General features: G+C 45.6%; 2 protein-coding genes, 2 long non-coding RNA genes and 1 pseudogene across 5 annotated transcripts; all 5 read right to left on the bottom strand.

Annotated features, from left to right (window-relative positions):
- Positions 1 to 6,926: 6,926 nt before the first annotated feature.
- On the bottom strand, positions 6,927 to 12,725 carry LOC144133756 (uncharacterized). The gene is made up of 4 exons (XR_013315101.1): positions 12,591 to 12,725; positions 11,077 to 11,168; positions 9,008 to 9,315; positions 6,927 to 7,103 (listed from the first exon to the last, which is right to left on the bottom strand). It is a non-coding gene; the product is annotated as an uncharacterized LOC144133756 (long non-coding RNA).
- An 8,738-nt stretch (positions 12,726 to 21,463) lies between these two features.
- On the bottom strand, positions 21,464 to 21,916 carry LOC144133757 (piwi-like protein 1 pseudogene; annotated as a pseudogene).
- A 6,689-nt stretch (positions 21,917 to 28,605) lies between these two features.
- Positions 28,606 to 34,525, bottom strand: LOC144134613 (uncharacterized). The gene is made up of 4 exons (XR_013315171.1): positions 34,359 to 34,525; positions 30,142 to 30,242; positions 29,076 to 29,179; positions 28,606 to 29,005 (listed from the first exon to the last, which is right to left on the bottom strand). It is a non-coding gene; the product is annotated as an uncharacterized LOC144134613 (long non-coding RNA).
- A 4,338-nt stretch (positions 34,526 to 38,863) lies between these two features.
- Positions 38,864 to 45,887, bottom strand: LOC144132346 (uncharacterized). Of its 2 annotated transcripts, none has more exons than XR_013314791.1 (6): positions 42,599 to 45,887; positions 41,842 to 42,006; positions 41,342 to 41,591; positions 40,699 to 40,856; positions 40,426 to 40,607; positions 38,864 to 39,611 (listed from the first exon to the last, which is right to left on the bottom strand). XR_013314791.1 is itself a non-coding variant. In XM_077664675.1 (6 exons), the coding sequence occupies exons 1-2, from the start codon at positions 42,893 to 42,895 to the stop codon at positions 41,944 to 41,946; spliced, it is 360 nt and encodes a 119-aa protein (XP_077520801.1). In that variant the 5' UTR covers positions 42,896 to 45,887; the 3' UTR covers positions 38,864 to 39,611; positions 40,426 to 40,607; positions 40,699 to 40,856; positions 41,342 to 41,591; positions 41,827 to 41,943. The 2 variants fall into 2 exon arrangements, 1 of the variants encoding a protein (XP_077520801.1); XM_077664675.1 differs by having other exon boundaries at positions 41,827 to 42,006.
- A 4,171-nt stretch (positions 45,888 to 50,058) lies between these two features.
- On the bottom strand, positions 50,059 to 57,944 carry LOC144132347 (uncharacterized). The gene is made up of 2 exons (XM_077664676.1): positions 50,602 to 57,944; positions 50,059 to 50,421 (listed from the first exon to the last, which is right to left on the bottom strand). Exons 1-2 carry the CDS (start codon positions 50,652 to 50,654, stop codon positions 50,124 to 50,126), a joined length of 351 nt encoding a protein of 116 aa, XP_077520802.1. The 5' UTR covers positions 50,655 to 57,944; the 3' UTR covers positions 50,059 to 50,123.
- Positions 57,945 to 71,532: the final 13,588 nt, after the last annotated feature.

Raw genomic sequence — 71,532 nt, forward strand, 5'->3', positions numbered from 1 at the left:
GATTTCAAAATTCTACCGCAGCACAAAAGCCATATTTAACAGAGAACCAACGGCGGCAGTAGCTGAACTTTGCTAGGGCTTACGAGCACTGGGGTGTTGAAGAATGGAGCCAAGTCATCTTTACGGATGAATCCACGTTCTGTACCAGGTGAGACCAGCGGCAGTGTGTTTGGCGGTCACTCAACTGCAGGTATGGCTGAGGTTTACGTCTTTAACAAAAAGTAGAACTTTTTACTGGGCTAGTTGATCCATTCTGCATAAGTAAAACCGCGCAAATAAAGTTCCCGAAGACACAACGAAGGTGGGACAGGAAAGAGCGCTCTTTTCTGTCCCACCTTCGTTTCGTCTTCGGGCAACTCCATTTGCGCTGTTTTAGTTGTTAAAATAAAGTGTTTGAAATTAGATACGTATCCATACAGCAAAACTAAGAAGGGGAATCCGCATTTTGTCTTTGGTGAGCAGCTTACTGTACAACTAAGTGTTCAGTTAATATCCGCTGGCTTTGTTTCATCAGTCATCATAGAAAAATTTAGGTACTCATCTGGCAGCATTCTGGTTACGCGGAGTTTCTTTAGTTGGACATATATTTTTCATAAAAGCGCCCATTTCTCAAGAAGGCAAACAGTCATTTCAGTTTAGAATATGATAGGTTTCTTTTTCGTGCGCTTAATTGTATTAAGAGAGCTTATTCTCTGTGATGACAAAAGTTGCACTCGCAGCCGGTATGGCGTAGTCTATAATGGAACTTTTTTTTCGTTTCTGTTAGGCACCGACCGGAGTACATGCAATGTGTGCTATCGAGTGGCCGGTGCAGTGTTGCCATCTGGGGAGCCATCATCAAAGATGGACTTGGCCCTTTAGTCCGCATCGATGGCACGTTTAATGCTTCATCACACTGCGGCATCATTATGAAGACCCTTGTGCCGTACGCCCTGGACGGCCCGTTTCCTGACGGCTTTTACTGGCTGCACCACGACCGCAGCCCAGTGCATACTGCGCGTCTTGCGGGAGCTACACATGACTAGTGCGGCGTGCTGAGACTGCCATGGCCACCAAGCTGCGCGGACCTCAATCCAATTGAGAATTTGTGGGGCCTAATGAAAAGGCGCTTCGCTGCCTAAAGACGTCGTATCCCCAACGCCGAGGCACTTTGGAGCGCAATTCAAGAGACATGGGACGCACTGAGCGCAGAAACAAACCCAGAACAAGCGCAGAAAAAGGACCCTGTACGCGTCGATGCCGTGCAATATGGCCAAAGTCATCGCCTCAGGAGGCCACTATACCGGTCTCTGATAAGTGCCCTGAAGTTGTCTTCATGCTTTTATTTGCTCGATTTTTGTTTGTTTTTTTAGCAAAGCTGCTCAATCTAAGTATATCTCTTTTTCACTACAATCAATTGCGTGCTTCTTTTTCACATTGGCAATTGTATTGGTGTTGCCTCACGCTAAAAATCAAACACGTGCACGTAATTTATAACATTTCACATCGGGCGCCACCGTGGCGGTTTGGAGGCGTATACATTCTACAGTTGAGCATGAAGCAATGATGCATTACGGTAGAAGCAATCTTTTTGCCGGAGCAGAAGGCGGGAACGCATGCATGCTGCGTGCAATGAGAGGAAATGACTAAATAAAAATATGGCTCAGATCACTGCAGACGACCTCCAAGGACATTCTCATAACCAAAGCGAAACTAGGAAACCTCACGTCGGGCAGGTAGCCAGAAATTGTTTTTCAAGAAGAGGCCAAGGTGATTTTTGCGCCAATAAAGTGTGGGGGAGCTGTTGCGGGGCACATGGCCATCAGGAATACTGGGAAGAGAGTGAGACAGAAGCGGGATTTCGGGGCCATTAGGGGCGGAGTGACACCTCTCTTATACGTTCATTGCATCTCAGTTCGTGTTTGGTTTTTTTCTGTGTTGACCACAACGTGCACTCGTTGTATATGACCAAACACGCACTTTAGCTTAGTTGAAAGGCTCTAATTATATTTCACGCTCAACTGGCACGCTTCTACGGAGACAGCATTTATTCAGAGATTCAGAGAACGTAGCACGCCGCCTAAAAAGATGCTCGGGCGCTCCGTCCACCATCGCAGCAGCCGAAGCTGACTTGCGGCGATGGTCGCACAGCGATCCAGCGGCTGTAAGGTGAGTCAAAAGCAGATCCCCGAGAAGCAAGAGATAGACGTGCCTGATATCGAAGAAAGGACAAGCATCTGCAAAGAGTGACTAGCACGTCAGTTCCGCGAGCCTGGACATCGGGCGCGGTTGCGATAGATGGCGCAGCAATGCAATTTTGCGTTGCTCTGCTACGCACTGGAGAACCCGCAAACTTTTGCTGCTGACGGTACATTTTTGTACATTTGTGAGCTGTGGTGGTTCACTGGCTATGGAATTCACCTGTTTATCCCAAGGTTGTAGGGTGGACCCTGGACACAAGGACTGCATTTAAGCAGATTTGAAATGAGAAAATACTCCTGCTTTGTGCAAAGGTATTACAGATACAACTCAAGAACAAAGTAGCAGTCAAAAGGGGTCTTCTGGGTGTTGACTGATTTTCATGATGCCGCGATTTATGCGATTAAACCGTGGTTGATCCCTTTCGTTCTGTCATCCCCTGCGATTTCATGTTAGCAGGTCGAAGGGGATTAGGCACGACGCCATTGGCTGCAGAGCCTTCTTTTAGGGGCATTTTCCACTTTTTTTTTGAGGTGGAGCTAACTATAGTAGACAGTAGAGAATCCCACATGGCTAAAATTAATCAGACGCCCTCTGCTGCAATGTCTCTCAGAGCAGGAACTGGATGTTCTATACAAATGGTGCAGCAATTAAGTGATGCGCCATTGCCCTGGCATATGGCTGCTTCAAACACAGCTGCCGGCGGGGCTTGTGAGACCCATGTTGCTCTTCCCGAGGAACTGCTCATGAGCAGTCATTAACTCCCACAGCGGGGCAGTTTGTTAACAATCCGGTGGGCAGGTTACCACCTGTCGCGGTGGGCAGGATGTGATTACGTCACAAGGTCACGTGGCCTTGGTGGCTAGTTGGCCACTTGCTTTTTCGCTCATGCCTCCTGTTTCGCCATATTTTCACTACGCCAATTGGCGTAACCACATGGCCGCCGGCGGTGCGGATCTGGGGTCTAGACCAAGGGTCAGCACCTTTCTGAGGGCCGTAGCTAGCCGACTGCTCATTACAGAAAAGTCAGCGCCGGTGTCCACTAGTGCGGTCACATCGCGATTATCAGCGATTACTGGGATTTCGGCAGACACCAGTCGGTCGCAGCACGTCGTTGTCGTTGAGGTCGTCGGGTGAGATCGTCGTCGGTCGGATCGTAGCCGCGAATCGTCGGGTGGAGGCTCTTGACTTGATCCAATAGCGGCGGCCCTACCCCCGGGGGACGCCGTCTTCAGTTTTCCCGATGTGGGGACGCGCCTCTAAACTGGCTAGAAAAAGACGGGCGGCTTGGCGAAGGAAACCGCCTTGGGGATGGCGAACGGGACTGCCGTCGCTGCGAGATCGTTGGCTGCACGTCATCAGACATACTGCTCGATGTCCCGCGGCCATTCTCCGTAGCGTGGTCGAGGTGCGTCAGGGGAAAACCCCCTTAAGGCCATTCTGCGGTAAGGGCAGTAGCGGAGAACGTGGCCGGGCTCCCCACAGTGGTAGCAGTGCGGCCTATTGTTTGGCGTACACCAAACGCGCGCTTTGCTCATAGTGGGCAGGGGCTCCTGCAGTACGACGGGTACAGCTGCAGTTGGGTACCGCAGTGAAGGCACAGAAGTGACGGGAGAAAATGCTCGACTCACTGGCCCAGGACGACTTTGTAGTGCTTGACTGTATGTCATCACATAGGGCGCTGGCTGCGGAGCTGGTGGCGACTGAACAGCTCGCCGGACTTCATCTCGGACCACGTCCGGTATGGCAGCGACGCTGGCCTGTGGAGCTTCGAAGCGAAGTTTCTCGAGTTCTTCGCGCACCAGGCTCCTCACAAGCCCTCGAAGCTCCTCAGTGGGTAACGACGTGGGCGTGCAGTGGTGAGCGGCTGCTACACTAGCCTGACGGCCGTAGCGCGCGTCCCGTTCGTGCAGAGAACGCTCCATGCTTGTTGCCTCCTTGGCAAAGTCGGCCACCGTTCTTGGCGGGTCACTTACCAGTCCGGCAAACAATTGCTCTTTGACGCTGCGCATTAGGCGACGTACCTTCTTGTCCTCGGGCATAGCAGAGTCGGCGCGATTGAAGAGTCGCGTCATGTCCTCGATGAACATGGCGACGCTCTCGTTCGGCTGCTGCGACCTCGATTGCAAGGCGATTTCAGCCTTCTCCTTTCGTTCGCTGGTGTTGAACGTGGCTAAGAGCTCTAGGCGAAAGATCTCCCAGTTAGTGAAGGAAGCTTCGTGGTTCTCATACCACGTCTTGGCAGAGTCCTGTAGTGCGAAGTACACGTTCCGCAATTTGCGCTCGCCGTCCCATTCATTGAAGCCCGCCACACGATCAAACCTGGCCAACCAGTCTTCGACGTCCTCAAACCTCTCACCGTGGAATGATGGGGGCGACCGAGGCGTGTGAAGGACGAACGGCGGGGCATTCCCGGAATGCTGACTTGTCTGTCTAGCTGTTGCGGACGTCATGGCCCTTGCTGGTCTTGCGAGTTGGCCAAACTCTGGTTGTAGGCCTCGCAGGCGGGGCTCGCCTTGTGAACTGGTGTTGTAGCCACGTGTTGAGAACTGGCGTCAAGATTGTCCTCGAGGTCAGCGTACATGGATCGTACCCGGCACATCCACCAAATGTCACCGATAAACGGTCAAAGCACTCAAAACCAGGTTTAATTAGACGTCAGGGAGCTCGAGCGAGGAAGACGAAAACCTCTAGCCCCTCGAGAATGCAAGGCATGGCAAGTCCCTTCTAAAACAGTTCGGCCGCGGCATGGCGCCACTGGATTGATTGGGACTGTGGCAATACTAAAAGAGGTCGGTGAAGGCGTTCCTCGGCAAGAGATAATGAAAAAGTATGGGATCAAGAGAAGCATATTGAGTGACTAGGTGAAGAACAAAGAAAAATTCTCGAAACATTTGACAGCGGCAAGTTCACCGGAACAAGAAAAGGCTCAGGACGGCAGCACACCCGGCTGTAGAAAATGCATTGCTATGATAGATCGCAGACATGCACAGCGGGAAACTTCCTCTGAGTGGGCCGCTGATATGCCAGCAGGCTGAGAGATATGCAGCGAAAATGAACATTCACTCTTTCAGTGCGTCTAAGGGATGGTTCACACGCTCGAAGAAAAACATGGATTGGTTAGGAATGTGTGTGGCGTGGAGGCAGTGGTAGATGAACATTGCATCACTGATTGGAATTCGACCGAGCTTCCTGGCTCGATACCTGGTTCGTTACGAACCTGCCAATGTCTTCAACACCGAAGAAACTGCACTTTTTTCAAGGCCTTGCCGAACAAAATGATCACGTTCAAGGGTGACCCGTGCGTCGGAGGCAAGAGGAGCAAAGAAATGGTAACTGTGCTCCTGGCCACAAATATGTTAGGCACGGAACGCCTACCACTTCTTGTAATAGGCAAAGCAAATCACCCTAGGTGCTCTAAAAACGTTTGCCGTCTCCCTGTAGAGTACAGAGCAAGCAGAAAGGCTTAGGCGACCACGGATATTTTTCAAACTTGGCTGCGGCAGCTCGTCCACCGCTTCTCCACCAAGAACTGCAAGGTTTTGTTTGTTGTGGATAACTGCAGCGCACACACTAATGTAACAGGGCTTGAATGCATCGAGCTTGCATTCCTGCCGCCAAACAAGATGGCTGCTCTACAGCCGCTGGACCAGGGCATTATCCAGCACGTGAAGACCAAGTACAGACGGCATGTGATGGAAAGGATGCTGCTCTGCAAGGAGGCAGAACAAGAATACGACATAAACCTCCTTAGCGTGGTTCATATCTTAGCACATGGCTGTAGCAACACGTCAGTGGAGGTCATTGCAAACTCCTTCAGGCACAGCGGGTTTGTCCGCCCTAACGACTGTGCCTCCCGAGGACACTGAGAGGATGGGTGACGAAGTAACGGGTGACAGGAGCTTGCAGTTTCTCCTGCCTGCTGATGTCAGCTTGCCGACTACATTGCTATTGACGATGGTGTTGCTGTTGCTGGCCAGCTGACTGCCAATTGTATCATATCGGAAGTGCTCGATGTGAAGGAAAATGAGCATTCCGATGATGACAAACGAGATCAGCCGCTGCGACGTCGCACGGCGCAGGAGGCCGCCGGGGCTGTCGCCGTTCTAGAGGAATTCTGCTTAGTAGAATCCTGCAACAGTGAGCGTGCGCATTAACATCTGTTGGAGTTGAAAAAGATCGTTCTAGCGCAGATTGCGGCGACGAAGCAAACGAAAATAACTCAGTTTTTCAAGCAATAAAGGTACGTTCGTGCTGCGTGTATTTTTTTCTCATTTTCATGCTACATTCAATAATCCGGAATTCGGTTACCTCGGGCATTTTTTCCAGCCCTGTGAGATCCAGGTTGACGAGATTTTACTGTACTGAGAAAGCGCTAGCTTTTCATTCGCCAGATACAATTTCCTAAGTATACAGTCATCGTTCTGGTTATTTTACAACAGATGGCTGTATTTCGGGCATTGTGTGAGTGCCCGCTGGGCCACACTCAATGAGTGCCTGCCGCTCATTCCTCGAGCAGGCGTGAGATGGCACTACCGATACTGTCTCTGCGAAATGTTGGTTTTTGGTTCGCCGTCAGTGGAGATGATGGGGATTTCCGATTGCTTCTGACTGAATCACGCAAGTACAGTCGAAACCTCAAGGGGCTGAGATAGCGTCCGAAAAATCAGGCAGTTCGAAAAACGAATCCACGCAAAAAAAGTTACTTTATTTAGTGAGAGGCATGAAAAATTGAAAAAGTGGTCAATTTACCTCTGCGGGGCGGAATGTTGCCGTACGAGTAAGTTGGCTTGCATGGCGGCTAAGGTGGTGTTCTCACTGTACATAGCCGAAAGCACCATCACAGCTCGGGTTAGTTCACTTCTAGTTGGTAGCACAGTCTCTGGCTCCTCACTGTCGGAGCCCGAGTCATCATTTTCCAGCACCTGGCAAAAAATTTCGTCGTCGGTAAGTTCAGTGCAGAGCCTGCACAATAGCATCGTACACCTTCGCATTGTGTTTTTCCCTTCGCAGCTGCTCTAAACAGTCTTCCAAAAGTCGAATTAATGCCCACGTTTCCGTTTCGGTCCACGTCATTCGTGGAATAGGTGGCCTGCTGCGCTCCTCTTAGGAAAGACGTGAATCACTCATTCCACATGCGCGAGACGTGCGATCGCGTTGACTAAAACAACAAAAAATGGCGCAGTCAGGGCGAACGCCCGGTTCGAGAGTCGAATGTAGCTGCTCAACTCAAATATGTTTGTCAGTGCTCAAATTCCACTGTGGCTGTCGATCTGCGCTAGCAGCTCCCAGTCCTCTCGTGACAGCAGGCTGTCACTCCCTCCTTGGGCTTGCCCATAAATGCGCAGACGATACGTACGGCCTCTGGTCGCGCTACAAGTGTGGGGTACCGCTTCACACTGACCAAGAGAGTAACTAGTTTCTCTCTGTCATTTCGCCAAAAGCTGAAACAAGCTTAATCTTGCCGGAAGGCTCCTGGGATGTGCTCGGCACGAGGCTTTCTTCTACTACAGTAATCTCACTGCCGGTGTCTATGATTGCCGTTGCGGCATTCCGGTGCATTCGATCTCTACCTACTTTAGCTTTGATTGCCATACTTCTTCGGACGACTGTGGCGCATTCATTTCTGCCACTAACGTCCTGTGCGGATGGGCTGACACTGGGGTTTCAGCTGTTTGTATGCTGGCTATGGCTATCTCTGCATCCAGACTAAGTTATCAGTTTTCTGCACATTCTGAGTGGCACGTGGGCAGTCCTTTGCACGATGGCTTACTGCGCGGCACACGTAACACTGAATGTCTCATTTGTTGTCGTTGCTTGCAGGTTGTGGAGGGGTCTTTTCTTTCTCCGCGTGTAAACATTTGATGCACAGCGCACCCGTTTCTCTTAGGCTGCTTGAATTCCTGCAGTATCCGTGACATCTCATCCGGTTTCACCCATTTCTCATCCTCGCAGAGGCGCACATATTCTAAGCTCTCGTTGCTTAGGCTAGCTTTCATCCGATCGGCTACTACACGAGCCACCAGATCTTCCTTACTGTCTGCATCCCTCGAACGTATGTGGTAATGGAAGTAAGTTCTTATGCAAGAGGCAAACTGCGACCATGTTTCCTCCTTGCGTTTTGCGGCAGGCTCGAACCAGGCTAGGTATGTGGGGGGCTGTGAGTTTCGCCTCTAATACAACTTTCTTCACTGAGTCGTACTCATCGCACTCATCGTTTCTAAGGCCATGAAGCAAGTACCGCACATGCTCGGTCAGCGCTGGCATGAACAAATGTATGCGGCTGTTTCCGGGCACATCATACATTGTGACTGCCCTTTCCACCTCATCAAGCCAAAGCGGTACATCCATGCCGCATGGTAACTTGAACCCCTTTAGAACCTTGGCACATTGGCATACTGGGTCGAGGCCCATTCTCCGTTGCTCATCAAATTCCTGTATTAATGGAGTCTGTGTGCCACCTGTCGTTCCTATGCCAAGTTTCTGAAAATCGATATGTTCTCGAGATTTAATGTTAAGCCTTCGGGCTGAAGCTGATAATCGTTCTGTGCAGCGGTTTGCTATGGCATCAGACCCTGTCGCTGCCATTGCCTTTCGTCGCGTTCCCACTACTGGCTCTTTTGTCACCGCATCTGCCGCTGACCCTGGCAACATCGCATTCTGCTGCAATGTTTCGCTTGACAGGTCGTCCTCTAATCCATTCTCCTTCAATGCACTCTCCTCTGCCTCTCTGCCAGCTGAGCTCGGCATCATGCTTCACGTCCGCACCATGCACCCGTTTACGCTTGAGCCATAACCACTTCAAAGAAACGTAAGGAATCCCGCTCACCTGTGCTGGTGTCGGTAGTAGGTGCCGTTGCTTCTCCAAACTCATCCAGAGCTGGAGGATGACTGCAGCCTTAGGGTCTGTGAGCTGGTGCACCATGTTCCCTTGGCTGGTACCAAAGATCGATTCCTTCTGGTCCTCCTGGGTGGCTACTACAAGCTGGGCGTTGCCTGACGCCTGGACGCTGTGGGGCTTGCAGGTGGTATCATCTCGTGGTCGACGGTCGTTGAATTCTGTTGTGCTGCACCAGTAATCTCTTGCTGGTTCACTGGGTTCTTCGGAAGGTCTCAGACCCTTCCAAAGGTGGATGACTGGGTAATCATTAAGCAAAATGTGCAGATGCAGAAGATCAAAAGAGGATTATATTTACATGACTATATAACGGTGTGTTACAGAAGCAAAGTCACACAGACAATCAAACGAACTGTAACTTAATGGGATTCTCACGCAGAGAAAACATTCTACATGACCTTACTTGTCGACCAAAGGTATAAGCTTAGGTACTTGTAGAGATACGTGCCAAGCAGAGAGTCCCCTCCCTGACTGCAGTTCAGTGCTTTTTCTTGCATTTTTATACATTTCGCAACTACAGGAGTTGGGACGGTCATATTCTGACTTCCTCCATAGACTGTGATTAACCAGTGAAGTTTTAATAGACACTACCTACAGGCCCTAAGGTTGGGCACAACCTTGAACCCAGGGCTTGGAAAAAAAAACACATTGAGAAAACATCCTCTCCGTGCGGGACTCCTCGCCCTCTCCATGTGATTTTCTTTCTTTCTATTCTGCACATGCGTCTTTAAAAGTCCGGTTCTCGCTGCGTCACCCACGTGCCACTTCTCTGACATCTCGCCACTGTTGTAGGAGTTACCGAAAAAAAGTAACTAAATATGTTACTCGTTACGCAAAAAAAAGGAACGTGTTACCACCCTATGTTAGCTACAGTAAAAAGTAACACATTACGATTACAGAAAGAAGCGTCGCACGTTACATTGCCGTTACTCCATGGCCCTAATTCTTATTCAGTGCGTCTTCTCTACAAGTACTTGCGATAACAATTTCATAAAGCTCATATTTCACATAAATCTCCTAGTACAAACAACGATTATGCCCGAAATCCTTATTTAACGAGAATACTTAGCACAAATGTGCAGGAGCTTAGCAATGTTATAGTGGCCTAAAATTGCGTGTAGAGTTACATGTGATGGCTTCTAACTCTGAGGTGAATGGTGAAGCCATTTTCTGAATGTGACATTAAGTACAAAATGGCACTTCATCATCAAATCTAACATCACAAAGAAAACATCCCTGAACTTTTGACAAATTTACAGTAATTTTGAGAAATGTGATATTCCAAAATACTCGCCATGCTTCCACTCTTTAGAGGGTTGTGTGTGTGAGTGGTTTGGGAAAGGGAGGTAGGTGAAGGCAAGTGTGTGAATGTGTGTTCGTGCACGTGTTTCATGCTTTATGGGTATTCTGTCTTTTTTTTTTTAGCTGGGCGCGTCGTCAATATAAGGTGTTTTGTGCCATGCAACAAGGGCCGTCGAGAGCGCCTGTGCATTTTGTTTATTTGCAACATCACTTTAGGTGCTCTATGCTTTCTTTTTTCTAAAAAGGGGGCGCAGGGGAGACAATTGGAATAAAAAGTTACTGGTAGCGTGACACCTCACGTTACCGAAAAATGTTAACGTAAGTACGCTACCCGTTACAGATCCAAAATGATAACGAGCACGTTGCTAAATTACCGAAAAAAGCAACGCGTTACCGGTAATGCCATTACTTGTAACACGTTACCGCCAACACTGCATCTCGCTAGCTGACAGTCGGATGACGGAGGCAGGAAACGAGCCCCGCGACGCTTTCAAGAATGCCTGCAAAGAAAGCCTCTCCCCTCGCTAAACCTTTCGCAGGCTTGCATGTTTCGGCAGGAGTGGTATGGGGATGTACTGGCGGGTGCATGCGCTTAACAATGCCAGAAGTCAGATGTCGTAGGGGTGCTGTTAAGTTGACGGTGATTTCCGCGCTTTTGTAGTTGTTCATTATCGCGAGAAAGACCTGCACTTGCTTACTGTTGTTAGGTTTCTGTATTTCCAGGATGTCCTGCACACGCTGTGGATAAATCCGCAGGCCTTGCGTTGTCAGGATGTGTCCAGTAACGAACCTTGGGATGCAGAAAGGTGCACTATTTTAGGCTCAGTCGCAAGTTGTGCTTATGGCAGTGCGTTAGCAAGAGTGTCAGATTGCAGTCGTGCTCATCCTTTGTCTTGCCCGAGATTAGTAGATCACCCATTACAAGGCCACGCCAGGCAGGCATTCCAGCAAACGATGCATTGCCGCTTGAAAAAATGTGACGCATGTTTGAGACCAGAAGTCTGAAGAGGCAGCTGTTGCAAAGCTCCGATGCCAGTTGCACATGCAGCTTTTGCTTTGTCTGTCTTTTATATACGAAAGCACGACAGCGCTTTTGAACATCTACATTAAGGTAAATCACTCGAGAAGGTTTCTGTACGGTAGATTTGAAAGCATTTCACCTTGGCAAAAGTACTGCCGCCATCGTGTCACTCAGCTAATGAGCATTGTTCACCTGGCCGCATTTGATTCCAGCTTGTGCAAAGTTTGGACACCATCAAAAAAGGAATCATAATCCAATATAGTCTGAGTGCAAGTAGCAGATTGCATCTTAAAGCCGTCTCCACGGGCAGACGCATGCGTATGCGCGTTGTGGATGTTGTTTCAATAAAAAAAAAACTTTGCATGCCCTTTAAAACTTGCTTCTTTCTCCCCATGAATAATAAACTCCCGCCCAATGCACGGCAAATGCAATTAGACATAGTGAACTCGAGATGATTTAGTGACAGTAATGAGTGCAAATTGATTATGCAAGTCGGAGAGATGTTCAGTGTAAAGTGAAGGAAGAAAGCAAGAGCAAATTTTATAGGTCTCGAAATTGATGTCTTAAATTTAATTCGTGATCACAATATGAATCTGGTGGCGTTGATAGGCAGGTTCATCCATCAAGGTATTGGTGCGTGCCACTATGCAGAATGAGCATTAATTTAGCAAGCCGGGAGCGGCAGCGTACTACATACAAAGTACGCTTGTCATTGCACTGAACTAGAACCACTTGAAGCCTGTGTACTCGAGCAGTGGGAATGTTTTCTATATCACGGTTACTGCATAGCTCGGCAAGACAACACGGTTCCGGAACCCAGGCAACCGTACGCCGCCACGCAAACTGCCCACCACGCAACCCATGTTGACAAGGGATCGTCAGAGCCGAGCTTTCAGCATGCTAAGCCGTGCTCTGAAGCCACTGGGCCATATAATCAAAGAATAAAAAGGGTAGAAGTTAACTGAGTTGCACCAGTTACAGGCTACGTGGGTTATACATAAGAAAAGAGGAACATGGAAGCCTTGTAAAACCTAGCCGTTCAAAAAATGGGCGTCAAAATGGGCGAATAACGTAGTTATGTTTCTATCATGCACCTAATGCCAATGCTTTCGCGAGCCGCGACAACGTATCGCTGCAGGTATACTCCTACTTCGACACCACACTGATTGTAAGTCTGTTCATACGACTTACCATGACTTGGTTACACTGCAGTGTTACTGACAATACGTAGGTCGGGATCTGGGTCGTTTTCGGGCGTGACCGGCGTGGCGATCATTGCTGGGAACGAGTCCACGCTCGTAGCAGCAGACACCGTCAAGGAGTTATTCACGATCTAGAATAAAAATAATACAGCACGATAAAGGTTTCTGTGGCGCACCGCTGCGACATCAGGTGTCAATTATAAAGAATAAGCACCTCTTTACGCCGGTGCTACTCGAAGGCTGGCCGAAGGTTCTCGCTGCGTTTGCAGTGAGTGAAAACTGATGGAAGCGCGTCAGGTTCCAGCAGTCATTTCAGCTGCCTGCACGGCAGATCTGCGGCAAAGTCGGTGTCGTTCACGAAGTCCTTTGCTTTGAAGTGTGCCGAACAAAACGCTCGCCATGCTCGGCTCCCACCGGTCTCGTCTCAATGCCAAGACCTATAACTTGTGCATATTGCTCTTCGGAAATCGACGAACGCTGATGCCCGGAACCGAGTATGTGTTGGAGCAACCTACAGCGACGCACTGTGTTGACATGACAGCAGAAGTTCAGATGTTTACGCCACAGCAACGAGAGTCCCTCCCAAAGTCAGACTTCGCAGCGAGACGCACCAGAGAAAACATGCGAAGGGGCGCTCAGCTACGAGGCTCACCGCTCTGACATCGGTGTGTCAGTCGTTTTGGCATCTCAAACGTGCGTAATTTCCAGTCTGGCTTTTAGTTGCTTAGCACGACGCTAGAGCTGCGTCATCTGCTATGGAAATTTTTAAGCGCGCCTAATTAAAACACGGGATGCTTTACAGCCTTCACATTGCAAATATATAATGGACGTTGTATTGGGGGCACAATTAGCCGGCTTAAAATTTCGATCAAGTGGGCCTTTAATTATTGAGCCAATGGTTAGTGGGCAAGGACTTGGTAGCCAACGACAGAATGCCGCGGTGTTCACGGCGCACACAGGGTGAAGGCATGCACAACGTGTGCCGCTTTTCACATACGGGAGCATTTGACTGCTCAAGAGACCGCACTCATAACATACGAATAGCATGCTGCTAAGTGTAAATAATAAAGCCGGGGTGCGTCAATTTCGGTTTCCTCAACAATCAGGAAACGAGCGCCACGAGCAAGTCCGCTTTCCTAAGGATCACTAAGTTCACTTTTACGGGGTCTGCAACATATGGTCCATATCCTGGGAGCGGTCTGAGGGCCAGTTGGGGTCAGTTGTGGGGATGCACGTTTGAGTGGTAGCTACTGCATAGGTCTGAACTCACGTCAGGTACATCCCATTCACGTAAATACATGGCTTTACCAGTTTTATTGCGGTTTATGCACACTAAGCACACCACACTTCACATCGCTACAGCAGTGGGCACTGTCAGATTGCTTTGTAGTTAAGTGCCACTGCAAGCAGCCTTATTGCTTTTGAACCATGTCATTGTAAAGGTGACAGACGCACCCAGTACTACTTTCGCTAGCATGGTCCATTATGCATTTCTCAGCAACTCAGCTGGTTTAGCACGGTGGCACCTTTAACGCAAACATACACGCACAAGCATTTGTGGCTTGCGTTCAGCTGTCACATGTGGTTTCAATTCCCAGGTCCACACAGCCAGAATTTTGTTCCCAGAAGCTGGACACTCATGTAATGGCCGTGGGAAAGCCACTCTGGTGGCGAATAGCGAGCGAGTGAAGGCGGGGCTCTCTCCTCTGAGGCAGAAGGGCAGTGGCGCTCCACCGCAGAACCACTGCACCAGAAGTGGTAGGAAGACTCCCAGGGGTGTATGAATGCAGAGAATGACCAATTGCACATATATGGACACTAACCCCTTATGGCTATCTGAACAGCTGCTATCCGTCAACACTGGATCTGAACATTTGAACCGAAGGAAAAACCGAACTGCTAGCACACCTTAATTTGCATTTGGCCTAACTATGCGTATCAACCATTATTATTATTTTGTTTTCATGTGGAATATCTGCAGCACTGAACACTGTCTTCATGAAACTACCAGAATAGTGTGCTACTTAAGGGAGCTTCTCTGAATAAACCCGTTTTGCAATTCATTTATTTTTGTACTTTTTGCCTTCCAGTACGAGCAGGAAATTGACAAATATTGTATTGTCATTCTTTAACCTGGGCCTCCTCCCACAATGCTGTCTTCCTTAATATGCAGCTTGGGGACATTTAACCCCACATATCACCACTGAAGGCAGCGAAAAAAACTGCAGTCTGCCCGCACAAGTTTTTTTTGTAGGGTGCTACATCATTTGGTTTTCTACCGCGGAGATACTTACCCTATTGGCATGGCCCATGCAGTTTCCTGCCACTTGTCTGTTTTCAAGCTTGCCAGTCAAGTGGCTTGACATTCTCCTTCCTGCTCTTCTGGTGTGTGCAGGCTTCCTAATGCACTGCTATCAACAGCTGTGGAGAATCGACGGTAATGGCTGATATACAATAAGCACGGCCGACTGCATTTTCCGCACATGTATTTGGTGCTGCCCATTCTCACCAGAGCATAGTGGCAACAGTTTTCTAAGCGTAGTATTCACGGACTTTCAGTTTCCCTCTTTGTATGAAACAGCCTGCTCATTACAGGCTGCCTGTTGCCCCCGCTGCAGTGGCTCAGTGTTTATGGTGCTCGGCTGCCGACCCAAAAGACGTGGGTTTGATCCCAGCTGTGGCGGTCGAATGTAGATGGAGTCGAATTTCCGGAGGGCTGTGTACTGTGCGATGTACACGTCAAAGAACTCCAGTTGGTCAAAATTTCCGGAGCCCTTCACTACGGTGTCCCTCATGGCCAGAATCGCTTTCGGACATTAAACCCCATAGTGAGAGAGTGAAAAAAACTTCATTGTCCGACAGAATGAGACCACCTCATCCAGATCTCCCCTGTCCCATACCCTCAGTTGAGGGAGGAGGATCAGGAGAGATCCGGCCGCATGGGGTAGTCACGTCAGATGCTGGCCAGGATCTCTTGTATCCCGGCGGCCTCTTCAGCCAATCGGACGGCGGTGAGCTGGAGCTCAGGGTCCGTGCTCCGGAGCAAGGTCTCCCAGGCGTCTCTACTATTGATGTTCTTTGCCCTGCCTGGGGATTGGCTACACTCCCATATTATGTGGTCGAGGGTCCCTCTCGCCCCGCACTTCTTGCATTTATCGTCCTCTATTTCTGGAATGATATGTTTGCTTAGAATTGGGTGTGGGTAGAGATCTGTTTGTAGACGCCTCCACGCCACCGCCTGTTGATTGTTGAGTGCTTTGCTAGGTAGGGGAAAGTACCTGTGATGTTGTCTATAATATTCTGTAACTTCCTGACAGGAGATTAGTCTCCCTTCTCTCTCGTGATCTGCGAACGGTGGCCCGTCTTGTGCAGCTCGGTGGTAGAGATCTCGAGCTACCTCGTGGGCCGCCTCGTTGCCACGGACAGATTCGGGCGTGGGGGTCCAGATTATAATGATTGTTCTATTCAATGTCGCTTGTCTTAAAATTTTGGCGGCGAGGGGAGAGACTCTCCCTGTACTAAAATTAGGGATTGCAGCTTTGCTATATCTTATGACGTATTTAGCTTTGGAACCGACGCAAGCTAGTGCTATTGCGACCTCCTCCGCCGTCTCGGTGTTTGTCCCTAGGATAGTTGCGACCGTGATGGGGCTACCCGCTCTGTTCACTACCGCGACGGTCGTGTACTGAATATGTCTATCGCCCGCTGCTTCTACGTAGGCGACATCCTCCTGAGACTTGTCACCTTAGATGCGTTCTATCACCTCTGCCCGCTTTTGTCTTCTTTCCTTGTTTATTTCTGGGTGCATGTTCTTGGGTAAGGGGGGAATCCTGAGATTGCTCCTAATCTCCATGTCGATATCCTCCCTCTGTCTAGCTCCCCTGTCTGTTTGGAGTCCGACTTTGGCTAGTGCGTCTCTTCCCGCATGTGTTGTGCTGCGTCTCTCTAGGTGTGATGTCTGGACTGCCGCTGCGAGCTCTGTAAGCGTGTTGTGTATGCCCAGTGCTAGAGGTTTTCTAAGGATGTGCACATGGGCAGGCCTAGAGCTTTCTTGACGCACTTCCTTATGAGAGCGTCGATTTTGTTCCTCCCTGCTGCTTTGAGATTTAGGTACGACGTGGCGTAGCTGATTATACTTATTATGAAAGCGTGTATGAGCCTAAGTAGGATTTTTTCTTTAAGACCGCCTCTTTTGCTCGAGACACGTTTGATGAGATTGAGGGTCTGCATCACGTGGCTCTCAAGCTTTTTGATAGTTATCGTGTTTCTCCCATTCGACTGAATATGAAGGCCTAGAATTCTGATTGTGTCCACTTTGGATACCTGCTTTCCTCCTACAGAAATCTGAATTTCCGAGGGTGGTTTGTTCCTCAGAGCCTTATCGTTATATATTAATATTTCAGATTTTTCAGGCGAGCATTCTAAGCCCCGTTTTCCGGCATACGTTGAAATTATATTGGCAGCTGCCTGTAGGGTTTGATTAATCTCTGCATCACTTCCTCGGTTGATCCATAGATTAATGTCGTCCGCATACAGGCTATATTCTAAGTGTGGGTTGCCAATTTTTTCAAGTTCGCCCGGGAGTTCTCTCATGGCCATGCTAAAGAGAATGGGTGATAGCACCGACCCATGAGGCGTTCCCTTGCTTCCTAACTTTATTTCCTCGGATTTAATCTCCTGGAAGCTTATGCTCGCAGTTCTATCTGTGAGGAAGTCTCTTATGTAGCGATAGGTTTTGTAGCCTACTCCGGCGTGGCTGAGTCCTTTCAATATTGCCTCATGTTTAACATTATCAAATGCCTTTTTTAGATCAAGACGTAGGATAACCTTTGCGTCCCTGGTTCTGGAGTCAATGATATCCTGTTTTAGTCGCAGCATGACGTCTTGTGTGCTGAGATGGGGTCGGAGCCCATAAATCTCATCTGGCCACTTCCTATTCTGTTCCATGTAGTTCGATATTCTGGTCTGGACGACATGCTCCATTAGTTTCCCTACGCACGATGTGAGGGATATAGGTCGAAGGTTCCCTATCTGCGGCTGCTTCCCGGGCTTAGGTATTAGGACCACGGTGGCCGTTTTCCATTGCGGGGGAATCTCGCCCTTCTCCCAGCACTCCTGCATGTAATCTGTGAGGGCCTTTATGGAGTTGTCGTCGAGGTTCCTTAACATTGTGTTCGTAATCCCGTCTGGGCCAGGAGCCGATCTGGTTTTCAGTCTGACTATTTCCGCCCTTAACTCGGCTACCGTAATGGGCGCGTCCAGGGTCTCGTTCGGGCCTCCTTCATAATCGGGAAGCCGACTTTTGTCTGTGTCTCCTATGTAGGTTTCAGCTAGTTTGCGCATGAAGCTTTCATCATCGTATTCCCCACACGCGTGTCTAACTTTGGTCATTGTAACTTTCGCTTGCGTTTTGGATTTTTGTGGGTTTATGAGATGCCTAAGAATGTTACACGTCTGGGGGAGATTCATGCTCCTCTCCATTTCGCCGCATTTGCTATTCCAATTTTGTTCGCACAGTTTAAAGGCGTAATCCTCTATTTCTTTATTATGCCGCGCCAATCTTCTTTTGAGATTGCGGTTGTTCCTGCCCTGTTTCTTTAGTCGGCGCTCCATGCCATGTTTGGCTTCCCACATGTGTAGGAGTCGGCTGTCCGCTATCTCGGGAGCTTTCTCCCCGTCTAGCGTTTTGGTTACATTTCTGGCATCCTTCTTAACTGCTTCGCACCACTCTCCGATGTTATTTATGACTGTCTCGTCTCTGTTTGCTCTGAGCTCCCTAAAGTGGTCCAACTCTGTGATCTTCGTAGGAGTTTGTTTGTTGCCTATTTGTTTATTCTTCGTTCTTATCTCTGTTGCTATGACAGTGATCGCTGCCTAAGTTCTGTTCCGTGTTAATCCATTTCGCCGTTCCTACGTTTCTGACGAGGGTTAAATCCGGTGAAGTGTCCATGCTGACGCTATTTCCAGCTCGTGTGGGGTGCTCTGGATCTGTTAGTATCGTAAGTCCCAGGTTGTGTATAACCTCCCATAATTGTCTCCCTTTTGGGTCTTCTTTCGGGTACCCCATTCCGGGTGATGGGAGTTGAAGTCGCCTACTATGACTAAGGCTTGGTTTTCTGCTATTTTAAGTGCTCTGTTTGGGTAAGCTGTATATGTTTAAGAAAAAAATGTTTGATTCTCCCTTCTTTCCTGTTAAAATTTCCACGAAAACGTTTTCGATTACCTTTTCTTCTAGATCGTGCTCTATTGTTGCTACGTTTCTCTTGACTAATGTTGGTACCCTTGATTTGTCTCCCCTGCTGCAATGAAAATCCTGATAACCCTGCAGTTTAGCCGGACCGCCGGTCTCTTGCAGCGCAACTGCTAGCGGGGCTGTCTCGAGCATCGACAAGGCGCTTTGTAGCACCGGCCGCTTGCGTCGGTAGCCGCGACAGTTCCACTGCCAAAATTGGGTACTACTGGGCGACCTGTCCATTGCTAATCTTGGTGATGGTCTCCTCAACTGTAGCGAGCCGTGCATGTATGACGGCATTTTCCCCCTTCAGCTGCTGAAGTGCCTCAGTTATTAAACGGAAATTGTTCTGCATTTGGTTCTGGATTTGGTGAACGAAATCCTATAGTTTGCTATCCCTTTCCTTTGCGAAAGTTTTTAAATTTCTGTCCATTTTGGCTCCTAGTTTCTTTAGCTTTTCATCCGCAGTCAGGTCTGAGTTGCTCTCTTCCCTGATTCTTCGCTTGGATGGGGGCGGGACGGCATCCTCGACCATGTCACTTTCGCTCTCCTGGCTGTTATTTAGTGCGGTCTGTGCTTTTGGTGCTACCAGGGATGGTGTACCCGTTTGGGGAGTGCTGACAACTGCCGTTGGCTTAGCCTCTGCCGTAGTTAGGGAAGTTTTTAGATTTTGTACCTCCCTCTTAAGACTGGAGATCGTATCACTCATGTTTTTAACGATATTCGTTAGTTTTTCTATTTCCTCATCTTTCTCATCTTTCTTATTATTGTTGCCATCGCTCTGGGAGACCCTGCTCGAGAAACTCACCCTTTTGCTTTCGCCGCCCCAGGCCGTTGATCCTCCCCGGGTCCGGCTGGAGGTCCGGTCTCTCGAGCTCGAACGTCCCCTGGATCTGTTTCTTCCTCTGGAGGTGCTCCGTCCCCGGGAAGTTTGTCGTTGTTCTCCTCCCAGCCTCGGAAAGAAGTTGTCTCGAACTGTATAGCCGCTCCCCTCGCTGCCTGGTTTAGTGCGTGGGCGGCCCTGGTGCACCCGTGACTGTTGCGATCGGTCACTGGCTCCTGCCGTGGCCTCCTCTTCTCTCATTTTCTTCTCCCAGTATCTTTTCTTGGCTTCATACGGTGTACGATGTATTAGCTTGCATTTGCTGTCTCCGAGTATGTAGTCTCTGCCGCAGAGTTGGCATTTCGGCGTGCAGGAGTGGTTTTCGGGAGGGTTCTCCTGCCCGCAGCCACGGCATTTGGCGTTTTTTGGGTCCGGACATACGTCGATCCTGTGACCGAGTCGGCCACAGGCCATGCAGACTTCATATTTCTTCCGGTATAGGTAGCATCTGTGTGAGGCCCATCCTAGGATGACCGTCCTTGGTACTCTGCTTTCTTTGAAAAGAATTAGTATTGACGTGGAGTCCTTTCCTAATCTTCTGGCCCCGATGATTTCGGGGTTCGGCCTGTGTCTTAGCATTCTTATGATGTCTTCTTGCGCTAATTCTCCATCGACGCCGTGTACCACACCATTGCCGCAGTCATCTGGAGTGGCCACGTAGGCAAAAACCGCGATTTCTTTTTCTCCAAGTTTGATTCGGCTCATGCTGGCGTATTTCAGTTTTCTCTCTCCACTCGTGGTGGCGATGAGGATTGAATGTTGTTTCGTGTTGGGAATGATAACGTCTTCCTCGCCTACTTCGTTAGTATTTATACCCGCTGACGCTATGATGACTTTGGTCAGGTATGCGATTCCGCGTATGAGGAGCTTGTCGAGTCCTCCGCTAGGGCGGATGATGATCTTGTCAGCTCCCTCTCGTATTCTAGTCTCTTGTTTTTCGACCGACATGGCCGCCGATCTTCTCCCGGCTTGCTTGAGCCTTTATGGCTCGGTCTCAATTTCTTTCTTGCTCTTCTCTAGTGGAACATATTTCTTTCCCTTGCATTGGAACCATTGGCCTTGTGCGGTGAACTCCTGCGGGTCCACAGAGCGGCACTCGACCACTTGCATGGTTGCGTAGATTCAAATTTTCGCGGGCGGGTGACGCGCCGACGGCGCTTGCTGCTCTTCCCGCTAGGGGCGCCGCTGCGTTGCGCAGCTGCACCTTTCCGCCGCGGGTGTCGCTGCTGCTCCCGCGCCACACCTGCCGGAGCCTCGCGCCCGAGTTGGCGCCCGGGTTAGGCTTAGGTCTGGCCTCGAAGTAAATGCGTGATTTCTTGGAAATGCGGACTCACTTTTCGGAAAACTTGGTATCCTCGTGGTCCTGGTGACTTCCGACGTTCGATTATCCAAACAATCCCTGGTAGGATATCAGCATCGAAACACGGAGCCGTGCGGAGACATGTCTGACCATGCGGGCGCTCGCAGCGCCTCCTCTAAACCCCCATAAAGCCATATTACGGCCTGGACTGATAGTGCATGTTCCTGTTCCTCGGTCACAAGCGAGGCGGCGACTCTGAAGCCGGTCCTGGCACAGCAGGCATGACCCTTTCAGCACGGCCGAACCTGTCACATGTGGTGAACCCTTGCAGTTTGTTCTTGCACTTGTGCATTCTGAAGGATTCTGTTGCCCAAGTGCACACAAACTTGCGGCAATCTTAGATACAAAGGGCACCAGCAGACGTCGGCAAACCCTGAACGTCAGGGTTTAGAGGTAATAGAGGATAGAGGGGAGGTGCGGGTTGTGCTCCGCATGCATCGACTGGCCGGCGAGGAAGGCCAGCTTGTGGGTGTACTGGCACGGGGCCGGCACGCGGATGATGCCCGGCCAGTTGAAGTACAGGTGAGCCAGCTTGTAGGCCAGGCGCTGCATGTGGTCCGGCTTGAGGCCTGTCGTGTCGTAGATGACGTTGCAGTAGGTCGGGGCCACGGTGCCCTGGCACACGCTCTGCGACACCAGGAAGAAGTCGTAGCGCTCAGGGCGCCTCACCTCGCTGTCGACCACGGTGCCCGGCGGCAGGTTGGTCACGTGCTCATGGCCCGACACGAAGAAGCGCGTCGAAATTCGCTTGGTCACCACCACGAAGGCCAGCTTGTGCTCCACGCCCGGGAGGGTCTGCAGGTGCGCAGCGGTGGTGGTCACGCCACCACAGGGCACCATTGCGCCGCGGCCTCTTTGTGTTCCTTGTGCAGTGCACAGGCCTCGTGGTAGCTGTGGCTGATGACAACGATGCACAGGATGGCCCTCTCCTTGTCAGCGTAGTGGGCTGGGGGCTCATTGTCTTGCTTCTCCGGAGTCGAGTCCAGAAACGGCAGCGCTAACTGCAGGTCTCCATTGCTTAGAGGTTGCGCCTTGTCTCATCACATCGTTGGATGTTGGTGCATAGTCAGGCATTGATTTTGAGGCACTTTCTACATCTTCCATGTGATGGCATCTGTGTGCGTTCCAGTGTACATGTGTGCATGCGCGCACGCGAGCCTGGTCAGTAGAGCAGGAAATGTCCATCCGACTGGACAACCTCAGCCATGCGTTGGGGTAGTGACTCGAATAGAGCTGTCACGAGGTCTGGGTCGGCTTTAAGCAATTCCCACTCCCCCCTTGATGGCTTCCCAGAGTTCGTCAGAAGTCGCATGGTGCAGGCCCATTCTCAATTATATTTAGGTGGTATATTGAGGTGGGTTTGTTGCAGCCGTCATGGCAGTGTCATGACGCCGACTTGCTGTAGATGAGCCTTCACAGATCGGGAAGTGTTAATCGACAAAAAAATCTTGTGGAAGATAAAAGAAACAGTCTTTGAAAGGGCTATCAAGCAGGTGAGGAAAAGGTCTTGTGGCAGATAAAAGAAACAGTCCTTAAAAGGGCTACCAAGCATGTAAGGAAGGACTTGTCCTCATAATTTCAATATATGAGAGCGAGCAGAAACGACTGGGAATCCGATAGATGGGTCCAAATCATGAAGGGATCCGCAGCAGCTACAGGACATATAGCTCTGGTGTTGTCTTGTGCATTAAACATCTGGATGCATCTCCAATGCAGCCTTCATCACTGAAAGCCTGAATACCTTTAACTGTTGCCTTTCTCGCACTAACTCCCTAGCTATCTGCCTTTGATATTTTTCCACTGTCGCCAGTGCCACAATACGCAGCCACATTTCTTCTGGGATGCGTGGCAGCATTCTTGCTTCGAAACAGCTAGTGAATAAAAATCGTTGGAGCGACCGCAACTTAAACACAACTCTAGCAGCGTTGTCAAAGATGATGCCTTCGCAGTGAATTTTGCGGTCTAGTAAAAGCCAGCGATATGCCCAAAACTTTATCAAAGATTTTCTCTCCCTTCTTCTTCTTCTTCTCCTCAAGTAATATGGCAAGTAATATTTTCTCTCCCTGTCCTTCGCTTCTCTTTTTCTTCCCCATGACGCTGCTGGCATAAGCCTGAGGAGAGAAGAACACGGTGAGGGTTGTGTTGCGATAGTGGGAAGAGCCCAGCAGGTGACAGTCGTGTGGGCAATCTTGTGCGCACGTGGTTATTCTCGCAGGCTTTGCCGCTCCGGGCCGTGATAAGGCGCTGACAAGCACTGTTTGGTCAACGCTAGCGCAGTACTGTTAAAGAATTGGCCTGGTGTACCTCTAGTTTAATATTCGCTTCGCAACTGAATCGATGAACAAGCTTGCCTTTGTCGAATTGGGCCCCGTAGATAGCGGGATTCTCATAACCAGAGTTAACATAACTGCTTGTTCAGCGCTGGCTCAAGTTGATTGTGCACTAAAACATAATAGTTATGTTAACTAAATTATACTTATTAACAAATCTCTTCTGCAGAAAAAAGTTGATAAAGGGGTGTCGTACAGAGAAGATTAGGTAATTTCCAAAAGCAGGATTTTTGAGGTAAAAATGTGGCTTTTGCGGCATGGTATTGCCAGGCTTGATGCATACCAGAAAACCAGCGAATAATTTTAACTAGTAAGGTGGTCAACTAATTTTCAAAAATTATCTTTTTAATTATGAGTGTTTGGTGCCTGGTTGCAATTAGAGACTTGAAGCCGGTCGTTAGTAACAGTCATATCAGTTTTTAGAATTTCGAAAACGTGATTACCCGCACCGCTGCGGCTCGACAAAATCTGGCTGCATCTTGTGAAAATTCATGCACTTTCGAAAACACCAAGCCAAGGCAACCCTTCCAGTGCACGTAACTAGTCTAAAAAGCCAAATTTTGTCGAGCCATAGTGGCAAGGGTAATCACGTTTTCGAAATTCTAAAAACTCTAAAATCTGGTATGGCGGCTGCTAACGACCGGCTACAGGTCTCCAATTGCAACCATGTGCCTAACTAATAGTTGGAAAGTTAATTTTTAAAATTAATTAACCAGCTTACTAATTATTATGATTCACAGGCTTTCTGGTGTGCTCAAACGCTCACAATACCATGCCGTGAAAGCCATATTTTTAACTCAAAAATCCTATTTTTGAAAATTACTTAGTCTTGCCTCTAACACTTGGTATATGCTTTCACTTCCGAAGTGACTTCATATACAAGTCATCACCATAGAAAAAAACCGAGACACACTTTAGAGAAATCTAACCCAGTTAGGTAAGCAAGATACCGTTAGCATACTTTCGAGAAGCTTCCTACGAAAGCGCTCTTGCAGCAACTTGATTTCGATGTGAAGCTTTGCATTCCCTTCGCACTTCTGCCTGTAGCTCTGGCTCCAGTGCCTCGCATCCTGCTTAGTGCACACAAGCTCAGACTCTGCCTCAACACATTCATCACTGTTACTGCCGGAGGTCGATTCTCGGCGTTTTTTTCTCGAGCCTGAAAAAAAAAGCAACACTTTAATCAACAGAACAAATTTTTAGCTGGGTGCACTTAATTTAGGATACCTGGATGCTTCTTTTATTTTTTATTTTCAAATTTTAAAGCTGTTTCGTTAGGATGCATGCATGTGCGTGGCTTTTTGCAGCCTGCTGCTGCTATTTTGTGTTTAGTTTTTCCTTAACTCGTTCGCTACCGCGCCATAGGCGACCGGGTGCATATGACCGTTTTGAAAAAGCCGCCGATAATTAATGTCACCACTTGGGGGACATGTTTTGCCATCTAGGTTGTTTTTTTGGAACCAGGCTGATAACTGCAATTTTTGTTTTCAGTTTAGGACATGAGGGGGCGCAGTGAAAAATGAAACTTTGAACCACATTCTTTCCTCCATGCATGCTTTGAACGGCCTCAGCAGCGTCGCCCGGCAAACATGGCGTCCGCTTCACCGCGCGCTCCTCGAAATCCAAATTCCAAATCCAACGCCGAGCGCTTCGGCCAGTTTCGGTTCCGGTTTTTGCGATGAAAGCAGCAGTGATAAGTCAGACAACGATGTACAAATGTAGGATTTTGGTTCCGACAGCGAGGCTTCGTCTCGGGGGCCTGGAACGTCAGTGTGTATTCGCACGTAAGTTTTCTTTTCTTTCACTGTGTGTTTTCTGCGGTGCATGCGGTTTGTAATTGAGGAGAATGGCTCATTTTTGGGCTTCAGGGCCTTCTCAACTTATGGCCAGTACAGTTTTCCAGGTGCTCAAGGTTGCGTCGCGTTTTTCAACAGAGGCGACAGGTGTTCATGTCGGCGCATCGTTGCGGAGCCGCTTTCGGAGATTTGTTCGACCTCTCGACTTCTTGATGTTCTTCACAGCGGAGGTGATGAAGACTGTGTACGAAAACACTAATAAGTATGCTAGGTTGAAGATTTTGGAGAGGCAAACATATGCTCGGCGTGATGGCTTATGGGAAGAGCGGAATTCGTTAGAGACCCTGAAGTTCGTTGGAATGAATCATCATACACCTGGAAATTGTTGACCTGCCACGACTATATCTCTATTGCAATACAGGAGTCATGTATTCTGGCCTTAGCCATCAAATACCATTTGCCGAAATCGGTTTTTCGTTTGCTTGTTTTTCTGCACGCAGCGGACCCAGAGGACTCAGTGGCGGCTACATCAAATGGCAAGACTTGGAAAGTGTCCTGGGTTTTGAACAACCTCAATGAAAGTTCATCGATCATGGTGTTTCAGAGCTTGCCCAAAACGACAGATTTGGTCATGTGGCTCTCAGGAAGCAGCTCATTCAACAAACCTTAGAGAATGGATGAGGTAGAAGTCCATGCCCCCAATCTTCCCATACAATCCATTCGTCACCAACCGAAAACAAAAATGGAGAAAAGGAACTGCAAGCTCTGCTATCAAAGAACAAAACAAGAACAAAGAACTAACGTTATGTGCAGCACCTGTCAAGTCTACCTCTGATTCACATCTTCACGTGATTCCCTTTCACAGTGGCACCGCAGTAATCACCGCTGACTTGACTGGCCATGGAAAGTGCAATAATTTTTTCCTCAGAGCTGAAACTTGGAGGAATGACAGCTATAAACATGTGAACTAGTTTGTATATTCCAGTTTTCTTCTAATCAAGTTCGCGCTTAGTGCAGCCAGTAGTTTGTTTCTTCTTTACTTTTTTCATGTTTTTGCCACATTTGACTAATAACTGTTCTAGTACTTTTGCACACACGTCTCTGCTGTTTGTTGCATGCATGGCTGTTGTCTCCTTCTTCCCACCACTGATCTTCAGTGTCTGCATAATTTGGAGACATCTAAGCTGTATATCTCGGGCAGCAGATTGATTACCCGGAGAATAATTCGAAATCTGGAGGCCATCACCCCGAATGCGTTTTTAACACGCCTCCTAAAAAGAATTTTGATTAAGTGGATTATGTTTGTGATCTCTAGAGCCGCGTCAAAATATGTCAGCATTCTTTGCCACCCGGCTAGTGATGACACCTATGTAATAAATCATTTATCGCTGCAACAAACCTTGCTCGGCTGAGCTGGCAGTTGAATATTCGTTTGTCCTCATCTAGTCCTCTGCCCAGGTAAGGCCGAAGAAAGTCTGATCACAGCTTAAAAGCTTCGTCCCATGCTCCACGAATTTGCCAAATCTTGATCCTGGATGTGTTCTGCTATCGCTTTGCCTTCCGTAGGCCCCATGCTACTAAAACAAACTTCAGGTTGCAGTCAGTGACAGCCATAAGTACTGTAGAGTATTTCCCCTGTAATGATGAGCAGTTCATATATACAAGATAATATTTTGATTTATAAGGGGGGGGGGGAAATGTGGGAATTACTTTATATTGGTGTACAAGCTTCCTGAATTTGGTGGGGCCTGTTTTTGAACGCGTTTCTCCATCCATGGCACCTACACAGTGGGGGAAGTTCCACTTCTCAAAATATCCCTTACCTACCCTGCCGATCAGCAATGAGACATGAAAGCATTTATTGCGTGAAAAGACCACCACTGCAAACAAAAAAATAGGCATGTGGGAGAAGCGCCCATCTTGCACTTTCTCAACGCCTCTGAACCAACAGGGTCAGCAACGTATGCTGCTTAATACATTTTTAGTGTTTAGAGCAATTGATCACGAACTGTCATCATTTTTGGGAGGGCAGCAGGGTAGCATGTGAGCTGTAGGACTTCACTAATGACGCGATTCATACATGCGCATGTGGATGGGAAGGCTTAATGACCTTGCAACGATTTTTGTAGTATATGTGCAATTGCTGAGTTTAAAGAGACAGGGGTTTCTGGACATGTTACAATGGACATTCCTGAGGGTTTTACGCCATACTGTCTGGTCTCTTCATTATGGCGATGAGTACTGGTCCCTGGCCAAAGTCAAAGATGGAAAGACATTTTGGGAGCACTACGGCTGGATCCGTAGTGCTCCTGAAACATCTTTCCATCTTTATTGACTTTGGCCAGTGACCAGTACTCCTCATCAGAACGATGCTCTTACATGAAAAAATACGCAGCGAAAAGAGAAGAAAAAAAGAGCAACATACAACATAAAAAAATACTGGAACTAAAAAAAAACAAACATGGCATATTAGATCAGTGCAGTGAGTAGTGGTAGCAGTATAGAAAATTTATATGAATATTTCGGTAATATGTTTAAGGGATAGTTCTTCAATCTCATTTTGTGATGCATCCCAATATTGATTTAATATTTGTTGGTAACATATGTTAGTCATTATTTTACCGCAATTAGTTCGTGATGATGGAAGTAGCCAAGGTGATTGATTGATAATGAAAGGAGTAGTTACCCAAAGCTTTTTTTAGTTGTGCTAAATTGAAAAATATATCAAGGTACCTTTATTGGCTTTTTTTGTATGTGCAGAGTAATTTATGCATGTACATGTCTTGCACCGTAATGATCTTATGTGTATGAAAAAAATGGTGCTGTGTGTTCCGAGAATGACATATTTTTAACTACACGGAGGGCTCATTTCTGGAGAAGGGAAATTTTTTGTATATTCGTTACAGTGGTGTTGCCCCATAGTAAAACACAATAACACAGGTGGGAATGGAAAATAGCATAATAAATCATGCGTTTTGTTTCAATTGGAAAGAAATGGCCGCACCGGCTTATTATTCCCACAGCCCTGCTTAATTTTGATGAAAGGTAGTTGGCGTCATTCCATGACATATGCTTCGAAAAAATCACACCAAGTGATTTGACTCATTTTTGTGTTGTTACTACGTACAGTCAAAACAGTGGTGTTCGGAACATCAATTGATGAGCTGCGAGCGTGAAATAGTATGCATTTCGTGTTCGATTCGTTCAGAATTAGCGAATTATTTTTACACCAATCTTGCAGATTACAACAAAAACACCGTGCTTTTGTTTCAATTTCCGCCATGTCCTTCCCAGAGAAAAAAAACGATGCAGTCGTTCGTATAAACAACGAACTCGAATTCTTCGTCTAGTTTTACAATATCATTTATATAGTATAGAAACAAGATTGGCCCATTGGGCACATTGGTAATGGGCATGGGGATGTTTCGAATTCCTTCATGGTGCAGAAGCTTTGTGTGCTGTATTCTTCAACTGCTGTTTCCACCAGGTGTTGCACATTCTCTGAATAGATCAACAGTAATTGTAGCACAGTGTTCTAGCATCTGAGTAACCATGCTTCCTTGTTCAGTAAAACAGTGACCACATCATGTCATATTAAAAAGAAAAAGTGGGCTCAGTTTGCATAGTCATTACCAAATTGCTTTTAAGTGAAACGATAAGTTGCCTGAACTTTTGCAGGGCAAGCTTCTTCACGCCCTTTCTTTGCTTTCAACAGCTTCCGTCTGAAAACAGGCCTGCCTTCTTTTTGACTAGCTTGCTCTCGCTTTGCATTTTCGTTGTGGCGCAGTATGGCAAGCTGGGTTCTGCAAGTGCGCAATAAACAGTTTTAAAAAAGGTTAAAAACTTCACATGCATTGTGCAAAACAATTTTACCTTGCAGACTTGACACTCGGTGTGCACGCCACCGACTTGGGAGCGAAACGGATCATTTGAGCGTGGAATGATTCAAGGCAAGATGTCTGAGTGTCTTCCGTTAGCTGCGATATGTCATTGAGGAGCCTTGTATTAGTTACAATGGCACACAGATTCTGGTACACAAGCATTCCTTGCAAACACGACAGCAAAGATTAAAGCACATTGATTCTAGGGCCATTAAAAACAGCTTAATTCCGTTTTCAGTTGTGTAGTAGAAAATAGCCTTACAATATTGAAAAAAATTAAACATCACTGCGGCTACCCGCATTAAGGGAATGCAAAAGCGCTGACGCCTCCTCGACACTGGTCACCTTTAAAATTTGGCGCCATGGTTGCTTTCCCATTCACTTAATTCTTGCACCGATTGATTGATAAATTAATTATCGTTCACTTAATATATCATTAAAAATTAACCAATTAGTGACCAATCAATTGCTTACATGTTACACAGACCGCTCATTGCTTCATTATCAATATACTCTTATTATACCCTGTTTTCATATCAATTGCCCATTTTGAGTTTTCAAATTTGGTGCCATGATTCGTTTTCCAATTTGGCGCCATGGCTTGTTCTCACCCACCTACTTGTTTTCACAACCATTCTCTACATTTGTGACATTTTTGGCTCTAATTAACTAATCAACTTATCGACATTCTTTTTGCGACATCAACCTTACATCATTCTCTTTCGATTGCAAGCACTCGTTTGGTGCTACCTCTTCTGAGAACCTCACAACTGCTGTGGACAAGTCTTGATGACAGACTTTGCGGACACGAAGCTGCCGACGTAGCCTAGTAAGGCTTTCGCCTTAATAACATCTTGAGCAGCATAGAAAACATGAACTTTTAAATAATTCTGCTGGAAATGAATAAAACTTTTGCAGCACATTATTCTGATCTAGCTTAAAAACCAAACTAAAGAATGAAGCGGTATTACTGACACATCCCTTTGGCAACATTACTTACAGCTTTTTGAGTAGAACCTCCCTATGCAAATAAAATATTGAAGGCCGAGATTCTGTACCTGGTTTAAACCATTCCTTGTGTGACAATTTCTCATGCAGGCACCGATGGTATGGTGGCCGTCATGGCCATTGTGGAGGCCCATGGTAAGTCTTGTTAGGCCTGTAGATGCAAATATGAGTACAGAATGTACACTTAAAAGGCAATAAATACATATGCTGAATAATGCTATTGGTGTGTGCTCAAGCATAAACTAAAGAAAATTTATTTTATCAATGCAGCCTTTTAGCATAGTAAGAACACAGAAGCATGCTTTGAACTATTTGGCAACCCGTGTACTTGTCATAACAGTGGAAAAGAAATGACTCGCTTCGCAGGCAGTGCCTCATAAGTTGAGCTAGCGAAAAGATGATGCGGATTGTGTAATTAAAGGTGTTCAGTCACCAAGGAGCAGCATTTCAACATTATTGTGCCACCAATAAATTAAGCAGTTCAGTATAAATGAGTCAAGCAGTTGGAAGTCAGAAGTGATTATGTGGAATTAAAGTGGCCTGGTGGCAAACAAAAGCAAAGGACTGTTACCAGGGCTTTGTGGTAAGGGATGCGTGCATTTGCGATTGGTGGTAAATTATGCACTTAGGGTCCTCGTACGATCATTTTTGAGTGGCTTCCGCCAGTGAGCGGGTCCGCCCCGTCCGGCGAACGGATGGAAAGTTAGTCAACTTCAACTTTCGAGCGGACAAGCGGGTCCGGCTAGCAACCGGATTGCAGCTATTGGCTGCTTTTTCTGTGAGTCCCTCTACCTCGCTTCTGCCTGGGCAAGATGGCCGTCCGTCGATTGAACTGGGGAGCGAGACCTGGGCAGTGGCAGCTATGTTGCAAAACATATTATATTGGCCACATGATGATATTACGAGTGTTCAGAGTGAGTGCGAACTTCGCTGCGTGCAGCAGTGGCGAGCGACAGTTCCGCTAGTTGAATTCTCTAATCATCTATGCTGATAAAATTGACAAAGCGCCTCTTCAAACCGACGGAAGACCTGTGTAGTGGCGGTGTCACGAAGTGTTTATTTGGGGCTGTTTGTGGTTGTTGGGAGCGTTTGTAATTCCTGCTGCGAGTTATTTTCCTGTGCGTGTGCAAGTTTCACAGCACAGCGACAAATGTCCGCGTAGTGAAAGTGATTATGGTCGGTGCGAGTGCTTTCCCTTCACGCCAGCGATATGTTCACCTGCGAAAAACTCGCGAAGCACACCGTTTTCCGAATGCTGAAATGAACTTGGTGCTGTGCAGCTGGTAGTGTCCGTTGCGCTTTCAGTGATCACGACCGAGGCAAGCACGCGATGTTGTTTCTGCTGTGTGTGCAACTTGACATGACCCTGGCTGCACGTCCATCACAGTGTTTCTGCTGCGACAACAGTAGCGTCGCCAGTCTTGTGCGTCTTGGTGCACTATACAGTAGTTCGTTTTATGATCATGGGTGCGTGGGTTGCGACAGTGTGCCATCGGCATTATGTAGCCTGTGTGAAAAAAATCGGTGCACAGTGCAAATGTCAATTCCAGGGCATCGTTATTTTGTATGCGTGTGTGTGTGCCAGCTACGCGGACCCGTGTCTGCCATAAATATCGGTGTGATTAAAAGGTGACTGCACACAGCTTCCTGTGCATGATGATGAGCTGAGCTAGAGTAATGGTTTTCGATTTAGTTTGTGGCAACATATATCACCAGATGAACAAAATACTTTCAAGAATCATAGCCACAATTACACCACGCCTGTGTAGCAGCTTTTGCTTCTAAAAGCAAGCAACCACTCGTGGCAGTTTGAATGGACACTGTAGTTCTCGGTCAGAACTGACCACACAGCAAGTTGCGCACCAAGAGTGGTGGTGGAAAAGAGAAAAGTCTTAAGGAAGCCCTTCAGATACCCCCTTTTTTTCTAATAGTGGTGTGAAATAAATATTAGACAAATGCTTGACAATATGTTGTTGATCTTTAAACTGAATTGGGATCTTGGTTTCGACTCATCAAGAAAATGTGATCTCGAAGCACTTCATGGGCCATGACATCTCTTAGTTATGAAACATCTCTTAGCTATGAAACAGTTTCAATATAATCAGTGACTGTTACCTTGTTTGTTGTTGATGGTCTTGCTGGCAGTCCCTTTACACACTGATATCAAAGGTACAAAACTGGATTGAGCTTTCTCTGCTTTTGTTGGAGACCTGTTTGCCGACTCGATTTTGTCAGTGCCGAACAGTTGTTTACCAGCAGCACTTAAAGGGCTGCGAAACACCGCTTAAATGGATGCCGGTTATACTTCAGATGGATTCTTTAAGTCGCACAGATGCTGACTCAAAAACAATTACGGGAATCGATGCATAGAAACTGGAGTTATTCAATGAAGTTTCAAAACACAAGAAAACAAAATGCGGCCCTGAACTCGATTTTCGCGCAGCTTCCCATTCCCATTTCACTCTCCCAATGACGACACTTAATGCGATCAATCAGAACAGCCTATCTGAGCACGTGGCGGAAGTTTGCACTCCACGGTTGCCTGTTCTCTGTAACTCGTTCATGCCAAGGCTGGCAGCGCCATTTGCAACAACCATGTTACAACATTGTTACAACAACCATGTAAACGCCCAGCTGACCCAGCGATTCTTCATCGTCACGTCGACGGCGCAGAAGAGAACACTGATCCGTGACGTTCCCTTGCTTATGGATCCGAACTCGAGCGCGATATACTGCGACGGTGTGATAGCCTGCGCAAGATATCAGACACATTTAGCATAGCGCGTACCGCTACTGTTTACCGCCGACCGTCGCTCCTAGCGCGCTGGTTGGTCACGGCGACCAAGGAGCACGCGCTGTTGATAGGAACGTGGCAGCGCCATGGCGCCGCCGCCCAGTGATCCTCCACAAGCTGACGGTGCGCACTCCCTGCTAAATGTGAAACAAACGCATCCTTCCTTGGGACCGAAACGAACACTTAAGAGTTCAATGGCTCGATCGGATCAATTCCGCAAAGCTTCTCTCAGGTACATAGAGAGTAGCCATAAGTGTTGAGCACTAGGTCGTAGGTTGTTTACAGAGAGGCTCAAAGTCCTTCGACGCAAAAAGTAGCCAGAGCCTCTGGTGGTGCATTTTTTTTACTTGTTTTACAGTGCTTTTATCTGGGGCAAACAAGTTGGTTTTGTTAATATCATATAAAACACAAAACTTGACAAAACGTATCTCTAGTTATTAACACAATTTGCAGTATATTTACTCCTTGGCCAATCATCAAGCTCCCACTAAGTGATGTCATATCCGCTGCTAAAAACCGCCACTGTATGGTGACACCGTCAGCGCCAAGAATTTGTTTTTGCGAGCTCATTAAAATATTAACAACCGCAGTATACGCAGTACGACCGATGCTAATAGCATCACTATAACTCATTCCATGCAGCCAACAAGCAAAACAATGCACTGAAAATGTGTTTCGGGGCCCCTTTAATGATATCAGCTGTATTAGCTTGTTTGATAAGTCATTCTCAAAGCGTTCAGCAGAGGTAATCTATGCACATTTGCATGTTTATCTGCTGCCTTCATTTGCCTGTGACTGCCTATGAACACGATTATTTGCCTACTTAGTGACAGCATTGGTTGGCCTGCAAGAACTTATGTGCCGGTAATGTAGTACACTTCTGAGATTTTCGCAGCCCTCCTCGCATTTTTCACTTGCCGCAATTTATTTGCTCATACGTAAATTCATAATTGTACGTTCCTCAGTTATCAGATAAGTTGCCTGCAACACTTATCCAAGCACATTTGTTTCATGGTCATGACAGCACTATTCCTGCACATGTTCTCAAACAACAGTTACAAAGCTTTTTTAATTCCTTGAAGTGTTTTATACACTGTTGCATGGTGGTTGGCTCTGCAATACCAATGCTCAGTCATTCCTGCGAGCCCTGCAGTATTGATGCAACAGTCGATCTGTCGAGGCTGACACCAGATGTAATTTGAGCCCATTTCTTTTTTGCTTGGATTGGCTGAAACGGTTGTGGCCGTTAGAATTCACAGATTCTCCGCTTTGCACCGGAGCCAAGTTCTGTTCCTGCCTAACATGCACACCTGAAACCAGAGCATTGCATTCTTCGTCTCGTAGTGCGCTGTGTTTAAACTTAGTTTTGTGGGCTGCGGGAAATTATCTCTGCAGTTATAAAAGTTTTAAAGTAAGCAAGCGGTTTTGTTCTATTTTTTAGCAGATGTATTTGTTTTGTGAAATGAGTAGTACCAGGTAGGGAGTGGCCGAGCCGGGGTCATGGTTTTGATACCAGAAATAGAAGTCCTTGGTTGATCAATGAGTGAAACGATTCCAAGTTTGAGGTCTGATAACTTGGCGAGATCTGCCTCAAGTCATCGAGGAACCGCTTGTTGTCGAGAACGCGAGTCGGCTTGCTATAGGCGTCCATGCCTGAAGGTAGAAAATTGTAAATTGTGAGGTCTAACATCCTGAAGCGGCACATGCGCCATGAGAGATGCCACAGCAGAGGGCTGTGGATTATTTTTGACCACCTTCGGTCCCTGCTTATAACACGCAATAACATATAGCAGTATGGGAGGATTACACAACCTCACAGGGCTGAATAAGTGGATTAAAAATATTACCGTAACTAACAGTCACCCATTAGTTTTGGCCGGTCTCTGTCTCATTTTGTTATACTCTGTACGCATATCAGAGCCATGAATAATAACTTTGGGGAGAGGGGGCCTCCTCTTACAGAACACATAAAACATTAGAGGGTATGATAGCAGTGCAGTTACACGGTTTTTATACTGAAAAGGAGATCTAAATACACCTTCAAATATTTTGTTTTGGTGCAGCACAAGTATCTGGATTAATCAATTTCCGAGGCAATAGATCACCATGCTGGCAGCCATCATACATCTCGCCGTAGCCACTGTGTATATCCTGCACATCATTTAGAATGGACATCCAGATGGCAACTGTGAGATCACCGTTGCCTGAACCAACCTTCGCGGCAAAATACATGTGGTTCACGATAGATTTTTATTATTATTTATTTATTTATTTATTTATACTGCGGAGTCGCTTGACTCCAAGCAGGGGTGAACAAAGGTACAAGTAAAAAATAAACAAGATATATATATAGACTAGCGCCATTCAAAAGCGAACACATGATGCGAAAAAAAGCAAAAAAACAAGGATTTCACATACAAAAGGCTCTCAAATTGTTAACAAACATTTATACATTCGGGCTATTCACTACACACTTCGGGAGTTCATTCCAGTCTGTAATCGATTTTACAAAAAATGAGTGTTTAACTGTATTAGAATATGCACGAAATTCTTGTAGCATTTTGCCATGGTTATAACGCGTACCTGCTCGCGAAACAGGAGTAATATAATCATGAGCGCTTATTTTAATGAGATTATTATATATTAGGTACAGAAATTTCAACCTAGCTTCAGTGCGCCTTGTCTGCAGGGATTCTAGGCCAATAGATTTGATCATAGCTGTTACACTATCTGTTCGTTTGTATCTGTTGCAAATGAAACGGGCTGCGATTCTTTGCACTCTTTCTAATTTGGAAATATTCTTGGCTGTAAATGGGTCCCATAAACCACAGGCATATTCCAGACGAGGCCGCACCAAAGCCTTATACGCTGCCAGTTTCACGTGTTTTGGGGCATTTGGCAGTTTACGCCTCAAAGACCATAGAGTCTTCAGTGCTTTCCCGCAAGTAATATCGATGTGGGCATCCCAGTTTAGGTGATTAGATATCTGGACTCCAAAGTATTTTACAGACAAGGATTCTGGAAGTGGAACGCCAGCTATACAATATGGATGAGTCAGAACAGTTTTCTTTTTACAAATTCTAAGTACCAAACATTTATTAACGTTAAGAAGCATACCCCATTGGTTGCACCAGTTTGAGATCTTCTGCAGGTTACTGTTAAGCTTAATTTGGTCCGCTGTGGAGTTAACTAGGGAGTATAAAACGCAGTCATCAGCAAATAGTTTAACTCTAACTTCGGAATCAACCACATTAATTATGTCATTTACGTAAATTAAAAATAGGATAGGCCCCAGAACAGATCCTTGCGGAACACCAGATGAAACCGGAAGTGCATCAGAGTACTCACCGCCAACATGAACGTATTGTAATCTGTCTTCTAAGTAGGCTCTAATAAGGTCAATAATGTTAGGATTGATTCCGGCAGTGTAAAGCTTTCCTATGAGTTTGGTGTGCTGTACCTTATCGAAGGCTTTGGCGAAGTCAAGAAAAACAGCGTCCATTTGTTGTTTGTTGTTAACTGCAATAAAAAAATCATGGCACGTGGTTATCAGTTGTGAGACGGTAGATAAACCTCGCCTAAATCCATGTTGCTGATCACACAAGAAATGGGTCGACTCCAGAAATTCTGTCAAAGCTCGGCAGATCACATGCTCGAACATTTTGCAACTGATCGAGACCAAAGATATTGGGCGATAATTAGACACGCAAGATGGGTCATTGCCTTTAAAAACGGGTACGACACGTGCGGTTTTCCATTCTGATGGGACTGCGCACTGAGACAAACAGGCTTTGAAAATAACTTCCAGGTAATGCGATAACCATTCTGCGTAACGGCGGAGAAAAGCTGAAGGGATGTTATCAGGCCCGCTAGACTTTTTAACGTCAAGCTTCAGAAGAAGATTCAAAATACCTTCGCGGGAGATAGTAACATCTGGCATTAAAGAAGTGTAGCCGTCTGGCTTAGAAGGAAAAGTCGAGTTTTTATCGGTATACACTGATTGAAAATACTCATTAAACACATCAGCAATATCTTTTGGCCCTGTTAGAGGAGAACCATTAACTGCTAATGACACATTGCGTTGTTTATTAGCATTAATGTATCGCCAGAACTCTTCCGGTGCTTCACTGAGAAAACGCCCAAGCGTAACATTAAAAAAAGAGTCCCTAGCTTGCTTGATCTTATTTCTTAATAGACTGCCTATCATACTCTCATTGGACTTATTACGAATGCTTGACTGCCGCATTCGCTTTAGCTTACGTTTGGTGTGGATGACCTCCCGCGTAATCCATGGGTTATGTTCTTTTTTTCTTAATAACACTAGGAACGTACGTTGTCAAGCAATCGAGGCATATCTTTTTAAACATGCACCATAACACATTTACATTCTCCTCAGCCCTAAAGGTGTCAAGGTGGGTCTCTAAAAAATCCAAAATTCCTACATCATCAGCTCTATTAAAATTCTTCACAACAATGGGACGCTTTTTGCTGTCAACATAAGCCGATAAGAAAAAAACACAGGAAACAAGATTATGATCAGATACACCCTTCAGAACATCAACAGAAACACACATAAGGGCAGAGCTAATGAACACTAAGTCAAGAATGTGCGATGCAGAGGCGCGGATCCTGGTTGGTCTGTCAACAATCTGGGTCAGATTACATGTGAAAGCAGTGTCCAAAAGGAGCTCAGAATGACCAGAATTGGCACCCATAGTACTCATGTGGATCCAATCTATATCAGGCAAGTTGAAATCGCCACCTAAAATCAACTTCACTCGGTCGTCCCGGAAGCGTTGAACGTAATCGCACAGCTCTTCAAGAAAGGTGACATCCGCATTAGGAGGTCGATATACTACGCCTAATACAATAGTGTTGCCACAGAAATCAATCTTGCAAAAAAGACTTTCGTGGTTAGGAATACCCGGCAGCATCACAGAAGATATACTTTCCTTAAGCACTATCGCGACTCCACCTCCACGTGTCGCTCTGTCGCATCGCAATATTCTGTAGGCGGGGGGAACAATTGAGCCATCAGGGATTTCAGAATGAAGCCAGGTTTCTGTCAGAAACGTAATGTGCGGGTCCAGGTCGTAAAGGAGTGCTTCGAATTCGGCTGTCTTATTTGCGATGCTTTGAGCGTTAAAGGAAACGAATTGTAACGGTCTGGTATTATCAGCTCGTCATTTATAAGTCTTTTGTTTCTGATTCCGTGTGACAATACGTGTCGTTGAGGCAACACTGACACTGCCAGAATCTTCGCCTTCGGAATCTTCTTTGCGTTCTTTTGAAATGGTAAGTTTCCGTCTTTCATTCCTTTCTTCATCCCAGACGTATGTGTCACCGCTCAAAACTAGCTTGTCAAATTTTGGGTAAGCCTTATCCTCAGGTCTGCAATTATCTTTAACGGTAGACCACAGCAGCTTCCGTACTTTTTGAATTCTAAACGGGTAGTCCTCAGATAGTGACATACCTGAGCCTTTAAGCTTCTTCGAATTCCTAAGAAGGTTCATTTTTTCATTAAAATCGAAGAACCGCATTACCACTGGTCGATCCTTATCTTCTAATTGCCTGCCGAAGCGGTGTATGCGTTCAACGCTCCTGACGGTAATACCTAGTTTTTCTTCAAACACTTCTGTTAACACAGCATCCCTAAGGCTCTTCGGGGTTTCTGCACCGTCTTCCTTGATCCCAAAGATAATCAAGTTATTACGCCGAGAGCGATATTCCAGGTCATCAACCTTGCTACACAATGATGCAATTTGTTCACGCAGCTCCAGAACAGTACTCTCACATTCCTCTACCCTCTTTATTGTCTGTGTGAAAGATTCTATTTTTTCTTCAATAGAAGCCAGCCTCCGGTTTGAGTCTTATATATGACCGTCCAAATTCTCCCTGATAGATTTCTGCTCAGTTGCAGACACTTTCTGATTTTCAATAATGGTTTCCAACTGATCAGACACTGACAAGGTGGGGCCTGGATTGGTTTCAACGTCCCCACTCAACAAGAGCACCAGTAGGCAAAATGAGTCAAAGCAACCCGCAACACACTCGCATAGCACCTCTGAGCAAGGGAGCACAACCAAACACAAAGAATCACTTTTAAATGCAAGGCGTTGCTTGTTACTGACCTGCACAAAAAAGACGAGGCACTTTAGACGCGTCTGCATCCTGCAGCTGCTCCCTTGCTCACTGACGAAGAACTCCTGGGGGGGCGTTTCCCGATGCGTCCAACGATGTCGATGTCACTCTGTCGTGTCCGTGAAGCGCACGGAAATGTTCCGATAAGTTCGCAAAGCTTGAATTCAACGCTGAACTGTGACTTGTGACTATGGTCAAGACAGGTGCACGCAAACCACGGTGGAAGGTACAGGGTAATTCCGGTGAAGCTGTATCTTCGTAGGAGGGACCGCAGCATGTAGCAAAAGCCTGCACAAAAAAGACGAGGCACTTTAGACGCGTCTGCATCCTGCAGCTGCTCCCTTGCTCACTGACGAAGAACGCCTGGGGGGCGTTTCCCGATGCGTCCAACGATGTCGATGTCACTCTGTCGTGTCCGTGAAGCGCACGGAAATGTCCCGATAAGTTCGCAAAGCTTGAATTCAACGCTGAACTGTGACTTGTGTTTATGGTCAAGACAGGTGCACGCAAACCACGGTGGAAGGTACAGGGTAATTCCGGTGAAGCTGTATCTTCGTAGGAGGGACCGCCGCATGTAGCAAAAGCCTGCACAAAAAAGACGAGGCACTTTAGACGCGTCTGCATCCTGCAGCTGCTCCCCTGCTCAGCAGTGCTCAATGACAGTGCAACCCTTGCACTTGGAGGCGGCAAGTAACTTCTTTCTCAGCCCTGCATGAACGAAATAAGAAGTCGTGAAGGTTTTCCTGGTGACTAAATTTGATAGTCGGCTTATGAACACTATCTGCTCAAGTATGCTCAGCACCAGACTTAATGCAAACACCATTTTGGTTAATTGCACTGCTTGAAGCATAGAAAACATTTTTCACGCATTTAACAGACTGGTTTGTTTTTATTTACGCTTCCAATTCATGTTCGGAAAGAAAATGTTTCAATATATTGTCCAGTAGCAAAAAAGGATGGAAGGGCTGTGTCCATTATTCCGTGATTCTATTCTTATTCTACCTCCTTAACCAAGTTCTCTTGGCGTGATACAAAGCTGCTTTACTAGTCAGTTAATCAGAAATATGCTTCGCACAATACCTAGAAAATATGCTGCTATAATGTTTGGAAATGCTTGGTCAGTTAATTTGCATTATGTATTTGCAACATGAAAGGCTAGGTTTCCTGTTGTGCTGTTTGGGATACTGTGCTAGAGAGTGATGCTGAAGCTTTCCCTTGAAGCCTCAGAGGGCTCTGATAGCTATAAAAACCCTTTGATGGAAATGCCATCTTTGACTGTAATCGCTATTTGGGGAAAATAGCAGAGCAATTCTCACAACTTCATAGGTGGTGCTGTAGCATAGTTCGAGGTTAGTTTCTGCCCAGGAACATTGGGGGCTGCACCTAATTGCATGCTTACCTTTGCCAGCATGCCAAGCATCAACAAGGTTCGTGACATCTGGCTGCTCCTTCCTCATGTAGGAGCGCACTTGGGTGTGCCGGTAATTGACGAGTTCGAGGAACTGAACATTGCTGTCAGCAAGGCAATAAAGAGCTCTTTTCAAGCCCTCAAGTTCCATAGCGCCACTGCAGTGGGCTTCACTGGAATGCAGAAGGAAGTCAAATAAAAAGATGGTAGTAATTACAGAGATCGGTGGGCTTTGAACATGAGCAATGAATAACACTGCATTACCTGGACAAGCTTTAAATCAATCATCCGGTTGATGGATGGGTCTATGGGGGAATATGTCCTATATTGTAGCCAGGATAATCAGCCCGGCTGTCCTCCGCCATCTTGGCCCCAGTTGTTTTTAAGTGGCTCAGTGACACCACTCTTTCTTGTTCCCAAAGCTGGAACGAAAAGTGTACAGGAATGTGCATGTACACACGCATACCCATGCACAGCTGTGGCCAGAATACAGATCTTGCTTTTCTGTTGTAACTTATTTCTTATTTCACGAGATACCATGAGGAGATAGACAGGCATAAGTATTAGCTGCCATGTAATAGCAGGGTAAGCTGTGAGAGTAACAATTAACAATGCATGCTTGACGGATAAAGTAAGTATGAAATGTGTTGAAAATAGAAGATTGTTTTTTCTGGAAAATCAAAGCAGGGCAGGCAAACAAAACAATGACAGCAGAGAAAGGAAAAACACGCTGACTGTTGCACTGCTTTGGTTTCTGTGAGGAACAAACTAGATCAAATTGCCACTCTTCATCAGTTGTTTTTGTCCTCCACTGCAGAAATTGTCGCAGAAATTAAATTCACCACTACACAGAAAACAAAACTGTTTATGACAAAGAAACATTCTACTTTCACTGCCTCTGCCATACCTTCATGCCATGAACTGTTGACACTGGTCATTGGAATGGCCCTTCGCCCTGCAGTCTTCACACTGCAATATTCCCCACACCTGCCGGTGGCGTCCACATGGCAGCGTGAAGTCGAAGTCGTGACTGAATGTCTGTTTCAGTGCCAATGAAAATGCTTTTGCTGGGGCCTTCACGCTGCAGCCTCGGGAGACGTGGTAGCCATCTGCTGCGTACAAGGCACGTTTTGCCTCTCCCCCGCAACAAACCGGCCCTGCAACCAGAGTATATTTCAACTGCAATCTCTAAATCATTCCAGCTTAGAGGACCGATATGCATGCAGTGTATTTCTGAAAAATGTACCGCTTCGTGACCGTGACATTGTATACTTTACATGCCTTGACGAAACTGGAAGTCCACGGATTCATATTAGTCACTTGTGGTGCAACAAGGTGTAGTACCAGCTTAGATCAGTTTTATTAGCAAAGTATAGGAGTTGCAAGACTCACTGCCTGTGGAATTACCTGCACGCCGACCAGCACCACATCCTCTGAGGCTGCGAGGCTTTTGACGATAAATGCATCAAGCCTTCTCCTCTTCTTCTTCTGTGCCTCTGTCTCAGACAGCTATGGTGGTATTCTAAAAAGGAAAACTTTCCTGGCCACACAGGCTGCCTTCTTCACTAGCTTCTGCATGGAAGAAACAAGCAGCAATAATTCATGTGGCGTACAAAAGCAGTGTAAGGGAAAGTGGCAAAGCATGCGACTGCTGCGGACACGACAACAATATATCATTCCAACATCTCTGTCCGTATTGCATGATGAAACCAGAAGTCTCCTAGCTTACATGCAATTGCGGTACACTTTGTAAGCACCATGCAGACATGTGCACATTGAGGAAATGTGACGTGCACCAAAAAGAAATATCGCCTGAGACCATTCATGCAGCAGGCTATGCATGAAGTAATGACAGTGCAATGTACACTCTCCCCACCACTCGGTTCTTCTCTCTTCCCTTCCCTCTCTTCCTTGAAAGTGGACGGTTCCATTTTTCTGCGTCCACTTTGCCTCCTGCCAAATGACGCTTGACACGCCACTGCCGAACACTTACTGTGGTAAAGGCTTTTCTAATACCAACACGGGGAAAGAAACAAGAAAAACGAGCTATAATCGTGACATCTGTCGCGTAGTTTGCGCGAAGCACGTGCCTCCTGCTGCGAAAATCACGTTTCGCACGCATAGTCGCCACTCACAACAGTCTCAGCCGCTCATGATCGCATACCTTTATGTCATCGGCAACGTTCTCTGGCGACCGTTCAGTCCAGAGGTCGTTGCCGCCGACGTATATTCCCACGAAGTGAAGCGGCTTCAGGAGCATCCTCTTGATTATGTCCAGGAGGCGCCCTGCGTCGGCGCCGCCGTAACTAAATGTGCGTATGCACATGTTCGCGGGCACATACAACCTTGTCCGGTTTAGGCACTTCACTTCGCTGTCACCAATGATGACGGCGTGCAACACGGGATCCATGGCGACGTGTTGCACTTCACCCTGCCACGCAGACAAGAACCTCGCCCACATACCATAAATACCACGTGACAACCGTCACTAGAAGCACTAGCAACGCGCTCAAAAGCTGGAGCATGTGTAGTGCCCATACTATCCAAAATAAAATAAACACTACAAAAAAATAAAACACTTAAAGCATCGTGCATCAACCTAAGGCTTCAACTACGTTATTTTTGTAACTTTTGCATCTCCGTCATGTGCGTCTACTTTCAGTTGTGGTTTCGAACTCTGCAAGGAAACGGGCATAGGACTTTGGGAAATCCGGGACGCCACGGAATATGCTCGCAGGCACGGTTTTGTGGCTGTAACTGCACTGTCGGACTTGCAAGAAGCAAGGCTGCCACTTGAACGAGACAAAAGCAACCTCATCGCTGCAGCGAAACATTTCAAATCTAGCACTATCCAATGGGATCCCGTGCAGAGAAACCTGGCTAGTAGAAGTACCCTCCACAGTGGTGGTCAAAGAGGAGAACCTTTTTCACACATGCAACATCAAGGATGAAGCTGATGTAGAACTTCGGCTAGTTGTCGCATGATTTTGGTAATTGAAACCGCAACCCAAAACGGACACGACGACGTGCTACGAACCCGATGTAAACCTGATGTAAAGCGATGCAATGCACTGTCTACCACATTCACAAACATTACACCATGGAATGCATCCGCGGATAATGTACTTGACTGTGGTTCATCATTCCAGTTGTATGCTACAAAATAAGCAGAACACAGTTTTTTTTTCTTATGAATGCGGACAGCTTGCACACAGTAACATATGCGACGCTCACATGCATTTACATACAGACAGCCAGCTTTTCGAAATCCAGTGCGAGCGGACGCACCATCTGCAGTTTTGGTATAACAAAATACGCCAGAAGCAAACTATAGGAACCCTCCTTTAACGTGTCAAGCAGCAGTCAGGCAACAGCAAAAAGGTCTGGTATGAACTGCATATGGCTGACATGTTTTGCTGTGTGCTGTTATCACCTACGTGGGCTATTTCCCCACTCCCGTGCCGTTATTTTGAAAGTCTTTAAGCACTTTGCATTTAATGTTACAAAACATGCATAACATGGCTGTCTGGGCCATATATTTCAACATGCTAGCTACTGACTAAAAGAAACCCTTCTTATGGGATCTGTTCGAAAGACCCTGGCAGGTGGGGTTTCTACATAAGCTTGATCAAATATAACCGGAATTATTTACGCCATAGAGTCTGTTCTTTGGCAAATTCTTCAGGCGGAGGTCCTCAGAGAAGACCTTCACATCTGAACCCAAAATGCCAAATGAGTCCTGTAACCATATCATCCATTAGTGTACACGAAAGCATATTACCAATTGCCTTCTTTACAAATCTTATCGCTCATTTGCCACGTTACACACCGTTACAACGATGACACCACTGAAGGCATTTGGGATATCACTGGGGTGCTACATTGTTACATAGGTACGCGAAGTGAACATACTGCCCCAAAAATGCTTCATTATGAGAGACGCATAACAGGGTACAATGGAGATCATAGGAAAACCTTGTCAAAGAAGTGCTGAAACCACACTGGCACTGACCACATGGTTGGTGTATGCTAATATGTTTCAGTGCGTGTTCTTTCAAGGAAATAATTGCATTAATGATTCTCATTCTTGACCTCAAATATCTGAAAACCTATTTTCTCTAGCATTTCACCCATTAGTGGTGAACCAAGAGAGCAGAAAGGCCAATTTTCTTGCATGTCACAAATCTCAGTGTCACAGCATAAGAATAAATTAATTTAGGTTCAGTTGAAACCGTATGAATTTGAAATTATTCTGAATGACCTATGTGTATTACTTTATGGTGAAGCAGTTGAGATATTCAGTTGACACCAGTGCCCATTAAGGCAGTATCCTTGGTCTTTTGTTTTTAATCTGTATATTAATGATAACGATGCTCATGACACTCCCGCCTGTTTTATAATTTATGTACATGATACTACTTTGCTAATGTCTGGCGATGCCTTCAAAGATCTAAACATACATGACAATCTCATATTAAAAAAATTTCAACCATGCTCAGACACAAATATTTTCTCAGTAAACATAACATGACAAAGTCAATCGGGTAGTCTATGATCGACCTTGGTTACACACAACCTAATTTCTTATAATTAACCATGGAATCATTAAGACACATAATCTTTAGGTTATAACCTATTTCACTGGTATAAAAGTGACAAAGAAGTCAAATCAACACAATTTCATCACTGGCTCTTTGGCATCAAACTCAGTGACCACATCTCCACACCACAAACCACACTGAATTTTACCCATTACAACAAGTAGCCACAGCCATCAAAAGCTTGGTTACCATTCACCGATTCTGTTGAATAGGTTTACAGTTGTTGCTGCCGCACTGCCGGACACCTGAAAGGAAGGAAACTGTGTGGGCATCAGAACTCCACTGGCCATGAATCGGTTGCCCATCCTCCCCCACCATCAACATCCGCTGGAGAGCAATACTGAAAAATGGTGTCCTCTTCATTGTCCAGTGTCTTCAAGTAGTTGTGCAAAACTACAACGGCATATACTATAGCATCCAACAATATTGTAGAGGCCCAGATGTCTTGAGGAAGGATCCTCCGCCAGTTAGTCAAAATACCAAATGCGTTCTCTACAATTCACCTTGCTCGAGAAAGCCTGTAGTTAAATATCTGTCTGAATTCAGGTTTGCTTTTGGGAAAGGCCTAGTAATGTTTGCCGGTGTTGTTGGTCCGGTGGTTTCCCTAGACTGGGTGCACCGTTTGAAGGCTTCTCGATGAAATGACTTGTAGGCGAAGTGATTTAGTATGAAACGAAGAACTTTTATACAGGCTAATTACAGATGAGTACAAGAGTCAGTATAAGGCCACAACTATCCGCGGCCAGCCTAGTCAATCGTCTGCACACAGGCGAGGGACACCGCATCCCAACAGCAAAACTGGCGCGCCATGCACGAGCTCTCTCAACGGTCGGTCCCTCCACACTCGGCCGTACCGTGCGCCTCCCAGCTAGGAGTAGTTAGAGACAAAAGCCCTCGGGCGCGGCTCCTTTCGCGGGTCCACCCCCAAGATCCCCGCGCCCCTTTCCACATGTAAAAATAAACTGCTAACTTCAGCTCATCAGTTTTAATGAATAGGAAAGCTCAAAACTGATGTCAGCGTTTTTCCTTACCCCAGAATTCCTCCCTAGGTGGTTGCGCAGTCCTTCGCCATGAAGACAGGTTCCCAAGGTTGAGGCCGGCAGAGAGAGAGCCCCGCCGTCCAGAGTGGCGAGGGTAACGCAACGACCAACGGGGAGACCAAGCGAAGGGTATGAGTGTTCGAACTGCCCCCCGCCCCCTTCTATCGGCGTGCTTGAAAACAAAATAAAATGGGACGCGCAGCCTAGGTCACTGCCCTCTTGCAGAATGTTCTCAACACATGTACAAAAAGATAAAGATGCGACAGCGCGCCGAACCCTACAGACCTCATGAGATTTTCAGAAAGTGGGAAGGCCTCATCTCCAACCATGACATAGGGAAGTGTTACAGAAGTGCTTGGAAGCTGTCATGGCTCTGGTATGGACAAATGGCCTGTTTTTTATTGAATATCAGACTGACCTTCGTGTTAGAAAATCATGAGCTTCTCAATGTCCACCAATGTGGTTTTAAAATGGCGTGCTGCACTACAGACCACTTAGTTCGTCTTGAAAATACTGTCCGAGAAGCTTGCATGCACAAACAACACTGTCTTGTATATTTTGATTTGTAGAGGGCATATGAGACGACCTGGAGGCTCGAGATACAAGACCTTGCCAAGCTTGGCATCCGAGGCAGAATGTTGAACTGCCTGAATGACTTCATATCTAACCAGTCTTTTAATGTCCGCCTAGGTACAACTATTTCAAGGAATTTCATTCAGGAAAATGTAGTACCTCAGTGGTGTATTTTAAGCATAACTCTCTTTGTTGTAAAAATGAACTCTCTTAGCAAAATAACTCCAAGGTCCATTATGTATTCATTTTATGTAGACGATCTCCAGATAGCTTGCACTTTCTCCAACATATCAACATGCAAAAGACAAATATAGTTAACAATAAATAAACTAGCAACATGAGCAGACAGAAATGTTTTCCGGTTTTCTCTACAGAAATTGGTGCCCATTCTTTTCTCACTCAAATGGGGTTTCATACAGATCCCACATTATACCTAAACAAAACTGAGCTACCTTTAAAAAATGAACACAAATTCTTAGGCACAACTTTCTGCAAAAAAACTTACTTTCCTGCCTCACATAAATGCGTTTGAAAAAGAAAGAGTTGCAGTTTTTAAACATACTGAAAGTCCTTTCACGCAAACACTGGAGTTCTGATTGGAATGCCTTCTGCAGATTTATCGCTCTGTAGTACATTCCGTTTTAGACTATCATTGCATAGTGTATGGTTCAGCAAGGCGATTGTACATGAAACGACTCCACCAAGTACGCAATTTAGGTTTACGACTTTCAGCTGGTGCTTACAGAGCGTCGCCCATAAACAGTCGTTATATCAATGTTGAAACTAACGAACCATCACTCACAGACAGAAGAAGCATGCTCACATGCTCATACATTCTAAAAATTTGTTCCCTACTAAAGCATATTTGTAGGAAAAAGTTACAAAGTGCCCATCTAAAACACTCTTTAATAACAAACCTCAAGCTTCCAGGCCACTCCTCCATTTTGAAGAACTTTGCCACAACGTACTGAACACATTACCTAGGATTGCGCTCAGGCAAGAGCCACTGCCTCCTTGGTAAAATTTTCCTGTGATATGCGATTTCACTCTTACACAGTTTAACGAAAAGCAAACTCCACAACAATGTATAGCACAAGAATTTCTTGCACTCGATGAAAAATACAGTGGTTTCACGGACTTTTGTTCTGATGGTTCAAAAACGGATGTTTACATAGAAAGCGCAGTACAACGATGGCATAAGAAGGAAATAATCAGACTTCCACAGTGCATCAATTTTCACAGCCGAATATTTACGCTGTATGCCTAGCCGTAAGAAAAATAGCAAATGAGAACCTCAGAAACAAAATTATTTACACAGATTCCCTCAGTTTACTTACAGCTCTCCACCCTAGAAAGGCAATCGATGCTTGATGACATCACACAACACATAACAAAAGCCATAGCTGAAGGAAAAAACATTCCCTTTAAAGATTGCATGAACTGGTACATTCTGAAATAAAGAAAAAATGACAGTCCGCTTAGGACAATGAAGCAAATAATAAACTGCAGTTTTTAAAACCAGTTTTAGGAGGATGGAACTCCTGCACCCACCAAGAATGTTTCAAGGATGTGATTATCTGCCGTCTTCATATAAGACATACACACCTCGCACATAATTTCCTTCTGACAAAACAAGAGAAGCCCCAGTGTGAATTATGAAAAGATGAGCTAACAATAAACCATGTTTTCTTTTAATGCAGAAAACTCGAAACACTCAGGAAAAAGCATTTTGCAGTTTTTTACAACGATTACATACCATTTTCCCCCAGCATTACTCTTAGGTGAAGAGGAACTTATTGACATTTCACAGGTTTTTAAGTTTTCAAAGAGAGCAGGTGTCTTCAACAAATTGTTGATCTGATAATATATAGTAATTTTATAACAACTTTTTAACAACACTTCGCCAATTCATATTCCTGACAAGGCTGAGGTCATTATTCGAGTGGTTGGGCGCCTTGACATCCATGTGCAGGCAAGGATGGTTGCAGAGGTTACCCGAGTTTCTTTAAAGCTTTTACTAATGTCTATTTTTACGATGTCTTTTCTTTCGCATCACTAGGTAGTAAAGCTTGCATTTTAGGCCGTCTACACCACCGATAAGTTTTCACATTTTAAAATAAAATTCTGCAGAAAACTTTTGTGTACCTTGTGCTTGGCGCATGATGGCCTTAGCTGCCTACAACCCTTGTCAGTAAAGTTCTGAGACTTATTCCATTAAAAAAAATGCGTTTAACATTGAAATCATTTCTGCAGCACCCCTTCGGAAGTCTCCCTTCCAGTCTATGCACAGATTCCAACACTTCTTGAGGTCTTGGAAACAGCTGGAAAATGCTTCTTTTGACAGGGCTGCCAGCTGCTTTGTCGTGGCGTCTATAAATGGCTTCCATGCTCCCCATCCAGCGACCGTTTAGGGCTGTCTTCACACGAGGAAACAGAAAAAATCGCATATGGCGAGTATAGTGGATGGGGAAGTACAGTATAACTGTGCTTTCGAGAAATTTTCTCGCGCTGAGAGCAGTGTGCGGGTAACTGGCATCGAGGCACCCTAAGCGCGGGCGTCGCGCCTCTCAGTAAACTCCCTCTATTTCCCACAGAGACGACTGCTCCCAAGAAAGGGGGGGGACAACCTATCGGCGCCGTGGTCTTCTAACTTAACAATGCTATCTCTGAAAGGTATTTTGTCATTATTTTTAAGCCATAAAATAATGATTGTTACTTTGCCAATTGTCAACCCGACAAACAAAAAAAATTGAAACATTCGCCTAGTTTTTCTTGGCTTTCGATGGCTGTTGGCTTCCTTCATATTATGCTTGCAGTAAGAACCGCACGTTTGGGGCAACAGTTCAGTATACACTTATGTTTTTGAAGTTCGGATAGGAGGTCAATGAAAAAATTTTCCTGCAATAACTGTACATGCTACTTTTGCATGGCAACTACAGTAACTTCCAAGGCCTCTGATCATGTGTGTTGAACATATTGAAGGCAGTAATCAGGACCATTAACATTTTTTATTATTTCAGTCTCCAGAGCAAGACAAAAATGAAGCTGTAGGGAGAGCTGCAGCAGAGCCTGGCATACTTGAGACCTATGCAGAAGCTGTAGGGAGAACTGCAGCAGAGTCTGGCATACTTGAGACCCAGACAGCACCAGCCCCACCCTCCAGGTCAGCAACCAGGCAAGAAGAGAAGAAATGAACAAGCTCAGGAGTCGAGTGCTCACTTGAGCGACCGCCAGCAAATACTGGAAAAATTAGCCAGTTCATTTGATGTGCATGTGCAGCAGAAGGATCCAGCAGACCAGTTCGAAAAGTTGGTCGCTGCACATATTAAATCTGTGCCCAGAGAAAAAGTGCTGTCCTGTCAGGCAGAGATTTTGAAGGTCATTGAGGGAATTTCAGGAGATATGACATAGTCAGGAATGAAGGTTTTTTATTTCATTTGAACACTATTTTGCTGTTCTCAATACTTGTTCACGTCTATGTGGGCAGCCTCACGCAGCCTTGGTACAGCACCTTCGTTTCTAAATAAGCTGCACAGTTGTACTGCTGCACAGATGGCATTAATCCTTCCACGAGGTCAAGGCTGCTCAGAAAGTTGAGATGTGCATCACCATCACTTATTCCATGCATTCCCAAAAAGTTGTATAGCAGACACGCCGCATCCACATTCTCTGTAGCACGCTCTGGCTTGGCATTGATCACAGTGTGGAGGCAGTGAAACCGATTGGCAAGTATTCCAAAGGCGTTCTCGACAACGCGTCGTGCACGGGACAACCTGAAAAGCAAAAATACAAATCAGTCTACAGAACACACACAAAAAAGTGCAAAAAACAGGCACAGACAGTGCCTAAAACAATGTAAAGGGGAGGACAAGATGATGCATTATCAAACATCTGGATCAAGTGAATGAAGTAATTGCAATTTTACAGCACAAAATGTTGTATTTAGTATTTACCTGTTGTTGCATATCTTCTCCTCTGTTAGCTTTTTGTCGCTGAACGGCTTCATGGGGTTCCTGCCTGCTGCGAATGCACCATCACCAACTAATACAGGTGGCACTACAATGTCAGGTGAATTTGCCACTTTCACGACGTCTGGCAAGCCAGCTTTTTCGTTGGCGATGTCTTCCTGCAGAGGTGTTGTTTTCTAGACCCCTGCGTCTCCTTGCGATCCTGGTGCATCAACATCAGTGTAGATAAACCTGTAGTTGGCATCCACCTCAGGAAACAGGATTATGCTGAATGTCTTCTTATAGTCATAGTAGAGTGAGCCTGACTTGGCAGACTTTGTGATGGTGACATGCTTGCCGTCAATTGCCCCGGCACAGTTTGGGAAGTTGCATTGACGTCCAAAGCCCTGCGTAAGTTTTTTCCACTCTTCCTCTGTTTTTGGCGTTTTTATGCACTGCGCTCTCAGTTCTTGACATATAGCAGTGCAGGTTTCAAGAATGATATCATTCACGCTTAAATGACCGAGCCGGAACTGGCAACTGAGTGAATGATGGCTCTCTCCTGGGAAGGCAGAGCTTAATGCAATTTCAATTCGATAACAAATTAAAAGAAGTGCACAAAAACTTTCCATTTGGAATTTGTTTCACAAGAGCACCACAATATAGCAATCGTAGTTAACTTACCAGAGGGTGCTTCTTTTATACAAGTTCTTTCAGCTGCAATGACACATAGTTATACATCTAGGGTTAAAATGGCATTATTAATGATGCCTCTGCATTCATGGTGAATGTGGCTAATTTGACGTATACAGTAAATGCAACAGGTTACGAGGAAAGCACTAAGTGGTCAGATTGTTATTTCTGTGGAGTCCACGTCTAATGACAAGGATACTGAAACACCATTTGATGAGCATGAGGCTTGCTTGGTAAGTGAGAACCTTGCATACCACTTAATGTCCACAACTTTCACATTCTGGAGCACATTTGTGTGCATGTCACGGCATCATTGATTGCTCGCAGCTACGCACTCCTAGGTCATTAAATCATGCCCTTGTGAAACGTTTCTAATCATTTTTAGGTCTAAAGTGATGCGAATGAAAGCTCTTTTAAACATTTTCTCTTTTGTAGAAAGTTGCTCAGGCATATCAAGTAGGAACCATCTGTACTGTCGGGGACAAAAGTTTGTGGGATGAGAGTTTTTGAAGAAAGTTTAGTGTAGCTCCACCTGGCTACCCAGTCGCCCGATATTGTTACCAGAGGAAGGAGCATTTAGGCCTTTAACACCTTTATTCAATATTATTCATTCATTCCAAGAACTCGTGTCCCACAATCTTTTGTCCCCGATAGTACAGCTTGATTCAGTATATCCACTAAGGCAGGACATGCTCACGCTAATGTTTACTTCCGCAGTCAGCATCTAGCACTTAAGGTGCCAAAAGGCAGCATCATTCAATGCTTTATCTTCGTTATGTTATACGACAGGCTGTGAAAGAAGTTCATATTCATGTACGCATATCTGAACTGCTAATAAATACAGACTTTGCTCAGAATGGAAACTTTCAAATACAACACCATTGTGTAGTTCGGAGCAGGCGCTACTTCCACTTCATAACTGCATGATGGCCGAGTTTGTGCATGATCACAACACAAACCAATATGTCACTGCCTCATAGGCAGAGGTTTCTGGATAAGTGCACTCGCAGCATTAGGTGAATACCCTTTAATATTGATTTTTGCTGCCTTGTGTGTATGCATGTAACATGCACACCTCTAGTGTATTGGTATATTATTTGGCCCTGTTCACCCACCAAACAGTACCTTCGCTGGACAAGTTCCAGCTTTCAACGCATCTAGAATAAAATGTGGGTTGCCTGACTTACTGTGCTGTGATATCTAGGTTAGGTGTAAAGTCCAGTTTCAGCACAGAACTGCATAAAATGGCGGAGCTGGTGTTAGCAACATTATGAGCATAATTCTGACCAAAATGCCACTGGTCGTCACTATCCCATGCTCATACTGATAAAATAGTAATAAAAATCTCAAGTGCTGTAACTCTTCTCTGTTGGCGCTAAATCAGGCATTTGGTTTCAACGCTATGATGTATTAAACTGCTAATACCCATCTGAAACCTGTCTTAATGCATATTAGATAAAATGTAGTCAATGTGAAGTGAAACACTGTAAAAAATGGCTTGCGTTTGGTCTAGGGTTGATTTCTATACAAGAAAATGAATTTTACTTGCATAATGAAAACTAGCGGTGACAATTATGCATGCTGCAACACATTTTTCGTCGTATAAATAAATTAAAACCACAGATTGGTAACTGCTTTAATATTAGTTATACAGGCAGCTGATGACATCGTCGAGGAGCCGAAGCGGCAACTGCCTTGGTAAGTGCTTTCTCGGGTGCCTATGTTATCACTAAGTTATACATAAGTTCTTACAAGCGAATGTGCTTAGTACTATGATCAACAGTTGACATACATTTTTCTTCGATGCAGGTAGTGCCCGACATGGCCGAGGAGGCAATTCCAGACCAAGTAATACCTACTATGGCAAGTGCACTCCTATCATCTCCAATGTGTCGTTTTAGTTGGCTGCACTCGGAATGCACATGCCGTGACACATTAAGCACTTGTGCCCCAATTTATGTCGAAGCACTCTGTGATATAGAGGTAACAAAGACTTTTAGTGCTTAAGCACTAATCTGATGGGTACAAATCCCGAGCAAAATTGCTCTTTGTCTGTTTGTCTTCTGTGAGCTCTCCGTCCTGCGACACTGCCCACTCTTTCTAATCTCCTACAAAGAAAAAAACGTGTGCATTCGCACTGACTTGAATGTAGTAAAAATTCTCTGTGCGCTTTTGTATACATTTAGTAGACAATGCTTGTAAGGTCGCGGCTTAAAATGTTAAGATTTGTGGCTAGGCAGATAAGTTTTCTTCTCATTCCAGTCTCCAAATGTTTGGGGAAAAAGCTCCAAAGTCATCTTGCATATCACGTACAGTTCCAAATACTGTCTCTACTAATTCACACTGAAAAACTACTTGATTTCATCAACCCAATTCCCAAAAAGTTCCTTAAGAATGTAATATTGTAAAAAATTGAATTCATTTGATTTATTTTTCTTGTTTTTTGCTAGCATTTATGGCCTTTCAGTGTTGCTTGTTTTATCCCTTTTGTCCCATAAAGAGGGAATCAATTGTTCCTAATTGTAGTTCCTTATGTAGCTCTTGTTTTTTTGCTAGCATTTATGGCCTTTCAGTGTTGCTTTTGTCCCCTAAAAACGGAATCAATTGTACGTTTCTGATGCCTGTCTGCTGACTGCATACGGAGCAGAGGCCTTTATCAGGCTTCTTGCCTTTTGCCTTTACTCCGGTTTCTGTAAGTCAGAATGAAACAAATAAACTGAGAAAAAATAAAGCATACTGGGTGCTCCTGCACATCACACTGCTGCTGACACTGAATGCACAACATTTTTCCATAATGCAGGCAGCTGCTGAAAAGGCTGAGGAGATGACGGAAGATGAAATGACACCTGCCGTGGTAACTGCCCGCCTGCCTCCAGCTGTGTGCTATTCTTTGAGTGTTAATATCACGGCTAAGGGCAGACGGTTGCACCCAGAACGCGCTCTCTCCGAAATTCAATAATAGTGCGTCTGTTTGAGATGCTGATCAGACTGCCAGCAATACTCGATGCATTGTTTTTCCATTATTCAGGCAGCGCCAGAAATGGGCGTTGATGGGATCCCAGATGAAGCAGCACCTGCCATGGTAAGTGGCAAGCAACATGCATATGTGCCCTCCATGGTACAAAGTTTTCATCGCAGCTAATTGGAAATGGTTGCATTTATAATGCACAAGCTCTGACATGCAAAGATATGTATAATTCACAAAATACTGGTTGCCAGCACCAGTACGTTTTGCCGGTGCTAGAGAGCTGAGCGTGTCGAAGCGTATCCGCACTAACACAACACACAGCAGTGAAGTCTCATGTAAGGCACCGGCAACTCGCCATGACAGGCGCGGTGTGCTTGCAAAGAAATTGAGAGATTAAGAGCTTCATTTCATAACTAAAATTCATTTACAAGAGAAGAAAATAATCCAAAATGTAAACCTATGTAAGGGTGGTTGCCAAGTGATATTTGAGCCAACCAGTTTAAATGGTTTAAGAAATAAAATCAGGATGACCTTTGTTCACGCAGATCACCTTTTAGTGGGCCAAATGTGGCGTGATGTGGAGGCAATGATTTTTGAATCTCGTATGACTATATGTATTGCTGGATATCATATCGTGGGCTTTTCAGTGAGCACATTTTCCACAATCCTCCATCATGTTCTGATGATGTGAAGTGCCAGTCCCAAATGTGTGCCACAATTTTTTACGCCAGAAACAATTTTGCCACCAATTTTGTAAAGAACACCTTTGGCACGCGTAGGGAAACTTAAAGACTGTTCTATTTTTGAATTTCTGTGGTTGGTACAGGTTGGGTCCACCACGAAAGCAAACAAAAGTTTTTGCTAATAGAAGTACAAGCGGTCAAAAATAGCTGCTGCGCAGCTGAAAAATTCAAGGCACTAGTTTCTTGAAATGCAGAAGCTATTTTATTACTGTAATTCATTTAAAATGTGTATTCCTATGCTTCAGCCTCTTAGGGCTCAGAAAAATTTTAAAAGTTGACAGGCGTGCCACCGCTTCAAAAATATGTGCACCTCACAAGCTGCAGTCAGGGAATGCAGCTCTGGTTAGGTTTACCATCCACACCGACATACAGACCTGCAACTTAATGCTGCTTTTCTTTTGCAATAAGAAGAAATTTGTTGATGTTTCTTAATACCGAGTTTCTTATTACCAATCAGGAAGGAGATAAAAGGGTTTCTGCAGCTCTGGCATGTTGATGACTTTTGTGTTTGAACTTATGCCCAGCTGGCCTTGTGATATGGAGATGGAAAGTATTTCAGGACTATTTCTGTCATATGTGCAGGTGTAGTTTTGGATAATCACGAGACTCTAACCACTGTATTGGTGCATTCTTTCGTTACTTGGTGCGCTAGTAACTCTTGCAACTTTCTATGCAGGAACAGTGTGCTGAAGTGAAAACTACTTCAACTCTGTGGGAGGACCAGTTTTCCAGTTTATGAATGCACAATAACTGTGGAACTAAATGGATGCATTTGCAATTAAAAGTCAATAAAATGAGTTTGTTCACTTTGTGATAACATTGTGCCATTTATGCAAGCAATGCAATATGCACTTATTTGTAAATATTTCCCAAATGGTAAACACAATGGCCATTCAGCAATGTACACTTGAAACAAGTGGAAACTGTAGACGTTACTTGTAACTGTGCATTGGTCATGGAGATATGGATTATAACAATGGTTTTCCACTGAGCAGATCTGATGCTCTATAGATCACACAGGGCAACAATTAGGCCACAACTTGTTGAATACCTGTTTTGGGCCTGCAATAAATTCATGAATTACAGGGTTGCCTATTGTGCAAGCACACTTCAGATACACAGTACCTCTCACTTTAAATGAAGTACTGGATAATACGCAGCCCAAGAATTTTTATTCCAGGAGCACTCCTTTTTCAAACTCTGAGTTGGCGAACCTTGTGTACTCTTTGAAAACAATGAGCCGTCCAGACACATGGCACCTTTCCATTTCTGGCAGGAGGTCACGGAAGTAAAACTGTTGGAATCGTGGAAAGTTTGATTTCACAAACACAGGTGCAAAAGGCACTTTAGCTACAATTTCGGCTTGTATACTCTACATGTAAAAATAAGAGTTCACGGCCTGTGCATAGCATCTGCAGCTGAAAGTCGGTATAATAACCGTTCAGCCCATTTTCAGACAGCATGTACCTTCCATCAACCTCCTTAACATCGTGCCTTCAGAATGCACAAGGTCGAGACAGTTCATCACATGCGGACACTTTATTTCTAGAATAGCGGGAGCTGTCTCAAGGAGACCACCGGGAGACGCAGAGAGTCAGCGCATATGTGGAGATAATATTGTGTCGCACCGTGTCACACTATGCCGCTTTTTTTAAATTATGCACGAGCCACTGTTTCATATTTCTGGCCATATTTCGTAACTGCATTGCCTGAAAACGTGGGACTGTTTATAACACTTACTGCTTTTCTTAGGCCCTTTTCTTATACTAGATGGTGTCTATCTAAGGCACCGTGCGATTAGCCAAAGTGGCGAGTTTTCGCTCCTCGTTTCTTTCTCCAAGGCTGCTGCAGCCTTTCGCGATAAGTACAAACTTGTTATAGAAGGCACAGCATGGAAGGCAGCTGGCTGGTAAATCACTTATGGCTTCAGGACTGCCATGTGGTGCAGCCTATTGGCAATGTCTGCTGGGCTGCCGTGGTGCTGCATTGAACGTTGCATAAAGCTGCGTTTTTGGAAGTGGAATGAAAGAGCACACCGCATTGAAATGAAAATGCCTCTGTAACCTCTATCAAGATGCAATAAGCCTGATGTGCTAGCGATAGCAAGTTAGGGTTTTGAGCCTGCCAAGACCTAGAACCATTTTCAAATAAAACAGCGAAAATTGTGCTACAAAGCACGTGAGGAATCTGGAAACAAATGAGCATTTGGCTTTGTGCAAAACCATGCAGGGAAATATTTAGCATCTGCCGTTTGCTTAGCATGCAGCCAAGTAAATACAGAAGTTGAAAACAGCTGAGCACAATAATAAAATGGATGATACCAGGACTATTGAAGAGCTTGAATTATCCTGACTCCTAATGCATTTTCTTCAATTCCTCTTCTGAGAGCGGCGCTTTAACAGGCACAGTCTTTGCCTGAACTTCAGAGCCGACTGTTTTTTGCTTCAACTTTAAGCTTATGTGGTCAAGTCTGCTCGGCTCAACGTTGCGTTTTGTACCTCTATTCCACTTTGCAGCTGCGTCTGTGCAGGCCCTTCCAGTGAAGCCACGAGAAACGGCACAGTCCACTTTCCACAGTACCGCTCCCTCATGGCTGTACACTCTTGCCTGTCGAGCTAAGCAGGGGCAACCAGCACTCAGAACTTCGCCTGTGCTCTTTGCCGACAGCCACACTTGATGTGGCCTGCTACTTACAGCCTGTGAGGGTGCCACCAGATTATAGCATCACATTGTCATCACTCTGTGAGCAAGTACTTTCCACACCCACCCTGACTGCAAGTAACTGCAAGTAATAATATGACTCTAATAATTTGTAATCTCTTACTTCAAGCAGGTCACATGCTTTTGTGTGCACTAAGTAGAGCACAATATCTGACCCACTTATCTCTGGCCAGTCGGTCACGTCTTCTGACCAGTCTGATGTCATCTGGGTGGGTGTACATCATGGTTTCTGCAAATGAAAAGAGCACTTAATTATTGCTGCATTACTCTTCCATAATATAGTTTTTAGATGTTGAATTCAGAAAACTGCTTTTTACTAAGCAATGCAAATCAGCTGTCTCAAGGAGACAATTTCAACAAAGCATTGTAATCATAACCTATATCAAACATGATAAGACCATCATCTCTAGGTTATGCACATGTTGTGGGCCGACATTCTTTTCTACATAACCACTGCAATTTTCTCAATATGCCTTATGGCACACTTAATGAATAAAAAAATGCATGCAGCCAGTCTACATTGCCTTCTCGACATTATTAGTGGTTAAATGTTCATGCAGTACCTTACCCTTTATCCGACTGTGCAGTTAAATGAAGCAATGTAGCAGTACACCAAGCATTCTCGTTGCAGCCATTAGTAGCTACTAGCAAACTTTGCAGCGAAGAAACTTCCATTCAAAGCCATTTTTCAAGGAACGCCTTTCAGTCACACGAAGAAATATCACCACGCACCCAATTTTGCTTCTCCAGCCGTACAGCATGCAAAAAACGCAAGTACGTGTAGACAAGCTCATTTTGCTGACATGAGCGCATGGGTGTGACAGCAAAGATTGCATTTTTTACTACAGAATATGCGTCCATTAAAGTACGCTCGGTATACCAGCACTAGCAAGAATAACCGCAAGCAAGAGCATGCGCTTTCTTTCCATCGTGGTGTTCACAGGTGATGCGAAAGCGAGTACCATTCTTCTCGGTTTCTTGATTCGGCATTACCCTGCGCGGGGTCTCACTGGTTAGGACGATTCACTGCTAATCACGAGGGCGCTGGTTTGATCCTGTACGCAGCAGCCATGTTTCCATGGGGGACAAGCGCAAGACGCTCGTGTAGTACGTGATGTCAGTGCATGTTAAAGAGCCCCAGGCGATCGAAATTATCCGAAACCTTCCACTATGGCGTCCCTCATAGCCAATGTCGCATTGGAACATAAAACCCGTTAAAAAGAAAAAAATCTGTCTCACCCCAAATGCTTCGTCTTCCAAAGATTGGTAGCGAGTTCCCTTCTTGGCGACTAATACTATGTTACTTTTGCGACACATCATCGAAAAGTGCAACTATTCACTGATTACTTAGCTATCTGCCGTTACAAACATAATGAGATCACACTTAATAGTTCTGAATCTCCTAATCCTAGCACTGAGGTTGCAGATTGTCTAAACAGTATTTAGTTCGGTTTTTACTGATGAACCACTTGACAGTTTTTCTGATCCGCCATACTTTACGCATCCTCTCATGCAAAACATCACATCTGATCCTATCCGCATTGTCAAAATAATTGAATCACTGAAAACCTCCTCATCCACCGGTGTGGACGGTATAAACGCGAAAGTGCTGAAAAATTCTAAACATACGTGTAACCTTTTTTTATCACTTATACTCCTGGAATCACTCAACACTGGTTCACTTCCACATGACTGGCAGGTGGGCAAGGTCATCCCAGTCTTCAAGAAAGGAAGCTGATCACCACCGAGTAACTACATCCCGATTTCCATAACAAGTGTCTCTTGTGAAATAATGGAACATGTATTATACTCGCATATTGCTAACTTCCTAACATCCATCATTTTGTTTCACCCAAGTCATCATGGTTCTCGCAAAAATGATTCCTGTGACACTCAACTTGCTCTTTTCCTGCACGACTTACATTTAAACTTGGATAGCAACATCCCGACTGAGGCAATATTTTTAGACTTCGAAAAAGCATTCAAGGTCCCCCATGGTCGTCTCCTGTTAGTTATCACTTCTTAATCTTCATCCATGTGTTCTATATCGGATTCGAGGGTTTTAACTAACCGCCAGCAGTTCGCATATGCCAACTCGCACCCTTCGTCCTTAACACCAGTGTTGTCAGGCGTACCGCAAGGTACTGTACTTAGGCCTCTCCTATCCTTGATATATAATAATGACCTACCTTGTAATATTTCTTCTAATATCCGACTCTTTGCCGATGATTGTGTCATTTATCGAGCAATTACTAACTCTGCCGAGCATTTGGCATTACATATTGACCTCAAACACAGGACTGGTGTAAATCTTGGCTGATGTTAAATGTTTAGAAAACCGTGTTAATGTCTATTCACCATCTTAATTATGTTGAGGCCAATTATACTATCAATAACATGCAGATTGCAATATATGAAACATTCAAATATCTCGGTGTGCATATCTCCCACGACCTAACTTGGACTTCTCATGTTAACCACATAATAAACTCTGCTAATCGTGCGTTTGGCTATTTACATCGTAACCTTTCGCTCTATCCACCTCTATTAAACAGCTTGCTTTTAAAACTTTTGTGCGACCCAAGCTGGAGTATGGTAAATGAGTGTTTGTAGCGGTCCTTGAAACCCTTAAAAACCCTTGATTTTTAAAATGCTATATTCAAGGCCTTGGAAATCCTTGAATTTTTTTTCAGGTGCTGGGAAGTCCTTGAATTTTACGCTTGGCTAGGCTTAGCGGAATTGACAGAGTGTCTGGCCACATTCATCAAGTCTTAATCCAAGTCAATCCAGTGTACTTGTTTCTTGACCATTTCCTCGTGGTTAGCGTGGCTCACGGGCTGTGAAGAAAACTTCCCAAGTTTTTCCGCTATGCCAGGAAGGTGCAAGTTTCAGCGGTCCTGGCTGGACCATGATGTTTATAAGCAGTGGATTGCTCCGGATCCCTCGGACTGTCATCGCGTGAACTGTAGGGCGTGTTGTAAAGCATTTGACGTTTCCTCCATGTGCGAGTCTGCAATTACAAGCCACATGAGAAGCGCAAAGCACATTGCAAACGTAAAAAATGGAGCGCAAGGAAACTCGATTCGGGACTACGTGGCGGCTACTGTCGGTGAGCGACCGGAAAGCGTCATGCCTTCAGTGTCATCAGACTTGCGTCATGCGTGCGGTATGAACGAACTTGTGACCGATGCTGAGGTACTGTGGACTTAGAAAGTGGCAACTTCCCGCTACTCATACAATTGATCTTCGCACACAGGGGAACTGTTCCAAAAGATATTTCCCGACAGTTAAATCGCGAAAGCCTTCTCCTGCGGTGAAAAGAAATGCGCGTAGTCCTTTGTCACGGCCTGTGGCCGTATTTTCTCTCGTGTTTGCAGCGCGAAATAGAGCAGTGCAGCTCTTACGCTGTCCTGTTCGATGAGTCATTGAACGACTTCCTTCAGCGGAAGCAGATGGATATCCCTGTGCGGTACTAGGACGCCATTTCTGAACGTGTAACCACCAGGTGCTGCACATCAATCTTCATGGGACATAGTACGGCAGAAGACATCCAGGAAAAGCTTTTGAGTGCCTTGGATTGTTTGCCACTTTCAAAAATAGTTCACTTGTCTATGGATGGGCCCAATGTGAATTTGAAATGTTTCAAAAATTTGCAAAGTGACCTTCAGAACAACTATCAAGTTCAGTGCCTGGAGTTGGGGACTTGTCCTCTTCACACTCTGCACAATGCGTACAGAGCAGGTGTTGTGGCCAGCAAGTGGTGCCTGGATACCCTCCTTTCAAGCCTAAGTGGCCTGTTTCATGATGCACCTGCGCGGAGAGATGACTTTGCCTCTATTACTGGCCAGACAACATACCCTCTCAACTTTGTCTCGCATCGCTGGGTTGAAAATGTACCTGTTATTGAGCGCGCCATTCTTTTGTGGCCCGATGTGAACAAGTATGTGCAATGTACCAGAGTGAAACAAGTTTGCCTAAGTGTATTGCATTCCAGCGTGTGTGATGCCTGCGCTGATCCGCTGACGCCAGCAAAGCTTCAATTTGCTCTGGGAATCGCAATGGTATTCAAGCCATTTTTGACTGAATACCAAGGTGACAAACCTGTGGTGTTCTTTTTAGCAAATGACCTTGAAAGTGTAGTGAGAAAACTAATGAAAAGGTATGTAAAGTGCTCTGTGTTGGCAGCGTCTGCTGGAATCTTGAGCCTCTTGAAGATTGGCATCGATGATCCAAAGAACCACGCTCCCCTTTAAAAAGTAGACATTGGGCATGCAGCAGAAGTCGTGAAAGCTGTCAAGATAAGTGCAAAGGATGTGTTTGCATTTAAGATGGAGTGCGAACAGTTTCTGAATAATCCAACGAAGAAGATATTGGGTAAAAGCCCACTAAGATACCCTCTTGCTAGGGCCCTCTCTTCTTTAGATCCTGTGCGGATGTGTTAGAGGCCGGATGAGTGCCTTACAGGCTTCAGGAAAGGTTTGGGTGCCCTCATTGAAGCAAACCGGTTGAGCGAGCACCAGCGAGATGCCGTTCTCGCCGAGTACACAGAGTTGCTCCAGGAAGAAAAGCACACCCTTGGATCATTTGGGAAGCATTCCAAGATTTTGGATGAGTTTTTTGCAATCTTTTGAAGTTCCGTTCTTCATGCTCAAACCTCTTGGGTGTGGTCAAAGTTCTGCTTATTTTAAGTGATGGTCAGGCTACTGTAGAAAGAGGATTTAGCATTAATCGCCACATCTCCGTTGAAAACATGAAGGAAATGTCGTATGTATCGCAAAGAATTGTGTGCGATGCCGTAGATAAGGCGGGAGGCATACATAAAGTTGCAATAACAAAGGAGCTGCCGACATCTACTTCAGCCGCTTGGAACCGGTACCAAGCGTACCTGGAGGAGCAGAAGCAGCAAGAAGCTCAGAAGTTGAAGCAGTCAAAGAGAAGCCTTATTGGAAATGAAATTGAAGCCAACAGACGCAAGAAAAAGAAACTAGAAAAAACTATTGTGGACTTGACGGCAGCTGCAGACTTACTCCGAAAAAGCTGAAGCAGCAAATGACATCACATATATTGCGAAATCAAACAGTCTTAGAAAAACTGTGAAAGAAAAGATGCAGGACCTTCAAGCAATTGATCGTGCAATTGCAGAAGAACTTCAAGCGCTTTCTTGATATGCTTAACTATAAGCAAAAAATCCAAACGGAAGTTTGAAGGAACGATTTTGAAATCAGACACAAACAGCACCCGAACAGCAGCAGCACGGAGCACGGCACGGCGCAGCGTAAGGCCTAGCCGGATATCACTCCGGAAATGCACCGAGGGAGAGGAGGGGAGGAGGGTGTGCTGCGTCCTGCCACGTGACCTGGCAGCAGCGCGCTGGATTTGAACGGCGTTGGGAAGCACGCTAGGCGCTGGCGCGTGGCTATTAGCGTGGCGTCATGGTAAATATATACTGCAAACTGTTACAAAATTGCAGCTAGACTAAGGCGCTCCGCGCCTCCGTGCATCATTGCCGTGCAGTTTTCATGTCAAAAGCAGGCGACAATGTTTCAGCTCCTTGCAGAACAACTTTACAAATTGTTTTCTTAGCTTTTCTCTTTTCTTTCTGGTCTTTTGCCGACCGGATTAAAGAGCTTTCACTGCATATTATTTAGCACAGCACTAAGTTTCTCGTAAACCACATTTCGCCTTATGCTACAAAGATATGATCTGCAGAACAAGTCTGCTTTACTCAACTTCAAAAAAAAAAGGTTAATCTCAAAGGTGCTATTGTAGATTTCAACAAAATGTGTATTACTGCAAAATCTCGTTAAATCGAACACCAAGGGACCATAAAAAGTTCAAATTATCAAATGACCTCCAACAAAACTGACAAGAACCATTTGTACCAGGGTATAGGTCGGAAGAGGGCACCGCCTCAGTTATTGCTGGCAGCCGGAATTCGTCTACCTATATGCTTTGCCATTTTGAAGCGCATATAACACAAATTACATGCATAATTGCATATTCTATGCAGAATATATTTAGCTTGAAGGCGGGAATGCAAGCTATTTGCCCACATTCGTCTGGCTTCATCAACGTGCTGAGTGGCAGCCCATATACTGAGCATATATATATATATATATATATATATATATATATATATATATATATATATATATGCCTCCGCTTCACCCATGCGCCCATGCTCCATCGCTGTGGTACCCATGCAGCCCTTTTACATGTAATGTAGGATATGCAGCCAGGCTAATGTAAGTGGAACTACATGTCCATAGGTGTCGCCGGGCAACGATCGGTAACATTACGCGTGATGTTTCTGCACCGCAAACACCAGAATAATCGACGCAGGACTTACGAAGGCTACAGGCTGAAATATACTCCTGCTTCCACACACAGTGTCGTCAGAGTGATGCACGGCAAGCTCCCATCGCGGTTGCCCGCAATTCACCGTCGTATAGCCCAGGTTCACGCACACACATTTTGCCACTGCCTAGTCCACACATAGCCCTTTTCTACCAGATATCTAGGGAATGTGTGGGAATGGCTGATATAGGCCCATGCGCCGTCAACGTATTTTCTACGCAGTGCCTTTGTAGGCTGTAGGTGGGAATATTGTATGTTTGCCCACACGCAGCTAGCCTCCTTGGATCCTTGAGGGTGCTGCAGGCGCCGCCTCTATTGGGTTTGCGCGCACTTCGCCATTATGCAACCCCATATTTTATGCACACGAACTGCATGCAGCCCATGCTTAGCCCTTCCATACCCTGGTTAGGATAAAGGCGGGGAAGATGCGGAAATGACAAACGTGCCCACGCCTAGCCCATGCGGGACCAATGTAGGCGTTGCTCAGACAGCCCAAACTGCATGCCTACAACGCTTCGCCGCTGTGCAGCCCAAAGTTTAGCCCCTGTATTTTCCACACAGGACCCATGTAGGGCGAAGGCGGGAATACTATCTCTCTGCCCACACAAAACCACCGTGGCTCCCTCAAGGCGCTGCACGGGCAGCCCCAAGAGGGGCTGCCCACACTTCGCCATGATAGAGCCCGCACTGTTGCCCGCATGTTTCTGTGGTAGGACCCAGGTGGGCTGGCCGCTCTTTTTAAGCCCATGCGTAGCTGACGAGGGGCCCACTCAGGCATAAAATGGGCAACCCAAAACTTTTTTGCCAGCATTGAGCCCACGAGGGACCCATGTAGGTTTATTGCGGGCAGCCACCAGTCCTCATTGCCCATGTCGGGCCCGCATGGGCCCGCCACCTTGTGCTACTGGGGGAGCTCTTAAGCAGTACTAGAAACTGTTGTAACCATTTATATTCATATACAGCGTTCACACAAAAAGATGCCGCCACCGTCCGGACGACGAAGTACAGAGCGTTAGCTGTTTGGTTTACGAGAATTGATATGAATGAAATTAAAGTGAGGTACTCCAATGGTTGCTATATCGATTTACTATGGGAACCGCCATCCTGAATTCCTCAGACTTGGGAAAATTTCATGCAGAGCTAAGGTGGTAGCAGACCCCAAGAAATTGAGAAACATAAGAGCTGACGCTCTTAAAAATTCATCCATGCATATTTTACCTGCAGTGAGAAAATGTCAACAGTTCTACTGACACTAATTTTCTCTACGTTACTTGGCCAGAGGTGCTTGTTTGTCAGGCAGCAAACCATTTTAAATGTGCCCTGCTGTTCCTACACCTTGTGGAGTAACCTGCGAAAAAATGAAGGGTTAGCATAATACTACAAAAGTTACAAAGCAAAAAGGCATTGTCTGTTACCTTAAGTTAATCTGGCAGGATCAGCTTCCCTTTGTTTCTGAAAATTCTCTTTTCATCGTGAAACTGCTACCTGACTATGTTCAAGATATGGCAGTAGTCAAATGACAAGTAGAGCTGCCGACTTTCATCTAGAGGGTTCTTAGGAAAACAATGATTAATAATGACAGTTATGTCAGCTTTAAGCACCATTATAAATTCCATACACAATAGCCAGAATGCAAATATGGCACAGATTAAGCACAGAAATATTCATAGCAACACATGCGTTACATGATGCAGCACAGAATGACTGCTCACATTATGACAGGCTTGATAGGGCCACCTGAAAGCTTGAAAAAGGTTTGCAGTTTGCCTGATGATTGTCTGCAACTAGCCTCGCCAACTGAAAGCCTGCTTCTTCGACAGATGCCATTACTTTAAGGGCAAGAATCTCTAGTCCTCCAGTTAGGGCCATCGTAAAATAATACCCAACCGGTATCCTGCAAAAGAATATATTAGTTGAAAATTTAACAGATACAAATTTTCTGCTCTTTAAGCACGGCTGCAAGCTCAATAACATACCTGTAATAAGTGGACAGACCAACAAAACAGGAGGTGTGTTGCCAATTCATCTTCTAGGTTGTAATCAACTTCTGTGCCTCCCAAGTTGGCCAGACCGTGTACAGCATCTGATTGCTTGTGGTGTACAGCGTTGTGACGTTCCTTGTGTGTGCTACGAGGTTCCGCGTTCGACGGCGCGGCGTAGACGGAGACCCAGATGACAGCGGCATCATCAATTACCCAGCCATGCTCTTTGAGAGTGACGACCAGAACGAAGGGGTTTAAGCCCAACCGGGCCCCCTTTCCATAGTGTCGGCACGAGTCGAACGCCGCCGCCGCCGCCGCCGCCGCGGGGAAACGGGCTTTATCTTCCCCAATTGGCGTGGCCGTTCCAGGGCGGCCTCGTTTCGGCAGGCCTGGCCCCGTGGCAAGACGGCGGGCCTCATCAATCAACCCTCCCAAGCACATCCCAGGACAAGGGACCACTTTCCCGGCCTTTTAGTGACCTCGCGTTCCGGCCTTGAGGGGCGAGTGTCATTTGATGGAGAACGGAGGCCGGTGACCCGCGGGAACTGTCAGCGGGCCAGAGCGCGCCTTACCTTGAGGGGCGAGTGTCATTTGATGGAGAACAGAGGCCGGTGACCCGCGGGAACTGTCAGCAGGCCAGAGCGCGCCTTACCACAGCCGACGCTATGCGCTACCTCGAAGACAACCTTCTTTCTCTCGGACTCAACACGTGAGGGGGGCGAGACCATAAGTGCGGTGGTGTGTTTGTGCGCCCAAGTGAAAGCCCGAGCCCCCCTCCTTCCCCTCCGGCGTGCGCGTCCTCACCCTAGGGAGTGTGGGGAGAAGAGGATATAAAAATCGACAAGCAGTACGGAAGAAGGACGCTCAGGACAACATCGTTCGCCAAGAGGGCCTTCAGCGCCGAAGCCCGACGGCGTGCAGCTTCTGCCAGCAACCGCTCGAGCTCAACTCCGGAGCCCCTCCATCGTCCCCATGAAGTCGTCGGCACGTAAGCTCGGACGCCCCAGCCTCTGAATCTTAATCATGTATAATTATTGAATATATCTGTTTCTTTAAACTGAGCCATACGGTGTCTCTTTGCCTCTCCGTCCCGTGTGGACCTGCGCATTATGGGGGTCATCACAGCGTGTTCAAAATTAGACTTCATTGGTTTTTTTTTAAATGTGAAGTACCGTACGCTAATGCTGCTTTTGCAAGTTGGTAATGTGGCCAGGCGGACAAAAATGGGGATAGTAATGTTCTCCGTAAATTGAGTAATTAACTAAAATTCATTAATTAACTTTTTATTGGCTGAAGTTAGAGTGCATATGTATATTGAGATCTTGGAGGCAGTTGCTTTTAATCCCCGCAGTGGGGCGTCTGCAGCTTGCAGGCGTTGGTGAGTGGCGACACCACGGGTTCCCGAGAATCCGCAGGGGGTTGAGGGTGAACAGTGCATCATCACGGACCCGAGCACCCCCGCGAAGCCATGCGTGGCATCGCCGTGTCCGGGGAAAAGGGGATCCTGGTATTTGAGCCGATGTCGAGCGTTTGGACATTTAAGGCCCCTCGGCTGAGGCAACACGCCACTTTGGCCCCAGCTTCCTGTAGACGGCACCTCCGGCCTGACCCGACCGGGGGAAATCGGCAGTCGCTTTTTCCTATCCTCCCCTCCATCTTTCACTTTCCTATCTCTTTCTCAAAACTCTCCTATCTCCTACTCACTTCTTGGTTTTTCCTTTTTCCTGGCGGCGAGGGTTAATCTTGTGTGACCAACTACCCTGAGTTGAGTCATATTTGGTTACAGTGGAGATGTACAGCTGTCGTGGGCAGGGATTGTTTTCAAGTTCCTGTCCCGTCCCCTTGTTGCGCTCCATGGTGGGTGGCTGGCACCATAGCCGAAGAACACAATTTTTTATCGCTACCTGCTTTAATTCAAATGATCGTCCTCTGAAAAGAGGGCGGACCGATGTGACCTCACAATTTTTCGTCAAAAAGAAAACAACTTTCCCAAAGTACCATATTGTGCACAGTGCACGAAAATAAAAGCCAGCTAGACTAATATCCCCATTCATAGTTTCAAAAGTTCTCAAAGATTCATTAGGCCCGAAGTACAAAGTAACAAAACTGGCTATTGGAGACCTCCTGCTAGAACTTGTTGACATCACTCAAATCTCGAAATTGGCAGACATTGAAACTTTCGGTGACATCCCTGTGTCTGTAACACCCCATAGGTCGCTAAACACTGTACGTGGTGTCTTCTCCGACGACTTTTTGCACCTGACAGAAGAGGAAATGCTGGAAGGTCTGTTCGAACAAAATGTAAGCAATGTATATAGAATACAAATACTGAAAGAAAACAAAGAAATTCTAACGAAACACCTGATACTGACCTTTGCTTTTTGCACCCTGCCCGAATCAGTCCAGGTAGGGTACGCAAAAATATCCGTCCGACCATATATTCCTAACCCCAGACACTGCTTCAAATGCCAAATGTTTGGCCAGGGCTCCCAAAGCTGTTGCGGCCGCGATAAATGTGCCAAATGTGCCTCCAATGACCATAAATCCGAAGACTTCGATGCTGGACCATGCTGTGCAAACTGCGAAGGCGATCACGCCGAATATTCAAGATCGTGTCCTGCATGGAAAAAAGAAAAGGAAATTATTACCATCAAGACCAAAGAGAATGTTACATTTAAAGAGGCAAGACAGCATTATTTATTTATTTGTTTATTTCTGATACCCTCATGGCCCACAGGGCATTATTGAGGGGAGTGGTACATAGATATAAAATGAAACTCTTACAAAAAGGGGATTAACGCATACATAGGCATGCCTACAAAAAAAAGAAGCTAGCTGCAAGAAAATACATGATTCAAAGAGCGAAACAATACAATATTTAGGAATACCAACACCAAAACGAATAAATTCACAAAAACAGTCAAAAAACATTTCATGTAAGCACAAAGATATGAACTAGAACATCACCCTTCGTAGAAACATTGAACGGGTACGATGGCAGAAGGCTATTAACAGAACAAAGTGCATGCGAGAAAAAAAAAAGGAACAGGGCTAAATACACAATATACAAAACGAAGTGAACCAACTGAGGCTATGGTAAACCATAATGTAATGACAACAGTGCCCTAAACTCATCAACGTCCTTTGCAGCTACAATATGTGGTGGTAGGTGGTTCCACTCCGACGATGTTTTTGGAATAAAGGAATTTATGCAGGATGGTGTCCGGCAACGAGGAACGCCAACTTTCCGTGAGTGATCGATGCGAGATGAAACATATGTTGGTGTTGAGATCAATGCTTCTTTCAGAGTAGAGTTCATACTGTAAATTTTAAAAAACACACAGACGGGACACTTTTCTGCGCAGAGCAAGAGGGGTTAACGATAAACTATTTTTTATTTCTGTGACACTGAAAGCACGATCATAGTTGCGCACAATAAAACGCGCTGCTCTATTCTGCACAGCTTCTAGAGCGTCGATGAGTGTGTTAGTGAAAGGGTCCCATACAGAGTTAGCGTATTCTAATTTAGAGCGCACGAGTGACTTATACAGAAGAAGCTTGACAGGGGTTGGTGCTAAGTAAAAATTGCGCTTAAGGTATCCAAGTATGCGGTTAGCGGAAGCTATGATAGAGCTGACGTGTGCTTTCCAAGTTATATCTGATGTTTGAATGACGCCGAGATATTTATAAGATTCCACGGGTGTTAGCAAGGAAGAAGAAAGAGTGTAGGCAACGGGGCTTGAATTTTCGCGACGGGAAAAGCGCATTACTTTGCATTTAGTCGTATTAAGAGTCATTTGCCATTGTGAACACCAGTTAGAGATAGTGGTTAGGTCAGCCTGAAGTAATTCAACATCATTCGTATTTTTTATTTCGCGGTAAACGACACAATCGTCCGCAAAGAGTCCTACTGAAGATGTTACATTGTTAGGCAGGTCATTAATATATACAAGAAACAGCAAAGGACCTATGACAGAACCTTGTGGGACGCCGGAGGTCACAGGAATGGATGACGAGTTAAAGCCATTAGCGTGTACATACTGCAATCGGTTAGACAAAAAGCACTCAATCCACCTTAGTACATTATGATCAATATTAAGTTTACTTAGTTTGTAAATAAGTAAGTTGTGCGACACTGTGTCAAATGCTTTGCGAAAGTCTAAATAAATACAGTCAGCCTCATTGCCATGATCAAGTATGAAGTTAATATTGCTCGTAAGACTTATTAATTGTGTTTCGCAAGAGAAGTATTTTCTAAAACCATGTTGTGCACAGTTGAAGAACGAAGATGACTCAAGAAAGTTAGCTAGGTGAGACAGGATGACATGCTCCATTATCTTGCACGGAATGCTGTTAATGATATTGGTCGATAGTTGAGTGAAAGGTGTTTGTCGCCTGATTTGTGGAGTGGAACCACCTTACCCAATTTCCAGTCATCTGGGAGTTCACCGTCTTGTAGGGATTGCTGAAATAATTTTGACAGTATTATGGCAGAATATACTTTAGTGTTTTTCAGAATTTTACTGCGGATATTATCTGGACCGCAAGAAGAGGATAGTTTCATGTGATCTATGATAGTTATGCCTTCAAAATCAAAATGAATGGGATCCATTGGGAATGTGATGTGACCATTATAATCCGGTAGTGATGTGCTTGAGGAGAGATAAAATGCCTTAGCAAAAGTTTCATTAAGTACCTTAGCACTGTCGCTAATAGGGATGGGATTTGATTGCGCATCGAGAAGAGAAACTGATGGCTGGACTGAACCGTTGACAACGTTCCAGAACTTTTTTGGATCAGTTAGTAAAAGTGATGGCAGAGTGACGTTAAAATATCGCTCCTTGGCTATCTTTAACGCATTTTTGTACTCCTCAACCACACCTCTGAGTGCTGTCCAATGTTCAGGTTTTCCCGATGACTTTGCCTTGGAATATAACCGTCTTTTTTTGTTACCAAGGCGTTTTATAGACCGGGTGAACCATGGTGACCTGCCATTAGTAGTGATGATTCTTCGAGGAACATGCAATTCAGTTAGCTCATGTAGTTTGTTCTTAAATAAACACCAATTTTCTTTAACAGACCTTTGGTCAGACTTTATGAGAAAGTCATCCAAAAATAGCTTAAGGCCATCATTAATTGACGTAAAAATTGCCTTAGCATAGTCGTAAATGGTTTTAGTTTTATTTCGCGATTTGTTAGACGGTAAGCTTAATTCGATAAGGAGTAGGTAATGATCGCTCAAACCTGGTAAGTAGCTTACTTTGGAAACATGGTCTGGGGAACTAGTTAGCAAAAGGTCTAATATGCTTGAGCTTGTAGATGTCACCCTTGTAGGTTGTGTGACTACCTGTGTTAATGAAAAGGTGGAGCAAAGTGCTGAAAAACTTGTTGATTCTGATGATCCATCGTTGCCTAAATGAGTGTCTGACCAGTTAATGGCAGGAAAGTTAAAGTCACCAAAAAGAAAAATAGG

This window comes from Amblyomma americanum, chromosome 5 (genome assembly GCF_052857255.1).
Source record: "Amblyomma americanum isolate KBUSLIRL-KWMA chromosome 5, ASM5285725v1, whole genome shotgun sequence".
In the NCBI taxonomy this organism is placed as follows: Eukaryota; Metazoa; Arthropoda; class Arachnida; order Ixodida; family Ixodidae; genus Amblyomma; species Amblyomma americanum.

Coding starts and splice junctions, on each gene's coding strand:
- LOC144132346 (XM_077664675.1), bottom strand. CDS start 42,895: ATGTGGGCGAGGTTCTTGTCTGCGTGGCAGGGTGAAGTGCAACACGTC. Junction 42,007..42,598: donor ACGTTGCCGATGACATAAAG/GTATGCGATCAT, acceptor TCTTCCATGCAG/AAGCTAGTGAAGAAGGCAGC.
- LOC144132347 (XM_077664676.1), bottom strand. CDS start 50,654: ATGAAGCCGTTCAGCGACAAAAAGCTAACAGAGGAGAAGATATGCAAC. Junction 50,422..50,601: donor GAGAAGATATGCAACAACAG/GTAAATACTAAA, acceptor TTTGCTTTTCAG/GTTGTCCCGTGCACGACGCG.